General features: G+C 39.7%; 3 non-coding genes across 3 annotated transcripts; 1 reads left to right on the top strand and 2 right to left on the bottom strand.

Moving 5' to 3' along the window:
* Positions 1–6154: 6154 nt before the first annotated feature.
* Positions 6155–6258, top strand: LOC148555699 (small nucleolar RNA R71). The gene has a single exon (XR_015886666.1). It is a non-coding gene; the product is annotated as a small nucleolar RNA R71 (small nucleolar RNA).
* A 33981-nt stretch (positions 6259–40239) lies between these two features.
* Positions 40240–40347, bottom strand: LOC148555698 (small nucleolar RNA R71). The gene has a single exon (XR_015887467.1). It is a non-coding gene; the product is annotated as a small nucleolar RNA R71 (small nucleolar RNA).
* Positions 40348–67572: 27225 nt separating this feature from the next.
* LOC148555697 (small nucleolar RNA R71) lies at positions 67573–67680 on the bottom strand. The gene has a single exon (XR_015887883.1). It is a non-coding gene; the product is annotated as a small nucleolar RNA R71 (small nucleolar RNA).
* Positions 67681–72089: the final 4409 nt, after the last annotated feature.

Genomic DNA, 72089 nt, shown 5'->3' with positions numbered 1-72089 from the left:
GAGTGTCACTAACGTTGGCTTCTTTTCCCCCCTTTAACGTTAGAGGTCACGTTAACTAGGTTAACGTGGCTTCTAACGTGGCCACTTATGAGTGATTACCAACGTTAGTGACAATGTTGAGTGTCACTAACGTTGGCTCAACTTCTCTTCTCCACGTTAGAGTTCACGTTAACTTGGTTAACGTGACTCTCTAACATGGGCATTGATTGCTTTTTTGAGAGTGTTATTGGCAATCACTTTTCTCATTAATCTTGCAAGTTACCTCCCCTTTTCTTGCTTCTTTTTGGTCCTGAAATCAAGCAACAAAGTGCATCAAAGCTCTAGTCCAAGTCATGAGTAATGCAACATAATATTTGTCACTAAACTTATGCAAAATCCTCATGAAATCATGTAAAATGCACAATGTATGCTTGAGTCAAGGCATAAGTGAATATTTACCCAAAACTAGCTTATTTCCTAAAGAAATGCATGAAACTAACCTAAAAACAGTAAAGAAAAGGTTAGTGAAACTAGCCAAGATGCCCTGGCATCACAACACCAAACTTAAAGCTTGCTTGTCCCTAAGCAAGTACTGGGTCAAGAGAATGATGAATGGAATATCCAGAGGAACGAGTCATCCTTGTGGAAGTCATATTACTGATTTTATGATGGTTTCATGCATAGCAACTTAGGTTCATTCCATTACTGGCTTTCAGACCTTTATTCTGTCCTAAAACACCCACTTTGTTCATATCCCATGAGACTTTTATTCCTTGATCCTTTTATTGTTATTTCAAGGGTTATTTGTGTTATTTAGGCTAAGTGCTCTGTAAGGGGGCAACTCTTTAAAATAAGCTTTCAGCCAACACTCCCGAACCAGTTGGTTCAAGGTGCTAGGTGTTGAAGCACCCCTAAGGACTTACTCTCTCAAGTCTCTCCCCCATACATACACACTACAGGCATTTAGTTTATTTATTTTCTTTTCTTGAGACCTTGGTCTCCAGCACCTCTTTGGGTTACTAAGTGTTCTGTAGTGAAGGTTACTCTTGATAGTGGACTTTCAGCTGATAATCCCGAGTTAGTTAACCCAAGTTACCAAGTGATAAGGCACCCTTAAGAGCTTATTCATCCAAGTAGATCCCTCACACAGGAGCACCACAGACACTTGCCTCAAGCTTAAAACCATTGATGCCTAGCCTTATTGCTTACTCTTTTTCTTTTATTTATTTTTTTTACTTCCATTATTCTTTCCCTTTTCTCTTATTAGGATCTTGTCATATGCTCAGTCTCATGGGTATATCCAAAGTCAGGTATTCAGGATAGATAGTTGTCCTCCTAACCTTGTGGTTGAACCAACTTAGCTAACTTATGACTACCCCAAAGATTCATGAATGCACCTCCACATTAGGAACCCTACTCTGGTCTTTTAAAAACATAATCCTTCTCTTCTTCAATTTGATTTAAAAAAAGGGACAAGCTTACAAGAAAGGGAAGTAATGATGCAGTGACATAAAGACCAGTGCACATAGACTCTCTTCAATACCAAAAACTAAAAATAACATGATTTGAAAAAGGTTTAAACATAACATGGAAGCAAGTTCTATTTCATACAAGATCTTCCTTATTTAAAACACAGAGAAAGATGGAACAAAGAAGGAACTCCACCACCTTTTACTGTTGTGGGTGTCCACGCTCTTTTCCTTGCTTGTCCTCCTTGTTTCCTCTTGCATTTTCTCGCATCCGTGCCAATCTTGCTTGCTTCCAATCCTCAAGTGCCTTCCTCACTGACTCATGACTCTCTTCCACCCTTTGTCTTTCCTTTCGTGCTAATTCATCCTTCATTTCATCATACTTGGCTATTCCTGGATGCAATATTGGCAGCTGTCCCACTAAGTAACCGAGCCTGGCTTGAGTATTTATCTGATGTCCTGTTTGACTCATGTAAACTCCTTCTGCGAATGCCCTTTGCTCGTCCAATAATTCTACCTGTTCTATTTGTCTTCGATGCATCTCATGTATGTGTGCCCCTTGATGTGCTTGGATGTTGATTAGCCTCTGAGTGGATTCTTGTTGCTCGTTTTGCCTTTGTTCCATCCTGTTGAATGCTTCTCCCATTGTTGTCCTTGGCTTAGTTGCTGTTCCATCATTTGTCTTTGTCACTCATCTTGCTGCCCCATCATCTGTAGTTGAAGCTCTTTCTGTGCTCCTTGGCTTTCCAAATATTGTCTAGATAAGCCATCAATGGCTTCCTGTAATTGGTGCATGTCCAAGGTCTGTGGTGCTTGTCCCTCTAAGACTTGTCCTTCAACTACTTGAGGAGCTGTCCTCTTTCTTTGCTTTCGTTGAGGCAGGGGGAGTGCTGCAGCATTCATCCTTCGGACCGTTATTGGAATGCCTTCCTTTTTCCAAACGGGGTCCTCATCCTGAAAAACCACTCTAGCTTTCTTGCATATTCGGTAAATGGTGCTGGGGTAACCTAATGTTCCTCTTGAGTCGCTTTTCTCTGCCATCTTTCTAATTCCTTGAGCTATGATCTCATGAACTTTGATTTCTCCTCCCTTGAGTATACAATGCAACGTTGTTGCTCTCTCGAGATTCACCTCCAAGTTGTTTGCAGCTGGGAGAATATACCTCCTTACTAGCTCAAACCACCCCTTAGCTTCAGGAGTGAGATCTGTTCTCTTAATGAACTTTGGTTTATTTCCTGCACCCCTTTCCCAGTCAGCTCCTGGTACACAAAGGTCTAGTAAAAGCTGGTCATAATTGGGGTTGTTGTCCAATCTTGAGTGGTAACTTTCTTCTTCAAATGGTATAGACCGTAGCTTCAATGCCCTCATTACACTCATGGGACCAAAATCCACCATTGTTCCTCTCACAAAGCTTGTATATGACTCATCTTTCTTATCATACCTGACAGCATTTGCATAAAATTCTCTTACGAGATTTGCATTCACCTTAGTGACCGGGTCAGTGAGGAGCTCCCATCATCTCCTTTCTACCTTCTCTGTGATTTCGGGGCATTCAGTCTTCTTAACTTGAAATCCCAGCTCATAAATGATTTCCTTATCAACCATCCACCCGTATTGCAATGCATGATGCAAGCTTCTAAATCTCTTCTCATCATATGGGTGTTCTTCCATGGGTTCCTTCCCCTCCCTTCTCTTAGAACTTGAAGATGCCATGAATGATGATTTAATATGTGAAGGTGGTAAGGTTGTGGAGACTTTTGGTTGTTTAGGGTTTTATGGCAATGAGGAGAGTGAGAGAAGGAATGTTTATAATTGGATAGGGGGTGTATTGTACCGAAATGAAGAGTGGTGAAGGTGTGTGATGACAATGAAGGGTGGTATGGACAAGGGTTGTTTATATAGAGAAGTTGTGAGAGAATGGAGGGTGTAGATTGATGAAGTGGTCACTTGATGGACGGTTGGGGTTATGCATGGCTAGAAGACAAGGATCATCACTTTATGATGGGGATTGCTCGGTCTTCTAAGGGTCCCTTTTTTCAATGTTGCATGGCAACATTTTCCAACGTATTCCCTCTTTAGAACAAGTGTGTAACCCCTCTTCTTTAAGTGGCGAAATCTCCCCCCTTTAATTGTCCAATCAATCCCTTTTTATGCTTCTTTTCCTTTCCTATAAAGATTTGAAATAATGAAATTAATAAAAAAAATAAAGATTCTACGGCTAGAATAAAATGAAAGAAAGAATTTGATTGTTTATTTATGAATTCCAACTAACTAACTAACTATCGGTGGTTCCTTATATGCATTTTGGTGGCACCATGGGGTGACACCAAACTTAGTTTGAAGCAATGTGATGAAAAGTTTTGTTCAAAGCTTCCAAGACTAGCATGCATCTTGGTTTGCTTTGAACACCAAACTTGTTCTTCACTATATACTGCATGATAAAGACTTCACCAAGTGTTTGTCAAGTTTGGGTTGAAATCATAAAGATTGACTTATTCATTATCATCTGAAAGCATATAAAACATGGGTTGCCTCCCATGAAGCGCTTCTTTAGCGTCACTAGCTTGACATTTTTCCTTCATCACGGTGGTTGGTAGTGCTTAAAGTCCTCCCCTCTTGCTGTGGACTTGTATCCATTGGTTGGATCAATGATCTCCACATGTTCCAGGGAAAGAACTCTGTTGATAGTGAAGACCTTAGGTAATTGAGATGGCACAGTAGGGAGATTAGGGGGAATATCTGGGAAGTAGGCTGACACAACTCTATCCCCTGGAGAGAAGTCTTCCGTAGGGATCTTCTTGTTCCTCCATCTCCTTGGTACCTTCTTCCTTGTTTCTTTTGAGGTTGCCTTCCCCTTGATGACCTATTTTCTCCAAGGAGTTGTGATGCTGTCTTCACCTGCCTCTAGAGGTTTGGGTTCCTCCAACTTTTCCTTGAGCTGTGGCAATTGCTGTTTTCCTTGTTTGTCAGTTAAGGGGGTCTCAGAACGAACTGGCTGTGCTTCAGTGCTTGTTTCCTCCTTCAGTGTCTCATTATCATTTGTGCTTAGTTCCTTGTCCTCTTGATCTGTTTCTTGTGAGAGTTTGAAAACATTGAAGCTGAGTCGTTCATCATGGATTCTCAATATTAGCTCCCCTTTCTCTACATCGACAAATGCTCTGGCCATAGCTAGAAATGGTCTTCCCAATATGATTGGGTGAGTGTGACTTTCTTCCATGTCCAGAATGACAAAGTCTGTTGGGAGAAAGTACTTCCCAACCTTTAGCAACACATTTTCCACCACTCCTATTGCTTGCTTTTGAGTTTTGTCAGCCAGTCTGATAATGACATCTGTGGGCATTATCTCATTGATCTGTAGCCTCTTGACCAGGGATAAGGGCAGTAAGTTGATGCTGGCCCCTAAATCGCATAGTGCTCTGTTGAACATATTTTCACCTATGGCACAAGGGATATGAAAACTTCCTGGGTCTCTTCTTTTTGTAGGCAACTCAGGTTGAATAAGGGCACTACATTCCTTGTTCATCACTATAGTCTGCCCTCTCTTGAGTGAGCTTTTCCTGGGAAGAAGTTCCTTCATATACTTGATGAATGCAGGAATTTGTTGAATTGCCTTGATGAATGGTATGTTCACATGCAGAGATGCAAACAAGTCTAGGAACCTTGAGTATATTCTTTTTCGCACAGCACCATTGAGCAGTTGAGGGAATGGTGCATAGAGTTTCAGCAGCTATTGTTGTGAGATTTCTGGTTCTTTGTGATCTCTATCCTCCTCCTTTGTTGAGTTGTCTTCAGGTTGTTTGCACATTTTGCCTTGCTTGTCTTCAATCTCTTGATCACTTGTAGTGACCATTTTGCAATCTTCCCATCTTACTTTCTTTGCTTCTCCCTTGGGGTTTTTCTCAGTGTCACTTGGGAAGCTATCAGTAGGTTTGGGAATCTTCTCAGCTAAATATCCCACCTGGAATTCCATCTTCCTAATGGTTTCTCCCTGGTTCTTAATATTGGCTCGCACCTCCTCTTTGAACACCTTATTTTCTTGAATCTCTTGGCATATTCCTTCAAGTAAGGCTTCAATCTTAGAGAGCCTGTCATCAATTGATGAGTGGTTCGGAGCAGATGTGCTGTTTTGGTTTTGATAAGTATGTGGAGAAGTGTTATTGTGGGGGTGTTGAGATGTCCTCTGGGTGAATTGTTGGTGAGCTGCATTGTTGTTGGAGTTGTAACGTCTCTGGTCTTGGTTTTGATCTTGTTCACTTCCCCACCCAAAGTTCGGGTGATTTCTCCATCCAGGGTTGTAAGTCTTGGAGTATGGATCATAGTTTTTCCTTAGTGAATTCCCAATGTAGTTGGCTTGCTCCTGACTCCCTTCTGCTTCTTGGTTTACTCCTTCTTGTGTTGTTGATGAAGTGGAGATTGCTGCTACTTGGTTCATCTCCATCTTCTTGGTGAGGTCAGCCAGCTGCTGGGTAATGAGCTTGTTTTGGGCCAACAGAGCGTCTACATTGTTTAGCTCCATCACTCCTCTTGTGTTCCCTCTTTCGGAAGCATAGAAGTAGTCGTTTTCTGCTACTGTTTCAATAACATCTATGGCTTCCTCAATGGTCTTCTTCTTGTTCAAGGACCCTCCAGATGAATGGTCTACTGCCTTCTTTGACTCATAAGAGAGCCCTTCATAGAAAATGTGCAGCTGGACCCATTCGTTGAACATGTCAGGTGGACACCTCCTTGTTAAGTCTTTGAACCTCTCCCATGCTTCATACAGAGTCTCACCATCCTGTTGCCTGAAGGTTTGAACCTCAGCTCTCAGCCTATTGATTCGTTGAGGATGGTAGAATCTTGCTAAGAATTTGTTCACCACATCCTCCCAAGTTGTCAAGCTCTCCCTTGGGAAAGATTCCAGCCACTTGGCTGCCTTATCTCTGAGTGAGAAGGGAAATAAGAGCAATCTATAGGCGTCAGGATAAACACCATTAGATTTCACTGTGTCACATATTCTCAGGAAGGTGGTCAAATATTGGTTGGGATCTTCTTGAACACCTCCTCCAAACGAACAGTTGTTCTGAACAAGGGTGATGAGCTATGGTTTAAGTTCAAAGTTGTTGGCATGGATTGTTGGCTTTTGGATGCTACTTCCACAATTGCCTGGGTTTGGATTAATGTAAGAGCCCAAAACTCTTCTATCCTCCCCAGCATGATTTGCTCCACCTCTTCTGCCATGGTTGTGAGTCTCTTCTTCATGATGATTTTCCATGTTTTCTTCCATGTTTGGTTCAAAGTATTCCTCAAACTGTTCCTCTTCTTCTTCAGCAATAACTACTGGTTTTTCTTTTGCCTCCCTCCTTAGTCTAAGGAAGGTTCTCTCTGGTTCAGAATTAAAGGAAGTTGAAGCCCCGCTTCTTCTCCCTGTCATACAACCAATAAGTACAAGCAGAGAAAATAGGTGCAGACAGTATTTGTGTCACAATTGATGTTAGTTGTGGGTGATGCAATATATCAAACAGTTAGTGGGTTAGCAAACAGAATTGAAAATAACAAAGAAAAACAAAAGAGTAGATGGAGAAGGGAAGAAGTTTAGCTAAAACAAAAAGTAAATCACTCAAACAGAAAAATGAAATTCATAAAATAAAATGCTCAATCTAGTGATCTTCCAATCTAATCATTGTTTATGCACAATCAATCCCCGGCAACGGCGCCATAAAATTGATGCGGGGAAAACTTATCTCTCAACAAATCTTCCTTCGGCAAGTGTACTGAAGTTGTCGTCAAGTAAAAACTCACAATAGAGTGAGGTCGAATCCCACAGGGATTCATTGATCAAGCAACTTTAATTAGAAGAATGTTCTAGTTGAGCGAATCCAGAAATTGGGTTGAGAGTTGCAGAAAATAAAATGGCGTGAATGTAAATAACAGAAAAGTAAATGCTAGAATTAAAGGACTGGAAGTAAATAACTGAAAATAAGTTGCAGAATGATAAATGGGAATGGGGGATTTGCTCATAAAAGTAAATCGCAGAAATTAAAGAGAATGGGTGAGATTAGAGATGGGGAGTTCATTGGGCTTAGGAGATGTTGCAATTCTCCGGATCAAGTTCATTTTCATCTCTTCCTCAATCAATGCACTCATTGATCTCCTTGGCAATCTTAAGTGATTGAATTGCAATTCCTTGCAATTCAATCTCTCAAATCTTGATCAATAGCCAATTCCTTGGTCAATTGTTCATGAGAAGAGATGAAGTATGGTCACTGATTATACCACATGCATTTCCCAAACCAAGTATTGAGAGGGTTATAGTCACATACCCATCCAAACCCAATTTGGTCCAGCATGAGAAAGCATTTCTAGCTTGATCTCTTCATTCCTCTTCCAAGGTTCAAAAGAGATCCAAGTTTGAATAGCTTCTCTTCCAAGATAACTACTCAATTGGATGAAGATCAAAAGCTTTCAAGTAAAATCAAGAGGAAAGATAGAAGAAGGACAATGAAAATTAGTATTGATCCATCAAATTACAACAGAGCTCCCTAACCCAATGAAAGGGGTTTAGTTGTTCATAGCTCTTGAAAATGAAAACAAAGATGGAGAATACATCCTAAAACTAGAAATTGCAAAGAAAGTAAAATACAGAGAGTGGTTCTTCAGCCTCCAGAACTCCTTTACAATTCAAAGCTACTCCTATATATACTACTCTTCTCAGCTTCTAGTTCACTCTTCAAGTCTTGGGCCTTTGGATCTTGAGTTTGAAGCAGTTCCTTTCTTTATTTGGGCTTGGCTTTACTTGCAGAGAGAAAGTGCGGAGTGGGCAGAGACTTAAGCTCAGGGCGTAAGGAGTGTTAATCATTTAGTGAAAGTCCAAGTTCGGGAACGTTAGTGACACTTAACATTGTCATTAACGTTCCAATGCACCCCTTTTGCCTCACGTTAAAACCCACGTTAACTAAGTTAACGTGGCTTTTAACGTTGCCTTGTCAACCTTCGAGAACATTAGTGACACTCAACATTGTCACTAACGTTCCAGTGTGCCCCTTCTTGCTTCACGTTAAAGCTCACGTTAACTAGGTTAACGTGGCTTCTAACGTGGCCATTGCCATCCTTTGTGAACGTTAGTGACATTCAACATTGTCATTAACGTTCCAATGTGCCCCTAGGTCTCACGTTGGGGTCCACGTTAACTAGGTTAACGTGGCTTCTAACGTGGCCATCTTTTAGCCATCCCAACGTTAGTGACAATGTTGAGTGTCACTAACGTTGGCTCATCCTTCATTTCTCATCGTTAGCTTCCACGTTAACCACGTTAACGTGGAAGTTAACGTGACTCTTGGGGGTTGTGTGGTTGCTTCAACGTTAGTGACAATGTTGAGTGTCACTAACATTGTCGACAACTCTTTATCCTCCACGTTAGTTCCCACATTAACCAAGTTAACGTGGTACTTTGCACCATAGGCCAACGTTAGTGACAATGTTGAGTGTCACTAACGTTGGCTTCTCTTCCCCCCTTTTACGTTAGAGGTCACGTTAACTAGGTTAACGTGGCTTCTATCGTGGCCACTTATGAGTGATTGCCAACGTTAGTGACAATGTTGAGTGTCACTAACGTTGGCTCAACTTCTCTTCTCCACGTTAGAGTTCACGTTAACTTGGTTAACGTGACTCTCTAACATGGGCATTGATGGCTTTTTTGAGAGTGTTATTGGCAATCACTTTTCTCATTAATCTTGCAAGTTACCTCCCCTTTTCTTGCTTCTTTTTGGTCCTGAAATCAAGCAACAAAGTGCATCAAAGCTCTAGTCCAAGTCATGAGTAATGCAACATAATATTTGTCACTAAACTTATGCAAAATCCTCATGAAATCATGTAAAATGCACAATGTATGCTTGAGTCAAGGCATAAGTGAATATTTACCCAAAACTAGCTTATTTCCTAAAGAAATGCATGAAACTAACCTAAAAACAGTAAAGAAAAGGTCAGTGAAACTGGCCAAGATGCCCTGGCATCAGGACACTTCCTGATCAAGGCTTTGTATCTTTTCCAGGCCTCGTAAAGTGACTCTCCATCTATTTGGGTGAAGGTTTGTACCTCTGTCTTCAATCTTATGATCTTCTGAGGTGGGTAGAATTTAGCTAGAAATTTGCTCACTAGATCCTCCCAATTGTTGATGCTTTCTTTTGGAAATGCCTCCAACCATTGGGCAGCTTTGTCCCTTAATGAAAATGGGAATAGCAGCAACTTATAAATGTCTGGATGTACACCATTTGTCTTCACTGTATCACATATCCTTAGAAAGGTGGATAGGTGCTGGTTTGGATCTTCAAGTGGACCTCCTCCATAGGAACAATTATTCTGCACCAGAGTAATGAGTTGAAGCTTCAATTCAAAGTTGTTTGCATTAACATTTGGAGTAAGTATGCTACTCCCATAGTGTCTTGCATTAGAGAAGGTGTAGGAGGCTAGAACTCTCCTTTGAGGCTGGCCATTATTGGCCACATCATCTAGTGGATTAGGGACATTCCCTTCCATCTCTTAGTCTTCTTCTTTCGAGGCTTCTTCTCCAACAACTCCCTTCCCTCTTGCTTCTCTTCTCAAACTTGAGAGTGTTCTCTCTGGTTCAGGATCAAAAGAAGTGGATTCACCTCTTATTCCTCCTGGCATGTAACCAAAACAACAAGAAACACACACAAAACTAGAAACCAAAAGCAATTCCCTCTACTGCTAGAGTGAGGTTAAGGTTAGCTTAAACAAAAACTCAAACAGTTAGTGTGCTTGACAAAAATAAAGAAAAATGCTTAATCTAGATTATCACCCTACTTAATCATTTTCAATCTATATCAATCCTCGACAACGGTGTCAAAAACTTGATGAGGGAAAAACGATTCCACACAAACTCACCGGCAAGTGTACAGGGTCACATCAAATAGTAATAACTCACAAGAGTGACATCGATCCCACAGGGATTGATGGATTGAGCAACTTTAGTATGATGATGAATTTAGTTAAGTGAATATTTGATGATTTGAGTGAAACTTGATTAACAGAAGTAAAATTGCAAGAAAATAAAAGGGAGAAGGTAAATTGATAAAATCTTAAAGTGTAGAAGAAGTAAATTACAGAAACTTAAAGTGCAAGAAAGTAAACAAGATGAAACTTAAAGTGCAAGAAAGGTAAGTAACTGAAACTTAAAGTGCAAGGAATTTAAATTGCTGAATCTAAATTGACAGGAAACTTAAATTGCATCAAGAGTAATTTGGGTATTGGGATTCAAATTGAACTAGAAAATTGAAGTGCAGAGGATTAAAGAAGTATGAGATGAAGAGAAATTGCAGAAGAACTAAAACATAAATGAAAAATTGCAAAAGAATCAAAACTGCAAGAAAGCTTAGCTCAATTATGAAATTCTAAAAGAGAAATTTGATAATTGCAGGAGAGTAACAAGAACAGCAAGCAAATCTAGATCTCAATTTTTCTCTTGACCAAAAAGTAAAGAAGAAATTGCAGAAGAAGTAAAATGAAAATAGAAAAGAGGATTGAGATCCAATTTCCAATTCTTAGAACTATAAAAAGGAAAAGTAAAAGATGATTCTCAGATGAAGAATTTCAGTAGAGTTCTTCAATCTGAGTTCAAAACCCAAAGCAGAAAATAGAAGTTGTAGAAGAAAAGAAAAATGAACACACAAAGAAAACTTAGATCTGATTCCAATTCCCCCGAATTCTAAAATTCTAGAAAGGAAAAATAAAAATAGCTCCCAAGTCCTTTCTCAAATCAAACTTGCGCCTATTTATACACTTTCTATTTTCAGTCATTAAGCACTTGGAGTGGGCTTTTTGGTTTGGCCTTGAAGAAGTGGATCCGAGTGGCAATTGTTTGAAGTGGGTTAGGGGTGTTTGGTACTCCTTCCAGTGGAGCGCTCAGTGCACAAAGTGAGCGCCCCGTTCATTCCCTCAGCATGCATCTTTTGGTGTGCAATTCCTTCATAGCGCTTCCTTAATGAGCGCTGCACTGCTTTGTTGAGCGCTGCACTGCTTTGTTGAGCGCTAGCCTTTGGTGCGCTTCTCCCCTTCATTAGCGCTGCCTTAGTGAGCGCTACGCTCTAATTTTGAGCGCTGCCTGGTGCGTACAGAAGGCCAAAACCTTGCTTCCAAACTTGAGATTCACGAAAACGCTCACTTAGTGAGCGTGGCGCTTCCTCTTCTTAACGCAACGCTTCCCTAATTGCTTTCCCTTTCTCTTTATTTCTTCACCTATAAGCAACCAAACAAGCAATCAAAGTCTCACCAAAATCACAAGTCCTTGCATCATTCATAAAATCAATAAATTCTAGCATAAACCTTATGATTTTGTGTAAAATAAATGATGTTTGATTGATTCAAAATGATCATGAAATTCCACTCCAATCAATTGCTTTTTGTGTAAGAAAGTGCATAAAACCTAATGAAACAAGTGAAAAATGCTTGTAAAACTAGCATAAAATGACTTGTCATCACATTCTGATAGCAACCCTCCTAAGAAAGCTAGTAACCCCCCTTCCAACACACATGGCACTCGGCCTTCATCAACCAAACTTGATGAGTATAAGGCTAAAATGCCATTTCGTCAGAAGCTCCATCAAGAGAAAAAAGATAAACAATTTGCCCGCTTTACAGATTATCTCAGAATATTAGAGATCAAGATCCCTTTTGCAGAGGCTCTTGAATAGATACCTTCTTATGCTAAGTTCATGAAGGACATATTAAGTCATAAGAAGGTTTGGAGAGAGACAGAAATAGTCCTCCTCACTGAAGAGTGCAGTGCAATCATTCAAAATAACTTACCAGAGAAACTTAAGGATTTTGGAAGCTTTATGATACCATGCACTCTAGGTGATGCTTGTACAAGGACAGCTCTATGTGACCTTGGAGCAAGCATCAACCTAATACCTGCTTCATTAATAAAGAAGCTTTGTTTGACTGATGAAGTCAAACCAACCCGCATATGTCTTCAACTTGCTGATGGCTCTATTAAGATACCATCAGGCGTAATTGAAGACATGATTGTTAGGGTTGGACCCTTTGCTTTTCCCACTAACTTTGCAGTGTTGGACATGGAAGGACACAAGAGTGCATCCCTTATCCTAAGGAGACCCTTTCTAGTTATAGGACGAACCCTCATTGATGTTGAAAAAGGGGAAGTAACCCTGAGAGTTAATAAGGAAAAGTTCGTACTGAATACTGTAAAAGCCATGTAGCATCAAGACACCCCAGAGGAATGCATATGCATTGACCTCATTGATTCCCTAGTGGAAGAAGTAAACATGGCTGAGAGTCTCAAGGAAGGGCTGAATGACATCCTTACTGATGAACAGCCTGACATAGAGGATCCTTTTGAAATTCCTAAGGAAAAGGAGAAGCCTCCAAAGCTTAAGCTCAAGCCATTACCATCTTCCCTGAAATATGTATTTCTAGGAAACAGAGATACTTATCATGTGATCATAAGCTCTGCCTTAGAGCCACAGGAAAAAGAAGCACTAATTCAAGTGCCTAAGACACATAGGACTGCCCCTTGGGTGGACTATAAGGTAGCGTTTGTTTTGAAATACTGAGACAGAGACTGAGAGACTAAGACTCAGTATCGTGTTTGTTAGTTCAGACACTGGTACTAAAATTTCTGTTTCTGTCTCTAAAATTTCAGTATTTTAGTACCTCCAAAACGTAGGGACACAGGGGACTGAAATTTTAGAGATGGAGACTGATAATTTAATAACATTTTATACCTAAAATACTTTTATTTCAATTAATTAATTCCAATTTTACCTTTTGTGCATATTAAATTAGAGTTTCATTCCTGTTTCAATTCCTGTCTCCCATTTTGCAACAAACAGAATACTGAGATTTATTTCAATCCCTGTCTCTTAGTCTCTGTCTCTCAGTCTCAGTCTTTTTGTCTCTGTCTCTCCATCAAATGCTACCTAAGTGACTTTAAGGGCATTAGCCCGGCCCAATGCATGCACAAAATCCTACTAGAAGATAACCCCAAACCAGTGGTGCAACCACAAAGGCGACTGAATCCGGCTATGAAGGAAGTAGTGCAAGAGGAAGTCACTAACCTCTGGGAGGTTGGGATTATTTATCCCATTTCTGATAGCCCCTGGGTGAGCCCTGTCCAAGTTGTTCCCAAGAAGGGAGGCATGACAGTGGTTCATAATGAAAAAAATGAACTGATTCCTACAAGGACAGTCACAGGGTGGCGTATGTGCATTGACTATAGAAGACTCAATGACGCCACTAGGAAGGATCACTTTCCTTTACCATTTATTGACCAAATGCTAGAAAGACTAGCAGGGTGATAGAAAGGAATTATTGTGTCGGTCTAGAATATCCTCAATAGAAATAGAACTTCGTTGTAAGCATAGTTCTAAACCAACAAACAATCTTCAATCAAAAGTTTGGTTGTCACTAGTACAAACTCCAATAACAATAACCGAAGTATTTAAACCTCGGGTCATCTCAGAAGGAATTGCAATGAAATGAACAATTATTGGCTATGAAGATGCAAGTGGGGTTTGATTTGGTAAAAGGGCAAGAAAATAAATGACAAGAAAAGTAAATCAAGTAACAAAAGAAAGCAATTAATAAAGAGGGACATTCATGGCAAAGATTGAGAATATAGGCTTTCTATCCTAGTCACTAATCATAACAATACTTAACAAGAATTTATCTTATTTTGTCATCTCTAACATGGAAGAAGGTGTAAAGTTATCTCCCATGAGAGAAAGTCAAATAAGACTAGTTAATCTCAATCCAAAAATCCTAATCAACTCACTAATTGAATTAGCAAGAAACTAGAGTCAATGGAAATAATATTAACTAACAACTCTAGATCACCAATCTAAATTGGGTATTAATGACTCAAGTTTGCCTAATTCCTCTTTCCAAGCCAAGAATGCTCAAAAAGCTACTTTAATATCCTACCAAGCATTTTGTCAAACACTTGGAAGGCATAACAGGAAAGCATGGTAATTTGCAAGGAAAGATAAAATTTACAACTACTCAAGGCAAGAAAAGTAAAATTCACAACTCAAGTCAACAATAAAGGGAACATAAAACCTCAATTACATTAAAAGGAATCCAAATCCAACAAAGAGTTCATAAACATAAAAGAGGCATAAAAAGGGAAATTAACACTATAAACTAAGAGAATTGAGATGTAGAAACAAGAAATTGAAAGGAAAACAAAATGAAAATAAGAACTAAACCCTAGATCTAAAATGCAAATACCCTAAGAACCCTAATTCTAGAGAGAAGAGGGAGCTTCTCTCTCTAGAAACTAACCTACATGATGCTATCATACAACTAAGTGCTTCCCCTTTGCCCAAGCTTGAATTCTACATGAAATACCCTCATAAACGAGTTCGATTTAGGCCTGGGCAGCTCAAAATCGCCCCCAGCGAATTCACTTTAAGTGAGTCACGTGCCAAGCGTCACGCGTACGTGTGGGTGACGCGTGCGCGTCGCTAGCCAAAACTCCTACTCACGCATACACGTGGGTGACGCGTGCGCATGGCTTGCAAATCTTCAATGCATGCGTAAGCGTGGATGACGCATGCGCGTGGCCCTCAATTCTCCAAATGCTCATTTCTTCATGAATTCTCCACTTTGCATGCTTTTCTCATCACTTCTTCCATCCAACACTTACCTTATGAACCTGAAATCACTCAACAAACACATCAAGGCATCGAATGGAATTAAGGTGAATTAAAATTACCAATTTTAGGGTCTAAAAAGCATGTTTTTACACTTAAGCACAAATTAAGGGAGACTTACAAAACCATGCTATTTCATTAAATAAATGTGGGAGGAGGTGATAAAATTCCCTAAATTAAGCACAAGATAAACCACAAATTTGGGGTTTATCAAATCTCCCCACACTTAAACCAAGCATGTCCTCATGCTAAACTCAAGGAAGAAACAAAGGGTGTCAACATTTATTCGATGCAAATAAACTACATGAATCTATCTACATGCATGCAACTAAATGCAAGATGCTTACCTGGTCAAAAGTAAATCAATCTCCAAGAATATATGTGAACAAGTAGGGCTAAGTCGTATGATAACTCATGAATCCTACCAATTCAAATATCCAAATGAATTTCAAGTAGACTTGCAAGAAAAAGCTCATGAAAGCCGGGAACAAGGAATTGAGCGTCGAACGCTCATCGGATGTGTATCCGCTCAAGTTGCTCAAGTGTATAGGGTCGATTCACTCAATTCTCTTCTACTAATTCTTTCCAAGATTTTTTTTTCATCTAACAATCAACAATTATTCAATGCATGCATACATTCATCATGAGAATTTATTCATAGGTTGTAATGGGGCTAGGGTAAAGGTAAAGATGCATATGATCAAGTGAGCTTGAAATTTGAATCTTTGATTAACCTAAACTCTCACCAAACACATATAACAACCTATACAATTCTAATACAATGCCTAGCTACCCATGATTCCCACTTTTTCTACATACTCATGCATTCTCTTTAATTCACATTCCATATGCATTGTTATTGTTACTTTACTTTGGGGCATTTTTGTCCCCTTTTTATTGCTTTTCTTTTTCTATTTTTTCTTTTATTTTTCTATTTCTTTTTCTACATTTTTTTCACAACAAAGTACATACAAACGTATCAATGCATATAGTTTTATGATGACTTGCATCATCTACCCCTTTTTCTTATCTAAAAGGACTATAAAAAGAGCATAATCTCATTGAATCAATGCAATTTCATGAACTAACTGATAAATATTATGGTACATTACTTTGAAATGGGTTTGTGCTGAATTTCAGGTGAAAAGAGCAACAAAAAAGGAAGAAAACAACAAAAAAAAGGCTAGGCGTGTGTAGCTGGGCGTGCCACTTGAAGCTCTGGGTGTGGCACGCCAAGTTGTGAAGACAAGTCTCAAAGAGGGCGTGCCACTTGGTGCTATGGGCGTGGCACGCCAATTTTGTGAAGCCAAGTCTCAAAGAGGGCGTGCCCCTTGGTGTCTTGGGCGTGGCACGCCAGGCTTAAGTTCTAGAGGAGTAATTTTGAGCCCCACTATGGGCATGGCACGCCAAGAAGTGGGCGTGGCACGCCGGGGCATATTCCAGCCTGACCTCCTATCATTTAAATGACGATATCTTGAGCTACACAACTCCAAATGAGATGATTCTAGTGCCATTAAAAAGTAGCCATCCAGGGATTTCCAACCATATTTAACACTTTATGATGGACACTAGAATTGATAAAGATATTGACCCCGAAAACACAAGGAGAAAAATACGTCACTGCAGAGTTACCAGCCTTACCTCTTTATCTTCAAAGCAACATAACAGGAGTTGTAGATGTCCAAATGATTTGGTTTTAGTGGCTTTGAAATGCTGACATCAAGAGCTTTCCAACGATATATAACACTCTAGGGTGGACGTTAAAAATAAAGGTGAAAAAGCCATTAATTCAGCATTGCAAAAGCTGGGTGTGTCACTTGATATCGAAGGCATGGCACGCCAGCTCTATTTTCATAATGGGCGTGGCATGCCAGTTCTGGGTGTGGCATTGATGAGCGGATAATTTATACGCTTTTTGGCATTGTTTTTACATAGTTTTCAGTATTATTCAGTTAGTTTTTAATATATTTTTATTAGTTTTTAAATAAAAATCACATTTCTGGACTTTACTATGAGTTTGTGTGTTTTTCTGTGATTTCAAGTACTTTCTGGCTGAAATTGAGGGACTTGAGCAAAAATCAGATTCAGAGGCTAAAGAAGGACTGCAGATGCTGTTGGATTCTAACCTCCCTTCACTCAAAGTGAATTTTCTGGAGCTATAGGAGTCCAAATGGCACGCACTCAATTGCGTTAGAAAGTAGACATCCAGGGCTTTCCAGAAATATATAATAGTCCATACTTTTTCCGAGTTTAGATGACACAAACTGGCGTTCAACGCCAGCATTCTGCCCTATTCTGGCGTTAAACGCCAGAAACAGGTTGCAAAGCAGAGTTAAACGCCAGAAACAGGTTACAAACTGGTGTTTAACTCCAAGAAAGACCTCTACACGTGAAAGCTTCAATGCTCAGCCCAAGCACATACCAAGTGGGCCCGGGAGTGGATTTCTGCATCATTTACTCATTTCTGTAACTCTAGTAACTAGTTTAGTATAAATAGAACTTTTTACTATTATTTTTACATCATCACAAGCCGATCTTTGATTAGTCTTATGCTATCTTAGACCTTTATGGAGGCTGGCCATTCGGCCATGCTTGGACCTTCATCGCTTATGTATTTTCAACGGTAGAGTTTCTACACACCATAGATTAAGGTGTGGAGCTCTATTGTTCCTCATGAATTAATGCAAAGTACTATTATTTTTCTATTCAACTCAAGCCTATTTCTTTTCTAAGATATTCATTCGCACACAAGAACATGATGAATGTTATGATTATGTGACGCTCATCACCATTCTCACTTATAAACACGTGCTTGACAAACACTTTCGTTCTACATGAAAGCAAGCTTGAATGCATAGTGAAGGTCTAAACCTTGTCTGTGGTAATCCGAGTAGGATCTAGGAAGGGATGGCTGTGACGGGCTTCAAACTCGTGAGTGCTGGGCGTAGTGACAGACGCAAAAGGATTACTGAATCCTATTCCAGTATGATCGAGAACCAACAGATGATTAGCCGTGCGGTGACAGCGCATTTTGGACCATTTTCACTGAGAGGACGGGATGTAGCGATTGACAACGGTGATGCCCTACATAAAGCTTGCCATAAAAAGGAGTATGAAGGATTGGATGAAAGCAGTAGGAAAGCAGAGATTCAGAAGGAACTAAGCATCTCCATACGCTTATCTGAAATTCTCACCAATGAATTACATAAGTATCTCTATCTTTATTTTATGTTTTATGTATCTTTTAATTATTAAAACTCTATAACCACTTGAATCCGCCTGACTGAGATTTACAAGGTGACCATAGCTTGCTTCAAGACGACAATCTTCGTGGGATCGACCCTTACTCACGTAAGGTTTATTACTTGGACGACCCAGTGCACTTTCTGGTTAGTTGTGTGAAGTTGTGACAACAAACTAAAATTATGAACGTGCGTATTAAATTTTTGACACCTTTACCAAGGAATGAACGATCACGATTTTGCATACCAAGTTTTTGGCGCTGTTGCCGGGGATTGTTTGAGTTTGGACAATTGACGGTTCACCTTGTTGCTCAGATTAGGTAATTTTATTTTATTTTTAAGCTTTTTACTTTCATTTATTTTTGAAAAAAAAATATATAAATATTTTGAAAAAAAAATAAATTATTCTATGTTCTTCAGAATTTTTAAGAAGGAATTCTAGAATTTCATGAGATAACATGTTGAAGCCTGGCTGGCTGTAAAGCCATGTCTAAATTCTTTTGGACTGAGGCTTCCTCTTCACATGCTTGAACTATGTATGCTGAAGCTTGGCTAGCCATTGGCCATGTCTAGTGTTTTGGATCGGAGCTTTCAATGAAAGCTTGGCTGGCTTGTAAGCCATGTCTAATTCCTGGACCGGAGTTTTAGACTTACATTGCATGATTCTTGGAATTCTCATTAAAAATTTTGAAATCCTTATTTTTCTTCTTCCAATTAATTTTTGAAAAATTACAAAAAATTTTTAATAAAATTATAAAAACCAAAAAAAAAATTGATGTTTCTTATTTGAGTCTTGTGTCAATTTTTAAGTTTGGTGTCAATTGCATCTTTTTAATTTTTCATTAAAATTTTCGAAAACTCATGCATGAAACTGTTCTTCATGATCTTCAAGTTGTTCTTGATGATCTTCCTTGTTTGATCTTTGCATCTTTATGTTTTGTGTCTTTTTTTGTTTTTCATATGCATTTTCAATTTGTTAGTGTATGAAGTTTGAAAATTTCTATGTTTGGTGTCTTGCATATTTTTCTTTTCTTGAAAATTTTTCAAAATAAGTTCTTGATGTTCATCATGATCTTCAAAGTGTTCTTGGTGTTCATCTTGACATTCATAGTGTTCTTACATACATTCATTGTTTTGATCTTGAATTCTCATGTTTTGAGTCTTTTCATTATTTTTCTCCTTCATCATTAAAAATTCAAAAATAAAAAAAATTATCTTTCCCTTTTTCTTCTCATAAAATTCGAATATTTGAGTTGACTTTTTCAAAAAAATTTTAAAATCTAGTTTATTCTTTTGAATCAAATCAAATTTTCAATTTAAAAAAAAATTCTATCTTTTTCAAAAATCAAATCTTTTTCATTTTTTTCTTTCATAATTTCGAAAATTTCAAAATTTATTTTCAAAATCTTTTTCTTATTTCTATTTCATATTTTCGAAATTAATGCTAACAATTAATGCGATTGATTCAAAAATTTTAAGTTTGTTACTTTCCTAGTAAGAAAGGTTCAATCTTTAAATTTTAAAATCATATCTTTTTGTTTCTTGTTAGTCAAGTAATCAACTTTAATTTTTCAAAATCAAATCTTTTTAAATTTCTTTTTCATATCTTTTTCAAAATAAATTTCAATCACATCTTTTTCAAAATCAATTTCAAAACCTTTTCTAACTTCCTATCCTTATAAAATTAATTTTCAAATCTTTTTCAACTAACTACTTAACTTTTTGTTTAATTTTAAAAGTTTTCTATTTCAATCATATCTTTTTCAAAACCACCTAACTACTTTTCTCTCTCCAATTTTTGAAAATCACTAACAACTTTTTCAAAAATCTTTTTTTATTTAATTAATTCATTTAGTTTCAAATTTTATTTTAATTCTCTTTTTAATTTTCGAACTCTAATTAATAATTAAAATAAAAACAAAAACAATTTTTTTTCTTTTCTATTTTATTTTTAATTATTTTTGAATTTTTCTCTTCTCCTTCTTCTATTCTTCTCTTCTTCTACTCACATAAAGGAATCTCTGTACTGTGACATAGAGGATTCCTTTTCTTTTCTGTTTTCTTCTTTTTCATATGAGTAGGAACAGGGATAAAGACATTCTTATTGAAGCTGATCCTGAACCTGAAGGGACTCTTAAGAGGACACTAAGAGAAGCTAAAGCACTACCCTCTGGAGAGGACCTAACAGAAATTTTCGAAAAAGAAAGAGACGTGGCCGAACCCAACAACAATGGTGGAGATGCAAGGAAAATGCTTGGTGACTTTATTGCACCCTCTTCTGACTTCTGTGGAAGGAGCATCTCAATGCCTGCAATTGGAGCAAACAACTTTGAGCTTAAGCCTTGATGAGCGGATAATTTATACGCTTTTTGGCATTGTTTTTAGTATGTTTTTAGTATATTTTAATTAGTTTTTATTATATTTTTATTCATTTTTATTTAAAAATCATACTTCTGGACTTTACTATGAGTTTGTGTGTTTTTCTGTGATTTCAGGTATTTTCTGGCTGAAATTGAGGGACCTGAGCAAAAATCTGATTCAGAGGCTGAAAAAGGACTGCAAATGCAGTTGGATTCTGACCTCCCTGCACTCAAAGTGGATTTTCGGGAGCTACAGATACCCAATTGGCGCGCTCTCAATTGCGTTGGAAAGTAGACATCCTGGGGTTTCGAGAAATATATAATAGTCCATACTTTGCCCGAGATTTGACGGCCCAAACAGGCGTTCCAAGTCAGCTCAAGAATTCTGGCGTTTAACTCCAAAACTGGCACAAAAGCTGGAGTTAATATGATTTCTCAGAGTCTGTCTGGAATACAAGCAGCAACAGGCAGTACTAAGGAAGCTTCCTCTGAAGAAGAAGCTTATGATCCTGAGAATCCAGCAATGGAAGAGGTGAATTACATGGGAGAACCCTATGGAAACACCTATAATCCTTCATGGAGAAATCATCCAAATCTCTCATGGAAGGATCAACAGAGACCTCAACAAGGTTTCAACAACAATAATGGTGGAAGAAACAGGTTTAGCAATAGCAAGCCTTTTCCATCATCTTCTCAGCAACAGAAAGAGAATTCTAAGCAGAGCCCCTCTGACTTAGCAACCATTATCTCTGATCTAATTAAAACCACTCAAAGTTTCATGACTGAAACAAGGTCCTCCATTAGAAATTTGGAGGCACAATTGGGTTAGTTGAGTAAGAAAATTACTGAACTTCCTCCTAGCATTCTCCCTAGCAATACAGAAGGGAATCCAAAACGAGAGTGCAAGGCCATAACCATATCTCACATGGCCGAACCTGGAGAGGAGGAAGAGGCAGTGATCTCCACTGAGGAAGACCTCAATGGACGTCCACTGACCTCCATGGAATTTCCTAATGAGGAACCATGGGAATCTGAGGCTCAGACTGAGAAAATAGAGATTCCATTAAATTTACTTCTACCATTCATGAGCTCTGATGAATATTCCTCCTCTGAAGAGGATGAAGATGCTACTAAAGAGCAAGTTGCTAAGAACCTTGGAGCAATCATGAAGCTAAATGCCAAGCTATTTGGTAATGAGACTTAGGAGGATGAACCTCCATTGCTCATCAAAGAAATGGATGACTTGACTAGGCAGAGATTACCTCAAAAGAGACAGGACCCTGGAAAGTTCTCAATCCCTTGTACCATAGGCACCATGACCTTTGAGAAGGCTCTGTGTGACCTAAGGTCAAGCATAAACCTTATGCCTCTCTCTGTAATGGAGAAGCTAGGGATCATTGAGGTACAAGCTGCAAGAATCTCACTAGAGATGGCAGACAATTCAAAGAAACAGGCTTATGGACTTGTAGAGGATGTCTAGGTCAAGGTTGAAGACCATTACATCCCTGCTGATTTTATAATCCTAGAAACTGGGAAGTGTATGGATGAATCCATCATCCTTGGCAGACCCTTCCTAGCCACAGCAAAAGCTATGATTGATGTTGACAGAGGAGAGTTGATCATTCAAGTGAATGAAGACTCCCTTGTGTTTAAAGCTCAAAGATATCCCTCTGTCACCATGGAGAGGAAGCATGAGGAGCTTCTCTCAATACAGAGTCAAACAGAGCCCCCACAGTCAAACTCTAAGTTTGGTGTTGGGAGGCCACAACCAAACTTTAAGTTTGGTGTTGAACCCCCACATTTAAACTCTAAGTTTGGTGTTGGGAGGTTCCAACATTGCTCTGAACATCTGTGAGGCTCTATGAGAGCCACTGTCAAGCTATTGACATTAAAGAAGTGCTTGTTGAGAGGCAACCCAATTTTTACTTATCTATCTTAAATTTCTATTTTCTATTGTTATTTTATGTTTTCTGTACGTTGATGATCATGTGAAGTCACAAAAATAATTGAAAAAGCAAAAATAAAGTGAAAAACAGAATAAAAAACAGAACACCCTGGAGGAGATAGTTACTGGCGTTTAAACGCCAGTAAAGGTAGCAGAATGGGCGTTTAACGCCAGAAAAGGGCAAGAAGCTGGCGTTAAATGCCAGAAATGGGCAGCAGGCTGGCGTTTAACGCCAGGATTGGCAGAAAGGGGCGTTTTGCATGCCATTTGGTGCAGGGATGAGATATCCTTGACACCTCAGGATCTGTGGACCCTACAGGATCCCCACCTACCCCACCACTCTCTCTCTTCTTCACCCAATCACCAATCACCTCAATACCTCTTCCCCAAAAACCCCTCACCTATCAAATCCCACCATTCTCTTCACTACTCGCATCCATCCTTCATAAAACCCCACCTACCTCACCATTCAAATTCAAACCACTTTCCCTCTCAAACCCACCCTCTATAGCCGAACCATACACACCCCTCTCTCCCCTATACAAACCCATCTTCACTCCTTCATTTTCACACAACCTAAACACCACTTCTCCCCCTTGGCCGACACACAAAGCCCACTCCATCTCCTCTATTTCTTCTTCTTTTACTCTCTTCTTTCTTCTTTTGCTCGAGGACGAGAAACCTTCTAAGTTTGGTATGGTAAAAGCTAAAGCTTTTTATTTTTCCATAACCATTTATGGCACCAAAGGCCGGAGAAACCTCTAGAAAGAGGAAAGGGAAGGCAAAAGCTTCCACCTCCAAGTCATGGGAGATGGAGAGATTCCTCTCAAGGGTGCATCAAGACCACTTCTATGAAGTTGTGGCCAAGAAGAAGGTGATCCCCGAGGTTCCTTTTAAGCTCAAAAAGGGCAAATATCCGGAGATCCGACATGAGATCCGAAGAAGAGGTTTGGAAGTTCTCACCAACCCCATTCAACAAGTCGGAATCTTAATGGTTCAAGAGTTCTATGCCAATGCATGGATCACCAAGAACCATGATCAAAGTGTGAACCCGGACCCTAAGAATTGGCTTACAATGGTCCGAGGGAAATACTTGGATTTTAGTCTAGAAAATGTAAGGTTGGCATTCAACTTGCCCATGATGCAAGGAGATGTACACCCCTACACTAGAAGGGTCAACTTTGATCAAAGGTTGGACCAAGTCCTCATGGACATATGTGAAGAGGGCGCTCAATGGAAGAGAGATTCAAGAGGGAAGCCGGTTCAACTAAGAAGGCATGACCTCAAGCCCGTGGCTAGGGGATGGTTGGAGTTCATCCAACGCTCAATCATTCCCACTAGCAACCGGTCCGAAGCTACTATAGACCGGGCTATCATGATACATAGCATCATGATTGGAGAGGAAGTGGAAGTTCATGAGGTTATATCGCAAGAACTCTACAAGGTGGCGGACAAGTCCTCTTCTTTGGCAAGGTTAACCTTTCCTCATCTCATTTGTCACCTTTGTAATTCGGTTGGAATTAACCTAGAGGGAGACATTCTCATTAATGAGGACAAACCCATCACTAAGAAAAGGATGGAGAAAACAAGAGAACCTCATCAAGAGCATGAGGAAATTCCTCATCATGAAATCCCTGAGATGCCTCAAGGGATGCATCTTCCTCCACAAAACTATTGGGAGCAAATTAACACCTCCCTAGGAGAATTAAGTTCCAACATGGGACAACTAAGGGTGGAGCACCAAGAGCATTCCATCCTCCTCCATGAAATTAGAGAAGATCAAAGAACCATGAGAGAGGAGCAACAAAGGCAAGGAAGAGACATTGAGGAGCTCAAGCACTCCATAAGATCTTCAAAAGGAAGAACAAGCCGCCATCACTAAGGTGGACCCGTTCTTTAACTTCCTTGTTCTTTATTTTCCTGTTTTTTGAAAATTGTGCTTTATATTTATTTATGTTTGTGTCTTTATTACATGATCATTAGTGTCTAAGTATCTATGCCTTAAAGCTATGAAAATGAATCCATCACCTTTCTTAAATGAAAAATGTTTTTAATTGAAAAAGAAAAAGAAATGCATGAATTTCAAATTTTAAAATAGTGTAATTATTTTGATGTGGTGGCAATGCTATTATTTTCTGAATGAATGCGTGAACAGTGCATATTTTTGAATTTGTTGATTCATGAATGTTAAAATTGTTGGCTCTTGAAAGAATGAAAGGAAAAGGAGAAATGTTATCTGATGATCTGAAAAATCATAAAATTGATTCTTGAAGCAAGAAAAAGCAGTGAAAAGCTTGCAAAAAAAAAGAAGAAGAAAAAAGCAAGCAGAAAAAACCAATACCCCTTTAAACCAAAAGGCAAGGGTGATAAAAAGGATCCAAGGCTTTGAGCATCAGTGGATAGGAGGGCCCACAGGAATAAAATCCTGGCCTAAGTGGCTAAACCAAGCTGTCCCTAACCATGTGCTTGTGGCGTGAAGGTGTCAAGTGAAAACTTGAGACTGAGCGGTTAAAGTTGAGGTCCAAAACAAAAAGAAGAGTGTGCTTAAGAACCCTGGACACCTCTAATTGGGGACTCTAGCAAAGCTGAGTCACAATCTGAAAAGGTTCACCCAATTATGTGTCTGTGGCATTTATGTATCCAGTGGTAATACTGAAAAACAAAGTGCTTAGGGCCACGGCCAAGATTCATAAAGTAGCTGTGTTCAAGAATCAACATACTTAACTAGGAGAGTCAGTAACACTATCTGGATTCTGAGTTCCTATAGATTCCAATCATTCTGAACTTCAAAGGATAAAGTGAGATGCCAAAACTGTTCAGAAGCAAAAAGCTAAAAGCCCCGCTCATCTAATTAATACTGATCTTCATAGATTTTTTTGGAATTCATTGTATATTCTCTTCTTTTTATCCTATTTTATTTTCAGTTGCTTGGGGACAAGCAACAATTTAAGTTTGGTGTTGTGATGAGCGGATAATTTATACGCTTTTTGGCATTGTTTTTAGTATGTTTTTAGTATATTTTAATTAGTTTTTATTATATTTTTATTAGTTTTTATTTAAAAATCATACTTATGGACTTTACTATGAGTTTGTGTGTTTTTCTGTGATTTCACGTATTTTTTGGCTGAAATTGAGGGACCTGAGCAAAAATCTGATTCAGAGGCTGAAAAAGGACTGCAGATGCTGTTGGATTCTGACCTCCCTGCACTCAAAGTGGATTTTCTGGAGCTACAGAAGCCCAATTGGCGCGCTCTGAATTGCGTTGGAAAGTAGACATCCTGGGCTTTCCAGCAATATATAATAGTCCATACTTTGCCCAATAGTTGATGGCCCAAACAGGCGTTCCAAGTCAGCTCAAGAATTCTGGCGTTTAACTCCAAAACTGGCACAAAAGCTGGAGTTAAACGCCCAAACTGGCACAAAAGCTGGTGTTTAACTCCAAGAAAAGTCTCTACACATGAAAACTTGAATGCTCAGCCCAAGCACATACCAAGTGGGACCAGAAGAAGATTTCTGCATTAATTACTGATTTCTGTAACCCTAGGCTACTAGTTCTCTATAAATAGGACCTTTTGCTATTGTATTTGAGACACTAGACATATACTTTTGATCTTTGAGAGTCTTATGCACGTTTGGGGGCTGGCCTCACGGCCATGCCTGACCCTTGTTCTTATGTATTTTCAACACGTGGAGTTTCTACACACCATAGATTAAGGTGTGGAGCTCTGCTGTTCCTCATGAATTAATGCAATTACTACTGTTTTTCTATTCAATTCACGCCTACTTCTTCTCTAAGATATCACTTGTTCTTCAACTTGATGAATGTGATGATCCGTGACACTCAACATCATTCTCACCTATGAACGGGTGCCCGACAACCACCTCTGTTCTACCTTCGATTGAGTGTGTATCTCTTGGGTTTCTAATCTAAGATTGGAACCTTCGTGGTATAGGCTAGAATTATTGGCGGCCATTCCTGAGATCCGAAACGTCTAAACCTTGTCTATGGTATTCTGAGTAAGATCTGGGAAGGGATGACTATGACGAGCTTCAAACTCGCGATTGTGGGGCGTGTGACAGACGCAAAAGGATCAATGGATCCTATTCCGACATGATCGAGAACCGACAGCTGATTAGCCGATGTTGTGACAGAGCATCAGGACCATTTTCACTGAGAGGACGGGATGTAGCCATTGACAACGGTGATGCCCAACATAAATCTTGCCATGGAAAGGAGTATGAATGATTGGAAGAAGGCAATAGGAAAGCAGAGGTTTAGGAGGAACAAAGCATCTTCATACGCTTATCTGAAATCCACCAATGAATTACATAAATATCTCTATCTTTATTTTATGTTTATTTTCATCACCTTAAACTCCATAACCTTTTGAATCTGCCTGACTGAGATTTACAAGATGACCATAGCTTGCTTCAAGCCGACAATCTCCATGGGATCGACCCTTACTCACGTAAGGTTTATTACTTGGACGACCCAGTGCACTTACTGGTTAGTTGTGTGGAATTGTGACAAAGTGTGATTCACGTTTGAGAGCTCCAAGTCCTTTGGCGCCATTGTTGATGATCACAATTTCGTGCACCAAGCCTCAATTAGTTTCTCTAATGCAGCAGAATTGCAAGTATCATGGACTTCCATTAGAAGATCCTCATCAGTTTTCAGCTGAGTTCTTCCAAATCTATGACACTGTCAAGACTCATGGGGTTGACCCTGAGATCTACAGGCTTATGCTTTTCCCTTTTCCTGTAAGAGACAAAGCTAGAACATGGTTGGAATCACAACCTAGGAAAAGCCTGAACTCTTGGGATGAGCTGGTTAGTGCTTTCCTGGCCAAATTCTTTCCTCCTTAAAAGATGAGCAAGCTTAGAGTGGAAATCCAAACCTTCAGACAGAAGGAAGGGAAGTCCCTCTATGAAGCTTGGGAAAGATATAAGCAACTGATCAAAAGGTGTCCTACTGACATGCTTCCAGAATGGAGCATCATATGCATATTCTATGATGGTCTGTCTGAGTTGTCAAAAATGTCATTGGACCACTCTGCAGGAGGATGTCTTCATCTAAAAACCCCTGCAGAATCTTAGGAACTCATTGAAATGGTTGCAAATAACCAATTCATGTACACCTCTGAGAAGAATCCTGTGAACAATGGGACGCCTCAGAAGAAGGGAGTTCTTGAGATTGATACTCTGAATGCCATATTGGCTCAGAACAAAATATTGACTCAGCAAGTCAATATGATTTCTCAGAGTCTGAATGGATTGCAAGCTGCATCCAACAGTACTAAAGAAGCATCTTCTGAAGAAGAAGCTTATGATCCTGAGAACCCTGCAATAACATAGGTGAATTATATGGGAGAACCCTATGGAAACACCTATAATCCTTCATGGAGAAATCATCTAAATCTCTCATGGAAGGATCAATAGAGACCTCAACAAGGTTTCAACAACAATAATGGTGGAAGAAACAGGTTCAGCAATAGCAAACCTTTTCCATCATCCACTCAGCAACAGACAGAGAATTCTGAGCAGAATCCATCTAGCTTAGCAAATATAGTCTCTGATCTATCTAAGGCCACTCTAAGTTTTATGAATGAAACAAGGTCCTCCATTAGAAATTTGGAGGCACAAGTGGGCCAGCGGAGTAAAAGAGTCACCGAAACCCCTCCTAGTACTCTCCCAAGCAATACAGAAGAGAATCCAAAAAGAGAGTGCAAGGCCATTACCTTACTTGGTGTGGCCGAACCCAGAGAGGAGGAGGAGGACGTGAATCCTAGTGAGTAAGACCTCCTGGAATGCTCAGTGACCAATAAGGAGTTTCCCTTTGAGGAACCAAAGGAATCTGAGCCTCATCTAGAGACCATATAGATTCCATTAAACCTCCTTTTGCCCTTCATGAGCTCTGATGAGTATTCATCCTTTGAAGAGGATGAAAATATTACTGAAGAGCAAGTTGCTAAATACCTTGGTGCAATCATGAAGCTGAATGCCAAATTATTTGGTAATGAGACTTGGGAAGATGAACCTCCCTTGCTCACCAATGAATTGAATGCATTGGATAGGCATAAACTACGTCAAAAGAAACAAGATCCTAGTAAATTCCTAATTCCCAGTAACATAGGCACCATGACCTTTGAGAAGGCTCTGTGTGACCTGGGGTCAGGAATAGACTTAATGCCACTCTCTGTAATGGAGAAACTTAGGATCTTTGAGGTGCAAGCTGCCAGAATCTCATTAGAGATGGCAGGTAACTCAAGAAAATGGCTTATGGGCAAGTAGAGGATGTGCTAGTAAAGGTTGAAGGCCTTTACATCCCTGCTGATTTCATAATCCTAGACACTGGGAAGGATAAGGATGAATCCATCATCCTTGGAAGACCCTTCCTAGCCACAGCAAGAGCTGTGATTGATGTGGACAGAGGAGAATTGGTCCTTCAACTGAATGAGGACAACCATGTGTTTAAAACTAAAAGATCTCCTTCTGTAACCATGGAGAGTAAGCATGAAAAGATTCTCTCACTGCAGAGTCAACCAAAGCCCCCACAGCCAAACTAAGTTTGGTGTTGGAAGGTCCCAACAATGCTCTCAACATCCGTGAGGCTCCATGAGAGCTCACTATCAAGCTATTGACTTTAAAGAAGCGCTTGTTGGGAGGCAACCCAATGTTATTTAATTATATCTATTTATTTTCTATTGTAATTTTATTTTTTTTTAGGTTGATAATCATGTAGAGTCACAAAAACTACTGAAAAATCAAAAATAGAATGAAAAACAGCATTAGAAACAGCTCACCCTGGAGAAAGAGCTTACTGGCGTTTAAACGCCAGTAAGAAGCATCAAACTGGCGTTTAACGCCAGAAAGAAGCATCAAGCTGGCGTTAAGCGCCAGAAACAAGCACCAGACTGGTGTTTAACGCTATAACAGAGCATAGAAATGGCGTTAAACACCAGAAACAGGCTACATTTGGGCGCTTAACGCCAAAAAACAGGCAGCAGTCTGGCGTTAAACACCAGTATTGCATACAAAGGGCGTTTTGCACGCCTAATTGGAGCAGGGATGTTAAGTCCTTGACCCCACTGGATCTGTGGACCCCACAGAATCCCCACCTTTTCTTCTCTCCTCTTCACACCTTTTCATAACTCTCTTCCATAAATACCCTTCACCAATCACCTCAATCACTCTTCCCCAAAAACCCCACCTACCTCCAAAATTCAAACTCTTTTCCCTCCCAAACCCAACCCTAATGGCCGAACCCTAAACCTTCCCCCACTCCTATATAAACCCCTCATTCCTTCTTCATTTTCCCACAACACAACCCTTTTTCCTTCTCCTTGGCCGAATACACACCTCTCTCCCTCTCCTCCATTTTTCTTCTTCTCCTTCTTTCTTTCTTCTTTTGCTCGGGGATGAGCAAACATTTTAAGTTTGGTGTGGTAAAAGCATTGCTTTTTATTTTTCCATAACCATTAATGACACCTAAGGCCAGAGAAACCTCAAGAAAGAGGAAAGGGAAGGCAATTGCTTTCACCTCTGAGTCATGGGAGATAGAGAGATTCATCTCAAAGGTCCATCAAGACCACTTCTATGAAGTTGTGGCCAAGAAGAAAGTGATCTCTGAGGTTCCTTTCAAGCTCAAAAAGAGCGAATATCCGGAGATCCGACAAGAGATTAGAAGAAGATGATGGGAAGTTCTCTCTAATCCTATTCAACAAGTCGGGATCTTAATAGTTCAAGAGTTCTATGCAAACGCATGGATCACTAGGAACCATGATCAAAGTGTGAACCCGAATCCAAAGAATTGGCTTACAATGGTTCGGGGGAATTACTTAGATTTCAGTCCGGAAAATGTAAGGTTGGCATTTAACTTGCCAATGATGCAAGAAAACGCACGCCCCTACACTAGAAGGGTCAACTTTGATCAAAGGTTGGACCAAGTCCTCATGGACATATGTATGGAAGGAGCTCAATGGAAAGTTGACTCAAGAGGCAAGCCGGTTCAATTGAGAAGACTGGACCTTAAGCCTGTAGCTAGAGGATGGTTGGAGTTTATTCAACGCTCAATCATTCCTACTAGCAACCGGTAAGAAGTTACTATAGACCGGGCCATCATAATCCATAGTATCATGATTGGGGAGGAAGTGAAAGTTCATGAGATTATACCTCAAGAACTCTATAAGGTGGCTGACAAGTCTTCCACTTTGGCAAGGTTAGCCTTTCCTCACCTCATTTGTCACCTCTGCAATTCGGCTGGAATTGACATAGAGGGAGACATCCTCATTGAAGAGGACAAGCCCATCACTAAGAAAAGGATGGAGCAAACAAGAGATCATGGGCCTCAACAAGGGCATGAGAAAATTCCTCACCATGAAATCCCTGAGATGCCTCAAGGGATACACTTCCCTCCATAGAACTATTGGGAGCAAATCAACACCTCCCTAGGAGAATTAAGTTCCAACATGGGACAACTAAGGATGGAACACCAAGAGCACTCTATCATTCTCCATGAGATTAGAGAAGATCAAAGAGCTATGAGAGAGGAGCAACAAAGACAAGGAAAAGACATAGAGGAGCTCAAGAGCTCCATTGGTTCTTCAAAAAGAGGAATACGCCACCCTCACTAAGGTGGACCCGTTCCTTAATCTCCTTGTTCTTATTTCTCTATTTTTTTGTTTACTATGCTTTATGTTTATGTTTGTGTCTTATTACATGATCATTAGTATTTAAGTGTCTATGCCTTAAAGTTATGAAGGTCCTATGAATCCATCACTTCTCTTAAATGAAAAATGTTTTAATTACAAAAGAACAAGAAGTACATGAGTTTCGAATTCATCCTTGAAATTAGTTTAATTATTTTGATGTGGTGACAATACTTTCTGTTCTCTAAATGAATGCTTGAACAGTGCATATGTCTTTTGAATTTGTTGTTTATGAATGTTAAATATGTTGGCTCTTGAAAGAATGATGAAAAAGGAGACATATTATCTGATAATCTGAAAAATCATAAAAATGATTCTTGAAGCAAGAAAAAGCAGTGAATATAAAAGCTTGCAAAAAAAAAAAAAAAAGAAAAATGGCGAAAAAAAGAGAAAGAAAAAAAGAAAAAGCAAGCAGAAAAAGCCAAGAGCTCTTTAAGCCAAAAGGCAAGAGCAAAAAGCCAATAGCCCTTAAAACCAAAAGGCAAGGGTAAAAAGGATCCAAGGCTTTGAGCATCAGTGAATAGGAAGGCCTAAAGGAATAACATCCTGGCCTATGCGGCTAAACCAAGCTGTCCCTAACTATGTGCTTGTGCCGTGAAGGTGTCAAGTGAAAACTTGAGACTGAGCGGTTAAAGTCAAGGTCCAAAGCAAAAATAAGAGTGTGCTTAAGAACCCTGGACACCCCTAATTGGGGACTTTAGCAAAGCTGAGTCACAATCTAAAAAGGTTCACCCAATTATGTGTCTGTGGCATTTATGTATCCAGTGGTAATACTGGAAAACAAAGTGCATAAGGCCACGGCCAAGACTCATAAATTATTTGTGTTCAAGAATCAACATACTGAACTAGGAGAATCAATAACACTATCTAAAATCTGAGTTCCTATAGATGCCAATCATTCTGAACTTCAATGGATAAAGTGAGATGCCAAAACTATTTAGAGGCAAAAAGCTACTAGTCCCGCTCATCTAATTGGAGTTAAGTTTCATTGATATTTTAGAATCTATAGTATATTCTCTTCTTTTTATCCTATTTGATTTTTAGTTGCTGGGGACAAGCAACAATTTAAGTTTGGTGTTGTGATGAGTGGATAATTTATACGCTTTTTGGCATTGTTTTTACATAGTTTTCAGTATGATTTAGTTATTTTTTAATATATTTTATTATTTTTTAAATAAAAATAATATTTCTGGACTTTACTATGAGTTTGTGTGTTTTTCTGTGATTTCAGATACTTTTTGGCTGAAATTGAGGGACTTGAGCAAAAATCAGATTCAGAGGCTGAAGAAGGACTGCAGATGCTGTTGGATTCTGACCTCTCTGCACTCAAAGTGGATTTTCTGGAGCTATAAGAGTCCCAATGGTGCACTCTCGATTGCGTTGGAAATTAGACATCTAGGGCTTTCCAGCCATATATAATAGTCTATAATTTGCCCGAGTTTAGACGATGCAAACTGGCGTTCAACGCCAGCCTTCTGCCCTATTCTGGAGTTAAACGCCAGAAATAGGTTGCAAAGCAGAGTTAAACGCCAGAAATAGGTTACAAACTGGCGTTTAACTCCAACAAAGACCTCTACACGTGAAAGCTTCAATGCTCAGTCCAAGCACACATCAAGTGGGCCCGGGAGTGGATTTCTGCATCATTAACTCATTTTTGTAACCCTAGCAACTAGTTTAGTATAAATAGAACTTTTTACTATTGTTTTTACATCATCACAAGTCGATCTTTGATTAGTCTTATGCTATCTTAGACCTTTATGGAGGCTGGCAATGCGGCCATGCCTGGACCTTCATCACTTATGTATTTTCAATGGTAGAGTTTCTACACACCATAGATTAAGGTGTAGAGCTCTGCTGTTCCTCATGAATTAATGCAAAGTACTATTGTTTTTCTATTCAACTCAAGCCAATTTCTTCTCTAAGATATTCATTCACACACAAGAACATGATGAATGTGATGATTATGTGACGCTCATCATCATTCTCACTAATGAATGCGTGCCTGACAAACACTTCCGTTCTACATGAAAGCAAGCTTGAATGCATATCTCTTAGCCTCCTAATCGTGAGATCAGAGTCTTTGTGGTATAGGCGAGAATTATTGGCGGCCATTCTTGAGATCCAGAAAGTCTAAACCTTGTCTGTGGTATTCCGAGTAGGATCTGGGAAGGGATGGTTGTGACGAGGTTCAAACTCGCGAGTGCTGGGCGTAGTGACAGATGATTAGCCGTGCGGTGACAGCACATTTTGGACCATTTTCACTGAGAGGACGGGATGTAGCCATTGACAATGGTGATGCCCTACATAAAGCTTGCCATAGAAAGGAGTATGAAGGATTGGATGAAAGCAGTAGGAAAGCAGAGATTCAGAAGGAACTAAGCATCTCGATACGCTTATCTGAAATTCTCACCAATGAATTACATAAGTATCTCTATCTTTATTTTATGTTTTATTTATCTTTTAATTATTAAAACTCTATAACAATTTGAATCCGCCTGACTGAGATTTATAAGGTGACCATAGCTTGCTTCAAGCCTACAATCTCCATGGATCGACCCTTACTCACGTAAGGTTTATTACTTGGACGACCCAGTGCACTTGCTGGTTAGTTGTGCGAAGTTGTGACAAAGAACTAAAATTATGAACGTGCGTATTAAGTTTTTGACACCGTTACCAAGGAATGAATGATCACGATTTTGCATACCAGGCATCATTGAAGGCATGGCACGCCAAAGAGTGGGCGCGGCACGCCAGTTTCATAATATATGGGTGATGACTAGAATTTACACCCCATTCAAAAATTGGTGAATTAGTTCTTTTGGGAAGCTCACAAAAATTATCGTCAAGTAATAACCCACAGTGGAGTGGGATCGTATCCACAGAGATTGGCAAATTCGAGTAGTTTTAATCAATTGATGAATTAGTCAAGCGGATCAATAGGATTGTGAAGTGCAAAATTATAAATGACATAAATGTAAATGACTAGAATATATAGAAAAGCAATAAAGTGCATAAATATAAATGGCAGAATATAAAGTGCAGAATCATAAATGACTTGAATGTAATTGGGAAAGGGGAATTGCTGAATGTAAAGTTAAGCTATAGAGAAATGGATAGATAAGAATGGGAAAATTCATTGAGATTGGGAGATGTTGTCTCTTTGGATCAAATATAGCTTATATCCTCTTTAATCATGCAACTCATTGACCTCTTGGCAATCATGATTGATTGAGCCCCAATCCCTTGGTAACTCAATCTCTCAGATCTTGATCAATAGCCAATTCCTTGGTCTAATTGCTCATGAAGAGAGATATGCTTGGTCCCTGATTATACCACACACCATTATAGGTCCAAGAAGAGGGAGGATTATATGTCACATATCCAAACACCAAAACCTAGATTCTACTCAAGTGTGAGAAGGGATTTCAAGCATGGTTTCATGTTTCCTTTCCCAAGGTTCCCATGAAACCCAATTGCATTCAAACTCTTTTCCAAGATGATTAAATGCTAAGCATTAAGAACGAAATTCCTTCTAGCAAATCAAATAGAAGATGAAGAGAAGAAGAATTTCACTATTATCAATCCACCAAGTACAACAAAGCTCCCTCTCTCAATGAGAGGGAAGTTAGCTACTTATAGCTCAAAAAGTACTCAAAAGTGAAGTGTAAAAGTGGATCTAAAACTGACTGCTTAACCCTCTCTTCAGTACTCCTTAGGGGTATTTATACTAATCCTAGTAAAATAAAAGAATTACAAAAGTGAAAAAGGAAAATTACAATTTGGAGGGAAAAGAAAACACTCAATAAGCGTGACTTCCCAGCTGGCGTGTGGCTAGCGTGTGGCTGGCGCTTTACTGGCGTGTCACGTGCCCTTCATTTCTAGCTTGGCGTGCCACGCCCAATCCTTCAAGTGGCACGCTCATCTCTCTATCAACCTTGGCTAAGCTTCTCTGGAAAGTTGCACTAACGTGGCACGCTCAGGGTCTGGCGTGTCACACCCCTTTTGTGAGTGAGTCGTTCCTCTGTTTGGCGTGCCATGCCACGAACTCAAGTGGCACGCCCCAATGCATCTCTACTCTCTAAATGACACTAGCGTGCCACGCGTGGCTGCTCAAGTGGCACGCCTAAGTGAAGAATGGTCAGTGGCGTGCCACACCTTCGATACCAAGTGGTACGCCCCATGTAATTGGCCTCCTTCATCCTCTCTAGAAACTTATACCAGTGGGCCACGCCTAAAGGCTGGCGTGCCACGCCCATGATCTTGTCTTGGTTCCAGTAGTTGGCTTGCCACGCCTCAGCCTTCAAGTGGCATGCCATAGTGACATGCTTGGGTTGGCGTGCCACGCCTTCGACCCCAAGTGGCAAGCCTAAGTGAGGGTGAGAGGTCGGCATACCATGCCTTCGACTTCAAGTGGCACGCCCAGTCTTCAATTGCCTTCAGCCCCTTCTCTGGATTATTGTACCAGCGTGCCACGCCATGCTGTTCAAGTGGCACGCTCATGGATTTGTGAACTCTTCAAGCTTGGCGTGCCACACCTGGGTTCTCAAGTGGCACGCCCAAGTGACTTCTTGGAGCTGGCGTGCCACGCCTTCGATACCAAGTAGCACGCCATAGTGAAGGTTCTTCTTGGAATGGTGTGTTGGCATGCCACGTCCCTTTGCTTAAGTGGCACGCCCATGGTAGTTGATGGGTCAGGCGTGCCACGCCCAACCTGGCGTGCCACGTCCCTTTTGTGTCCTCCATTGTAGCTCTCTGGAATCTTGTATTAGCGTGCCACGCCCAGTCTCTGGCGTGCCACGCCCACATGCATGCTTCGATCTCCCCTCTAGAATTTAGTACTGGCATGCCACGCCTAGCTTCTGGCATGCCACGCCAGTGCATTTTTGTGGCGTTTGCTCCTAATTGGCATGCCAGTTTCACACGCCCAGCTTCTTGTTTGTCTTCTACCCATTTTTGATGCCTTTTTCACCTGAAAATCAGCATAACTCATCTCAAAGTAGTGTACCATAATATTCATCAAATAATGCATGAATTGTACTGATCAAATGAGATTTATGCTCTTTTATGGTTTTCTTTATGCAAGAAAGAAAAGTAGATGATGCAAGTCATCACAACACCAAACTTAAGCTTTGCTTGTCCCAAGCAAATCAATGTGAGTAAGCCTTTATAACTTGAGGCCTTGGCTTTGAATGATTGCAATACAACTAAGAGTAAGACTAAGTGTTCAACACATGTATAAATGTTTTAATGTCATGAAAAGTTCTTGGATCCGTGAGGCTTCTTTCAAGTATAGGCTTTAGGGGTCCTTTCTATTGATTGTCACCTTGAAGTAGTAAGGGTTGTTTTGTTTTCTTGACCATGACTCTAAGTGTTTTGTCTCAAGACAACCCTTTAATTAGGCTTTCAGTTAGCACTCCCAAAACAGTTGGTTTTAGGGTACTAGGTGTTGAGACACCCCTAAGAATTTACTTGCCCAGGTCTCTTCTTGACACATTTTCACCACAAGCATCTACTATGATCTTTAATTCTCTTTGAGCTTTTTAATGTTTCTTTTTCTATCCCAGTAGTTGATGTTCAGAGCCTTGGGCCTTTATGGCTTACTACCTCTTGGTTCTATGGATATTCAAGGAACACCCTTTAACCTTCCCTTGTTATACCTTCTAGGACTAGTTGCTCTCCATGACTCGATTTTTTATTTCATCCAAGGTTCTACACTTAGTTTCTTATTTCTTAGTTTGTTTGATAATCTCTCTTGGCCTTGGTCCCTCTCATTGTTTTTGCATAACTCACAGAAACTCTTATAGAGACAAGCTCTACTTTAATTTATGTTGAAATGAAGACTTGAAATACATGGCATTTTCTTTCTTGTAAAAAAAAAACTCATAAAGACTTCAAACAGGAATTAAAACTAAGCATAAAACATAAACTATCCTAGCATGATTATTTATTCAAAAAGTAAATAAAGCAAAAGCTTAAAGAAGATTTCAGAAATTAGAAAGTGTCAACCATGGGACTCAACAACCTTGAGCAGCTTCATCTTTAGTTCATTGGCCCCTTCCCTTTATCCTTCTTCTTGGAAGGGGAGGAGCCATGATGAGCGGATAATTTATACGCTTTTTGGCATTGTTTTTAGTATGTTTTTAGTAGGACCTAGTTAATTTTAGGGATGTTTTCATTAGTTTTTAAGTTAAATTCACATTTCTTGACTTTACTATGAGTTTGTGTGTTTTTCTGTGATTTCAAGTATTTTCTGGCTGAAATTGAGGGACTTGAGCAAAAATCAGATTCAGAGGTTGAAGAAGGACTGCTGATGCTGTTGGATTCTGACCTCCCTACACGCAAAATGGATTATTTTCTGGAGCTACAGAACTCAAAATGGTACGCTTCCAATTGCGTTGGAAAGTAGACATCTAGGGCTTTCCATCAATATATAATAGTCTATACTTTGGCCGAGTTTAGATGACGCAAAAGGGCGTTGAACGCCAGTTCTACGCTACAGTCTGGAGTTAAACGCCAGAAACACGTCACGAATCAGAGTTGAACGCCAGAAAAATGTTACAAACTGGCGTTCAACTCCAAGAATGACCTCTCCACGTGTAAACTTTAAGCTCAGCCCAAGCACACACCAAGTGGGCCCCGGAAGTGGATTTATGCATCAATTACTTACTTCTGTAAACCCTAGTAACTAGTTTAGTATAAATAGGACCTTTTACTATTGTATTTCGAATCTTTGGATCATCTTATAACTTTAGTTCATCTTTGGATCATATTGATCACGTTTGGGGGCTGGCCATTCGGCCATGCATGAACCTTTCACTTATGTATTTTTCAACGGTAGAGTTTCTACACTCCATAGATTAAGGTATGGAGCTCTGCTGTTCCTCATGAATTAATACAAAGTACTACTGTTTCTTTATTCAATTCAACTTATTCTGCTTCTAAGATATTCATTCTCACTTTAATATGAATGTGATGAACGTGACAATCATCATTATTCCCTTACGAACGCGTGCCTGACAACCACTTCCGTTCCACCTTAGATTGAATGAATATCTCTTGGATCTCTTAATCAGAATCTTCGTGGTATAAGCTAGATTGATGGCGGCATTCATGAGAGTCCGGAAAGTCTAAACCTTGTCTATGGTATTCCGAGTAGGATTCAGGGATTGAATGACTGTGACGAACTTCAAACTCGCGAGTGCTGGGCGTAGTGAAAGACGCAAAAGGAGGGTGAATCCTATTCCAGTATGATCGAGAACCTCAGATGATTAGCCGTGCTGTGACAGAGCATTTGGACCTTTTTCACAAGAGGATGGGATGTAGCCATTGACAACGGTGATGCCCTTACATAAAGTTTGCCATGGAAAGGAGTAGGACTGATTGGATGAAGACAGCAGGAAAGCAGAAGTTCAGAAGAACGAAAGCATCTCTATACGCTTATCTGAAATTTTCACCAATGAATTACATAAGTATTTCTATCTTTATTTTTTATTTATTTATTATTTATTTTTGAAAACTCCATAACTATTTGATATCCGCCTGACTGAGATTTATAAGATGACCATAGCTTGCTTCATATCAACAATCTCCGTGGGATCGACCCTTACTCACGTAAGGTTTTATTACTTGGACGACCCAGTGCACTTGCTGGTTAGTTGTGCGAAGTTGTGAAGTTATGTTTGGACCATGGTATTGTGCATCAGTTATTGGCGCCATGCCAGGGAGAGAACGAATAACAAATTTTACAACCTCAGAGTAACAATTTTGCATACCAAGTTTTTGGTGCCGTTGCCGGGGATTGTTCGAGTTTGGACAACTGACGGTTCATCTTGTTGCCCAGATTAGGTAATTTTCTTCTTATTTTATTTTCAAAAAATTTTCAAAAAAAATTTTCGTCTTTTTCATTTTTCCCAAAATAAATATTTTCAAAAAAAATAAAAATATTTTTTCTTCATAATTTTTTAGAATGAATTCTAGTGTTTCATGAAACATGTTGAAGCCTGGCTGGCTGTAAAGCCAGGTCTAATCCTTTTGGATAGGGGCTTCCAACCATCAGCATAGAGACAAGTTAATTGGAATATTAGCTGTTGCATGCCTGATTTATATCCTAACGGCTTTTGAAAATCCTCTTTCTCTCTCATCTCCTTTGATTTATTTATTCATCTACTAATACTTCATCTCACCCAAATTCGAACCCCCTCTTCCATCTGTGTTCGAATTTTCTCTTCTTCCCTTCTTTACATTACATTCTTTTCTTCTTCTACTCACACAGGGGAACCTCTATACCTGGGTAAAAAGGATCCCTATTATTATTATTTTTCTGTTCCTTCTTTTTCATATGAGCAGAAGTAAGGACAAGAACATTCTTGTTGAAGCAGACCCTGAACCTGAAAGGACTCTGAAGAGGAAACTAAGAGAAGCTAAAATACAACAATTCAGAGATAACCTTACAGAAATTTTCGAACAGGAAGAGGAGATGGCAGCCGAAAATAATAATGCAAGGAGGATGCTTGGTGACTTTACTGCACCTAATTCTGATTTACATGGAAGAAGCATCTCCATCCCTACCATTGGAGTAAACAATTTTGAGCTTAAACCTCAATTAGTTTCTCTGATGCAACAAAACTGCAAGTTTCACGGACTTCCATCTGAAGATCCCTTTCAGTTCTTAACTGAATTCTTGCAAATATGTGATACTATTAAGACTAATGGAGTATATCCTGAAATCTACAGGCTCATGCTTTTCCCTTTTGTTGTAAGAGACAGAGCTAGAATATGGTTGGATTCTCAACCTAAAGATAGCCTGAACTCTTGGGATAAGCTGGTCAAGGCTTTCTTAGCCAAGTTCTTTCCTCCTCAAAAGCTTAGTAAGCTTAGAGTGGATGTTCAAACCTCCAGACAGAAAGAAGGTGAATCCATCTATGAAGCTTGGGAGAGATACAAGGAACTGACCAAAACGTGTCCTTCTGACATGCTTTCAGAATGGACCATCCTGGATATATTCTATCATGGTCTGTCTAAATTAGCTAAGATATCATCGGATACTTCTGCAGGTGGATCCATTCACCTAAAGAAAACACCTGCAGAAGCTCAAGAACTCATTGACATGGTTGCTAATAACCAGTTCATGTACACTTTTGAGAGGAATCCTGTGAGTAATGTGACACCTCAGAAGAAGGGAATTCTTGAAATTGATACTCTGAATGCCATATTGGCTCAGAATAAAATATTGACTCAGCAAGTCAATATGATTTCTCAGAGTCTGAATGGAATGCAAGCTGCATCCAACAGTAATCAAGAGGCATCTTCTGAAGAAGAAGCTTATGATCCTGAGAATCCTGCAATAGCAGAGGTGAATTACATGGGTGAACCATATGCAAACACCTATAATCTCTCATGGAGAAATCACCCAAATCTCTCATGGAAAGATTAACAAAAGCCTCAACAAGGCTTTAATAATGGTGGAAGAAACAGGTTTAACAATAGTAAACCTTTTCCATCATCCACTCAGCAACAGACAGAGAACTCTGAACAAAATACCTCTAATTTAGCAAACTTAGTCTCTGATCTATCTAAGGCCACTGTAAGTTTCATGAATGAAACAAGGTCCTCCATTAGAAATTTGGAAGCACAAGTGGGCCAGCTGAGTAAAAAGATCACTGATACCCCTCCTAGTACCCTCCCAAGCAATACAGAAGAAAATTCAAAAGGAGAGTTCAAGGCCATTGATATAACTATCATGGCCGAACCTACAGGAGAGGAAAAGGACGTGAATCCCAGTGAGAAAGACCTCCTGGGACGTCCAGTGATCAATAAGGAGTTACCCTCTGAGGAACCAAAGGAATCTGAGGCTCATCTAGAGACCATAGAGATTCCATTGAACCTCCTTATGCCCTTCATGAGTTCTTATGAGTATTCTTCTTTTGAAGAGAATGAGGATGTCACTGAAGAACAAGTTTCCAAGTTCCTTGGTGCAATCATGAAGTTGAATGCCAATTTATTTGGTAATGAGACTTGGGGAGATGAATCTCTTCTGTTCACCAATGAACTAAATGCATTGGATCAACTGAGATTGCCTCAGAAGAAACAGGATCCTGGAAAGTTCCTAATACCTTGTACCATAGGCACCATGACCTTTGAGAAGGCTCTATGTGACCTTGGGTCAGGAATAAACCTCATGCCACTCTCTGTAATGGAGAAACTGGGAATCTTTGAGGTGCAAGCTGCTAGAATCTCATTAGAGATGGCAGACATTTCCAGAAAACAGGCTTATGGACAAGTAGAGGACATCCTTGCCGATTTCATAATCCTAGATACTGGGAAGGATGAGGATGAATCCATCATCCTTGGAAGACCCTTCCTAGCCACAGCAAGAGCTGTGATAGATGTTAACAAAGGTGAATTAGTCCTTCAATTGAATGAGGACTCCCTTGTGTTTACAACTTAAGGTTATCCTTCTGTAAACATGGAAAAGAGGCACAATAAGCTTCTCTCAAAACAGAGTCAACCAGAGCCCCCACAGTCAAACTCTAAGTTTGGTGTTGTGAGGCCATAACCAAACTCTAAGTTTGGTGTTGAACTCCCATATCCAAACTCTAAGTTTGGTGTTGGGGAGTCTCAACAATGCTCTGAACATCTGTGAGGCTCCATGAGAGCCCATTGTCAAGCTATTGACATTAAAGAAGCTCTTGTTGAGAGGCAACCCAATTTTTATTTATCTAATTTTATTTTTATTTTTGTTTGTTCTTTCATGTTTTATTTAGTTCATGATCATGTGGAGTCACAAAATAAATCAAAAAATTAGAAACAGAATCAAAAACAGCAGAAGAAAAATCACACCTTGGAGGAGGATCTTACTGGCGTTTAAATGCCAGTAAGGAGCATCTGGCTGGCGTTCAACGCCAGAACAGAGCATGGATCTGGCGTTGAACGCCCAAAACAAGCACCATCCTGGTGTTCAGACGCCAGGAATACACACTGAGGAAAGCTGGCGCTGAACGCCAGAAACAAGCATAGAACTGGCGTTCAACGCCAGAAACATGCTGCATCTGGGCGCTGAACACCCAGAACAAGCATCAATTCGGCGTTTAAACGCCAGAATTGCATGCAAAGGCATTTTACATGCCTAATTGGTGCAGGGATGTAAATCCTTGACACCTCAGGATCTGTGGACACCACAGGATCCCCACATACCTCCACTCACCTTACCTCCTCATAATCCTATATCACCCTTTTCCATGAACCCTTCACCAATCACCTCCAATCCCCCTCCAAAACCATCATACACTCACCTACACCTACCCACTCAAATTCAAACCATCACTCCTTCCTTTATCTATGTTTGTGTCTTTATTGCATGATCATTAGTGTCTAAGTGTCTATGCCTTAAAGTAGTGAATATGAATCTATCACCTCTCTTAAATGAAAAATGTTTTAATTCCAAAGAACAAGAAGTACATGAGTTTCGAATTTATCCTTGAACTTAGTTTAATTATATTGATGTGGTGACAATGCTTCTTGTTTTCTGAATGAATGCTTGAACAGTGCATATGTCTTTTGAAGTTGTTGTTTAAGAATGTTAAATATGTTGGCTCTTGAAAGAATGATGACAAGGAGACATGTTATTTGATAATCTGAAAAATCATAAAAATGATTCTTGAAGCAAAAAAAAGCAGTGAACACAATAGCTTGCAGAAAAAAAAATATAGAAAAATAAATAGCAAAAAAAAATTAGAAAAAAAAAAGAGAAAAAGTAAGTAGAAAAAGCCAAAAGCTCTTAAAACCAAGAGGCAAGAGCAAAAAGCCAATAACCCTTAAAACCAAAAGGCAAGGGTAATAAAAAGGATCCCAAGGCTTTGAGCATCAGTGGATAGGAGGGCCTAAAGGAATAAAATCCTGGCCTAAGCGGCTAAACCAAGCTGTCCCTAACCATGTGCTTGTGGCGTGAAGGTGTCAAGTGAAAACTTGAGACTAAGCGGTTAAAGTCAAGGTCCAAAGCAAAAGAAGATTGTGCTTAAGAACCCTGGACACCTCTAATTGGGGACTTTAGCAACGCTGAGTCACAATCTGAAAAGGTTCACCCAATTATGTGTCTGTGGCATTTATGTATCCGGTGGTAATACTGGAAAACAAAGTGCTTAGGGCCACGGCCAAGACTCATAAAGTAGTTGTGTTCAAGAATTAACATACTGAACTAGGATAATCAATAACACTATCTGAACTCTAAGTTCCTATAGATGCCAATCATTCTGAACCTCAATGGATAAAGTGAGATGCCAAAACTATTCAAGAGGCAAAAAGCTACAAGTCCCGCTCATCTGATTGTAGCTATGTTTCATTGATAGTTTGGAATTTATAGTATATTCTCTTCTTTTTATCCTATTTGATTTTCAGTTGCTTGGGGACAAGAAACAATTTTAGTTTGGTGTTGTGATGAGCGGATAATTTATACGCTTTTTGGCATTGTTTTTAGTAGGATCTAGTTACTTTTAGGGATGTTTTCGTTAGTTTTTATGTTAAATTCACATTTCAGGACTTTACTATGAGTTTGTGTGTTTTTGTGTGATTTCAGGTATTTTCTGGCTGAAATTGAGGGACTTGAGCAAAAATCAGATTCAGAGGTTGAAGAAGGACTGCTGATGCTGTTGGATTCTGACCTCCCTACACGCAAAATGGATTATTTTCTGGAGCTACAGAACTCAAAATGGTACGCTTCCAATTGCGTTGGAAAGTAGACATCTAGGGATTTCCATCAATATATAATAGTCTATACTTTGGCCGAGTTTAGATGACGCAAAAGGGCGTTGAACGCCAGTTCTACGCTGCAGTCTGGAGTTAAACGCCAGAAACACGTCACGAATCAGAGTTGAACGCCAGAAAAATGTTACAAACTGGCGTTCAACTCCAAGAATGACCTCTCCACGTGTAAACTTTAAGCTCAGCCCAAGCACACACCAAGTGGGCCCCGGAAGTGGATTTATGCATCAATTACTTACTTCTGTAAACCCTAGTAACTAGTTTAGTATAAATAGGACTTTTACTATTGTATTTGGAATCTTCGGATCATCTTATGACTTTAGTTCATCTTTGGATCATATTGATCACATTTGGGGGCTGGCCATTCGGCCATGCCTGAACCTTTCACTTATGTATTTTTCAACGGTAGAGTTTCTACACTCCATAAATTAAGGTGTGGAGCTCTGCTGTTCCTCATGAATTAATGCAAAGTACTACTGTTTCTTTATTCAATTCAACTTATTCCGCTTCTAAGATATTCATTCTCACTTCAATATGAATGTGATGAACATGACAATCATCATCATTCCCTTATGAACGCGTGCCTGACAACCACTTCCGTTCCACCTTAGATTGAATGAATATCTCTTGGATCTCTTAATCAGAATCTTCGTGGTATAAGGTAGATTGATGGCGGCATTCATGAGAGTCCAGATAGTCTAAACCTTGTCTGTGGTATTCCGAGTAGGATTCAGGGATTGAATGACTGTGACGAACTTCAAACTTGCGAGTGCTGGGCGTAGTGACAGACTCAAAAGGAGGGTGAATCCTATTCCAGTATGATCGAGAACCTCAGATGATTAGCCGTGCTGTGACAGAGCATTTGGACCTTTTTCACAAGAGGATGGGATGTAGCCATTGAAAACGGTGATGCCCTTACATAATGTTTGCCATGGAAAGGAGTAGGATTGATTGGATGAAGACAGCAGGAAAGCAGAAGTTCAGAAGAACGAAAGCATCTCTATACGCTTATATGAAATTCTCACCAATGAATTAAATAAGTATTTCTATCTTTATTTTCTATTTATTTATTATTTATTTTCGAAAACTCCATAATTATTTGATATCCTCCTGACTGAGATTTACAAGATGACCATAGCTTGCTTCATACCAACAATCTCCGTGGGATCGACCCTTACTCATGTAAGGTTTTGTTACTTGGACGACCCAGTGCACTTGCTGGTTAGTTGTGCGAAGTTGTGAAGTTATGTTTGGACCATGGTATTGTGCATCAGTTATTGGCGCCATGCCAGGGAGAGAACGAACAACAAATTTTACAACCTCAGAGTAACAATTTCGCATACCAAGCCACCTTCATCTGGCTTGGAGGAACCTTCTTGTACTTTGGCATCCTTGGGCTTCCAAAATCCTGCCCTCCTCATATAATTCCTTTCATCTTCCTTATGTTTGGCTAGGATTTTCTCTTGTCTTGTACTTAGCTCTTCCATTCCTTGCATGAAGGTTGGGTATCCTGGGTTTAGAGCGGCCACGGGGTTACACAAGTGATTCAGCTTCACTTGTGTATTGATGTCATACTGCCTCCTAGATATGGTTCTGGCATCATAGAGATGTCTGAATTTGGCCAAGCTCCTCTGTTGCCATTTGACTTGCTCAACTATTTTGTCCAATGCACTTCGCACCTCTCCCCAGTCAAATCGTTCTTGCTATTCCTTCCTCAAATGCTCCCAATTCCCTTGGAGTTGTTGAATGTTTTGGTTGACTTGGCTCCATTGTTGTTGTTGAGTCTCCTCGAGTTGATTGACATCTTCCCTCAAGTGATGTAGGTCTCCCTTCATTTGGTGTACATCTCCTTGCAATTGTTCCCAGTTGAATCCCTCTGGAAATCGCTGATATTGGTATTGTGGTGGTTGTTGAAGTGCTAGGAATTGAGGTTGCTCTTCTGCCTCTTCCTCTTCTTGTTGTTGTTGTGGTTCATGAGCATGAGCTCTTCGTTCTCTGGCTCTGTTGAGTGGGTGAACAGCCACCACCTTGGCCATATTTTTGGCAGTTATGAACTTGTCTTGGTTTACAAGCACTTCATCAATGATCTTTTCAACTCCAGCCTCATCACATAGCCCCTACGTTGATGTTCTCTCCTTTCATGATGCTATAGATGAGAACAGCTCTCTCCTTGGTCACCTCCGAAGTGTTGGATGTGGGGATTAGGGACCTCCTCACAAATTCTATCCACCCTCTAGCTGGGGGGCTCAAATCTCTTCTCCTCAATTGGTTGGGTATCCCATCCTTATCATTTATCCAATGCACATGCATCACACAAATTTTATTCAGGATCTCATCAAACCCAGGGTCTTGCTGCTTCATTCTTTCTTCATAGCTCCGAGTGGAGCTTGTCCTCTTCACCATTAGCATTCTTTCTATGCTAGAGGGGTTGTAGTCAATGGACTTCCCCCTTATATAGCTAATGTAGCCATAGTGTTACCCTGGTTGAGGCACTGCGTTAGCATAGAATTCCCTCACCAAGCTCTCTACCACTTTCCTTGGTGGGTTGCATAGAAGTGACCAACCCCTATTATTAATCTCAATGTTGATTTCAATATGCTCATTCCTCCCTAGTTGAAACCCAACTTCTAGAATGATTTCCCTCTCCCTCACCCAACCATAAAATTAATTTTGGTTGAATGTAGAGAGGAACTTATAGTCATTGAAGGAGCTTGAGGATCCAGAGGTTGGTTCCTTGGTTTTTCTTTTCTTTGAGGCTGAGCTTTTTGGTGGTGCCATTAGGTTGAGAGAGTGAAAAAATGTGGGTTGCAAGAAAGAGCAAGCAAAACAAGGTTTTGCTCCAACACCAAACTTATGACTTAATTGTCCCAATCAAGAGAAAGAAGAAAGTAGGGAAAGAGATGGTAAAAGATGACAAGAGAAAGGAAGGTGAGGTGTGTATGCGCTTCGTGTGTGATTGGGGGTTGTTGAAGTGGGATAAGAGATAGGGAGGTGAGGCTTTTATAATGGGTGAATGGTGTGGTTCGAAGGATGGGAAATAAAAAGAATTAAATGTTTTCCCACTTGGGGAGTGGCGCCTAGCGTAGGAAGAGGCGCCAACTCTTTTCTCACAGTGTCTTCTGCATGTGTTGAGTTCTAAAGTGCAAGTACACTTTGACTTCCTTGCTTTGTGAGTTGTTTACCATGTGGGCCCCATCTTCTCTCCTGAAATTAAAACTGAACCCATTAGTAATGACAAAAGAACCCCTTCACATTCCTTCTCATCAAGAATGATTTGGATTGCAACTGAAGGGTGTCCCTTGGGACACCAAACTTAATTCTTTGCCATCTTAATAAATTGGTCCCGTCATTGTGTATTTAATGTGTTCATAAGAATGGAGTAACATCAATCTTTTCATTTTCTTTTGATTCCAATTCCTCTGAACTCATTAAACCACGTTCATGTTCTTACCCAAAGCATTAAGTGCTTTCAAATTAGGTGACTTGGGCTGCTAGGTGATCCTTGGTGGTGGCCACACCAAACTTAATCTCTGGGTGAGAGGCCACACCAAACTTATCAAATTAGCTAGTTCTCAGCCTATTCACTCATTATGAAAAGAAATAAAAGAGTGTAAAAAATCTAACTACCAAGTCTAATATCAAACTTTCTAATCTACACTTGTAAACTAATCCTAATTTGGTAATGTAACACAAATATGAGACTGAAAATTAAACTATCTAAAGCAATTGATTTTGAACTACTTCTAAGAAATGTAATTAAATCAAAAAGGATAAAGTGTTGGGGTGCCTCCCAACTAGCGCTTCTTTATTGTTATTAGCTTGACATTCCTTTATCTTTAGCTGAGCTTGTAGCTCACTTTCTGCTCCTCTAAGGAGCCTCCCAAGTAGTGTTTGAGTCTATGGCCATTGACAGTAAAAGTTCTCTGAGTCTTGTCCTCCATGAGCTCCACATAACCATAAGGAAACACCTTGAGTATGGTGAAAGGCCCTCACCATCGAGACTTAAGTTTCCCAGGGAAGAACTTGAGTCTTGAGTTGTAGAGTAACACCTTCTATCCTTCAGTGAACTCCCTTCTTTCTATCTTTTGGTCATGCCACCTTTTTGTGTTTTCTTTGTAGATTTTTGCATTCTCATATGCTTGATTTCTAAACTCCTCCAGCTCATTGAGTTGCATTAATCTCTTTTCTCCAGCAGCTTGCTCATCATAGTTTAACATTTTTAGAGCCCAAAATGCTCTATGCTAAAGTTCAACTGGTAAGTGACAAGCCTTGCCATATACCAGTTGGTATGGAGACATCCCAATGGGAGTCTTATAGGCTATCCTGTAGGCCCATAGTGCATCGTCCAACTTCTTAGACCAATCCTTTCTTGAGCATCCAACAGTTTTTTCAAGGATTCGTTTCAGCTCTCTGTTGGAGATTTCAGCTTGCCCGTTGGTCTGTGGGTGGTATGGGGTTGCCACTTTGTGCTTTACTCCATATCTGAGAAGGAGTGTCTCGAGTTGTTTGTTGCAGAAGTGTGTCCCTCCATCACTAATGAGAGCTCTGGGAACTCCAAATCTGCTGAAGATGTTCCTTCTCAAGAAGCTTATCACAACCTTGTTGTCATTTGTTGCAGTCGCTATGGCTTCTACCCACCTTGAGACATAATCAACAGCCACCAATATGTAGCTATTAGAGTAGGAGGTTGGGAAGGGTCCCATGAAATCAATCTCCCATACATCAAATAGCTCTAGCTCTAGTATATATTGTTGTGGCATCTCATTTCTCTTGGTTATATTACCAGCTCTTTGACATTCATCACACCTTGACACCATTTCCTTGGCATCCTTAAATATTGTTGGCCAGTAAAATCCAGATTGAAGCACTTTTGCTGCTGTCCTTTCTCCACTAAAGTGACCTCCATATGCGGATCCATGGCACTGCCATAATACTTCCTGCCCTTCTTCATGGGATATACACCTTCTTAGGATTCCATCAGCACACTTTTTGAACAAATAAGGGTCATCCCAGATGTAGTGTTTGGCATCCTTGATTAGCTTCCTCCTCATGTGCTTATTGATGTTAGTTGGTAGCTCCCCAATAGCCTTGAAGTTAGCTATGTCTACAAACCAAGGGGCTACTCGAATCATCATCAATTGTTCATCAGGATAGCTTTCATTTACTGCTACTTACTGCATTTCTTCTTCTTGTGTGATCCTTGAGAGATGGTCAGCTACCTTGTTCTCTGCTCCGCTCCTATCTTTAATCTCAATATCAAATTCTTGGAGTAGCAGAATCCACCTTATTAGTCTGGGCTTAGATTCTTGTTTGGTAAGCAAGTATTTAAGCACTGCATGATCAGTGAACACAATTACTTTTGAGCCAATGAGATATGATCTAAACTTATCAAAAGCAAAAACTATGGCTAAAAGTTCTTTCTCCGTGGTGGTATAGTTCCTTTGATTCTCATTAAAGACCTTGCTACCATAATAAATAAGATGTACTAGCTTGTCTTTCCTCTGTCCTAGAACAGCACCAACAACAAAATTAGATGCATCACACATTAGTTGAAAGAGAAGATCCCAGCTTGGTGGTGCTATAATAGGTGCAGAGGAGAGTTTCTTTTTAAGCTCATCAAAGGCTACCATGCACTCTCTATCAAAAACAAAGGGAGTATTTGAGACAAGTAGGTTGCTAAGGGGTTTTGCAATATTTGAAAAACCTTTGATAAACCTCCTATAGAACCCAGCGTGTCCCAAAAAACTTCTGATTGCTTTGACATTGCAAGGTAGAGGTAATTTTTCAATCACTTCCACTTTTGCCTTGTCCAATTCTATGCCATCTTTTGAAATCTTGTGACCAAGAACCTCAGTCACCATAAAATGGCACTTCTCCCAGTTTAAAACTACGTTGGTTTCTTGACACCTTTTTAGCACAAGAGCAAGATGGTATAGGCAATCAGAATATGAGTTCCCAAACACAGAAAGTCATCCATGAATACTTCTATGAACTTCTCAATCATGTCTGAAAAAATGGAGAGCATGCACCTTTGGAATGTTGCAGGTGCATTGCACAATCCAAATGGCATTCTCCTATAAGTAAAGACACCATATGGACAAGTAAATGAAGTTTTTTCCTGATCCTTGGGGTCTACAACAATTTGATTGTAGCCCGAATACCCATCCAGGATGCAATAATACTCATGTCCTGCCAATCTTTCAAGCATTTGGTCCATGAAAGGTAGGCGAAAGTGGTCTTTCCGGGTGGCTTCATTAAGTTTCCGGTAGTCAATGCACATACGCCATCCAGTCACTATCCTTCCGGGCTTACCCAAGGGCTATCTAAGATGGGGTAGATCACCCCTGTTTGCCACAATTTCAGCACTTCTTTCTGAACCACTTCATTTATGGTTGGGTTCAGCGTCCTTTGTTGTTGTCTTGAAGGTTTGGCATTCTCTTCAAGTAAGATTTTATGCATACACATTGAAGGACTGATCCCTTTTAAATCTGCAAGTGTCCAGCCTATGGCATCCTTGTGTTGTCTCAGCACTTGGATAGGCTACTCTTCTTGTTCCTTGCTCAGACTTAAATTTATGATCATTGGGTGAGTGTTGTTAGCACCCAGATATGCATATTTCAAGCTAGGTGGTAAGGTTTTCAACTCTAGTTTTGGTGACTTTGCATTTTTGTTGTCTGTGGTGGTTGGCATGATTGAGTTTCTCATGGTTGCTTGTGGTGGTTCTCCATCTGATACTTGTTCCAGCTCAATGGTTCCTCCACATTGTTCTTCTTCCAAGACTTCTTGAACTATCTGTTCCATGGTGTCTACCAGCATGCATTCTCTTATGGATTCCTTGGGGTAACTCATTGCTTTAAAGACGTTGAAGACCATTTTCTCTTCATGCAGCCTCAAGACTAGTTCCCCTTTTTCCACATCAATGATGGCTCCAGCAGTAGCTAGGAATGGTCTTCCTAGGATAATTGATGTGTTGACCTCTTCTTCCATGTCCAGCACAATGAAATCAGCAGGGAAAATGAATTCTCCTACTTTCACTAGCATGTCCTCCACCATCCCATGTGAAAACTTAAATATTCTGTCAGCCAATTGGAGTGCCATCCTTGTTGGCTTGGCTTCCTCAATCTTCATCCTTCTCGTCATGGTTAGGGACATAAAATTTATGCTAGCTCCCAAATCATACAAAGCTTTCTCAATGGTGATGTCTCCTATGATGCAGGGGATTTGGAAATTCCCTGGGTCTTTCAGCTTTTGAGGCAGCTTATTCTGTATGATGGCGCTGTATTCTTCAGTCAATATTATGGTTTCTTTTGCCTCCCAGTTCCTCTTTTTGGTTATAAGCTCCTTCAAAAATTTGGCATAGAGTGGCATTTGTTCTAATGCCTCAACAAATGGTATGTTGATTTGGAGCCTCTTGAAGATCTCTAGGAACTTAGAAAACTGGCCATCCTTCCCATCTTTTTCCAGTCTTTGTGGGTATGGTGCCTTTGGCACATAAGGCTTCAAGATTGGTTTTGGTGGAGGTGGAGTAGGGATCTCTCCTTCATCCTTGTTCCCATGCTTTGCTGCAGCTTCTTCATGCTTGTCTTTGCTTGGGGTTCCTTCTTCTACAACCTTTCCACTTCTTAGAGTAATGGCTTTACATTCCCCTCTTGGGTTAGCCATGGTATCACTAGGAAATGTGTGTGTGGAAAGTGGGATTTTCTTGGATAAAATCTCCACTTGTGCTTCCAACTATGAGATTGCTGCGCCTTGATTTTTCAGATTTGACCTGTATTCTTCTTGATTAGCGTCTATACTTCTTTCAGTTTGTGCTTGTCTGTCCATGAGGGTAGAGACTGCCCCTATAATCTGTGAGGACAGTTGTGCTATTATAGCCTCCATCCTCTCAAAGTTGCTCTTGATTTCACATGGTTGCATAGTTGAGGATGGTGCATCTTGATTGAGGTTGTTGTGTATGGGTTGGTTACTATGGTATGATGTATTTTGTGAGTTATGATAGGGTCTATGATTCCTTGTTTGATGGTTAGGGTTGTGGTTGGAATGCTGATTTGATGAATAAGGCTTGTTGTGGTCCTGGTTGTGGTTTTGTTGATTTCTCCACCCAAAGTTTGGGTGGTTCTTCCAACCTGGGTTGTATGTCTTAGAGTATGGGTCATATGGTGGTCTGGATGAATTGTTCACATAATTGGCTTGTTTCCAGTCACCTTCAGATTCTAGTGCATTCCCTTCTTGTTAAGGAGTTTGGTCTTGAATGACTGAGGCTTGATTGGCCTCTATCCTTTTGGTTAGAGCTGCTATTTGAGCTGTAATTGCCTTGTTCTGAGCTAACAAAGCATCTACAGAGTTGAGTTCTAGCACTCCCTTCTTCTGAATCCTTTCTGAAGCATAGAAATACTCATTTTCAGCTACAGTCTCAATGACATCTATGGCCTCTTCAATGGTTTTCCTTTTGTTGAGTGAGCCTCCTGAAGAATGATCCACTGCCTTCTTTGCTTCATAGGATAAACCCTTATAAAAGATATGTAGTTGTACCCGCTCATTGAACATTTCGGGTGGACATCTTCTTGTCAGATCTTTAAATCTCTCCCAGGCCTCATAGAGTGTTTCTCCATCTTGTTGTCTAAAAGTTTGCACCTCAGCTCTCAGCCTGTTGATTCTTTGTGGAGGGTAAAATCCTGCAAGGAATCTGTTCACGACCTCCTCCCATGTAGTTAGGCTATCGTTGGGGAATGATTCCATCCACTTTGCTGCCTTATCTCTGAGTGAGAAAGGGAACAAGAGTAGTTTGTAGATGTCGGGGTGTACCCCGTTGGACTTTACAATATCACATATCCTCAAGAATGTACTGAGATGTTAATCAGGGTCTTCTGGGGCACTTCCTCCATATGAGCAATTGTTCTAAACAAGTGTGATGAGCTGAGACTTCAGCTCAAAATTATTGGCATGAATTGTTAGCTTTAGGATGCTGCTGCCATAATTTCCTGGATTTGGGTTGATGTAGGAGCCTAAGACTCTCCTTTCTTGTCCATCATGATTGACTGGGCCTTCCCTGGCATGGTTGTGAGCTTCTTCTTCATGGTGGTTCTCCATATTATCCTCCATGTCTGTTTCAAAATACTCTTCCTCTTCCTCTGCACCAATGACTCCCTTCCCTCTTGCTTCCCTCCTTAATCTAAGGAAGGTCCTCTCAGGTTCAGAATCAAAGGAAGTTGAAGCCCCGCTTCTTCGACCTGTCATACAACCAACAAAGAAAAAAGCAAGGAAGAAAATGAATGAAGAAATTACTCTTGTTAGAGTGGTTGTTAGTGTGAGTGGTGCAATTAATCAAACAGTTAGAAGAGTGGAAATATGGATGATGAATAAGAATAATCAAATAAGAAAGAGATAGAACTCAAAATAAAATAAAAAAATGAAAGGCGCTAAATAAAGAAAATAAAATAACAAGGAATTTAAATTGCTTAATTTAGCTCTCCATTCAATTTAATCACTGTCAAATTTAAGCCAATCCCCAGCAACGGCGGCATAAAACTTGATGACTAGAATTCACACCCCATTCAAAAATTGGTGAATTAGTTCTTTTGGCAAGCGCACCAAAATTATCGTCAAGTAATAACCCACGGTGGAGTGGGATCGTATCCACATAGATTGGAAAATTCGAGCAGTTTTAATCAATTGATGAATTAGTCAAGTGGATCAATAGGATTGTGAAGTGCAGAATTATATATGACATAAATGTAAATGACTAGAATATAAAGAAAAGCAATAAAGTGCAGAAATATAAATGGCAGAATGTAAAGTGCAGAATCATAAATGACTTGAATGTAATTGGGAATGGGGAATTGCTGAAGGTAAAGTTAAGCTATAGAGAAATGGATAGATAAGAATGGGGAAATTCATTGAGATTGGGAGATGTTGTCTCTTTGGATCAAATCTAGCTTATATCCTCTTCAATCATGCAACTTATTGACCTCTTGGCAATCATGATTGATTGAGCCCTAATCCCTTGGTTACTCAATCTCTCAGATCTTGATCAATAGCCAATTCCTTGGTCTAATTGCTCATAAAGAGAGATATGCTTGGTCCCTGATTATACCACACACCATTATAGGTACAAGTTGCGAGAGGATTATATGTCACATATCCAAACACCAAAACCCATATTCTACTCAAGTGTGAGAAGGGATTTCAAGCATGGTTTCATGTTTTCTTTCCCAAGGTTCCCATCAAACCCAATTGCATTCAATCTCTTTTCCAAGATGATTGAATGCTAAGAATTAAGAACGAAATTCCTTCTAGCAAATCAAAGAGAAGATGAAGAGAAGAAGAATTTTACTATTATCAATCCATCAAGTACAACAGAGCTCCCTCTCTCAATGAGAGGGAAGTTAGCTACTCATAGCTCAAAAAGTACTCAAAAGTGAAGTGTAAAAATGGATCTAAAATTGACTGCTTAACCCCCTCTTCAGTACTCCTTGGGGGTATTTATACTACTCCTAGTAAAATAAAAGAATTACAAAAGTGAAAAAGGAAAATTACAATTTGGAGGGAAAAGAAAACACTCAATAAGCGTGACTTTCCAGCTGGCCTGTGGCTGGCACTTTACTCACGTGTCACGTGCCCTTCATTTCTAGCTTGGCGTGCCACGCCCAATCCTTCAAGTGGCACACTCATCTCTCTATCAACCTTGGCTAAGCTTCTCTAGAAAGTTGCACTAACGTGGCATGCCCAGGGTCTGGCATGCTACGCCCCTTTTGTGAGTGAGTGGTTCCTCTGTTTAGCGTGCCACGCCATGAACTCAAGTGGCACGCCCCAATGCTTCTCTGCTCTCTGAATGACACTGGCGTGCCACGCCTGGCTGCTCAAGTGGCACGCTTAAGTGAAGAATGATGAGTGGCGTGCCACACCTTCGATACCAAGTGGCACGCCCCATGTAATTGGCCTCCTTCATCCTCTCTGGAAACTTATACCAGCGTGCCACGCCTAAAGGCTAGTGTGCCACACCCATGATCTTGTCTTGGTTCTAGTAGTTGGCGTGCCACGCCTCAGCCTTCAAGTGGCACGCCATAGTGACATGCTTGGGTTGGCATGCCACGCCTTCGACACCAAGTGGCACGCCTAAGTGAGGGTGAGAGGTCGGCGTGCCACGCCTTCGACTTCAAGTGGCACGCCCAGTCTTCAATTGCCTTCAGCCCCTTCTCTGGATTATTGTACCAGCGTGCCACGCCATGCTGTTCAAGTGGCACACTCATGGATTTGTGAACTCTTCAAGCTTGGCGTGCCACGCCTGGGTTCTCAAGTGGCACGCCCAAGTGACTTCTTGGAGCTGGCGTGCCACGCCTTCGATACCAAGTGGCACGCCATAGTGGAGGTTCTTCTTGGAATGGTGCGTTGGTGTGCCATGCCCTTTTGCTCAAGTGGCACGCCCATGGTAGTTGATGGGTCAGGCGTGCCACGCCCAACCTGGCGTGCCACGCCTCTTTTGTGTCCTCCATTGTAGCTCTCTGGAATCATGTATTAGCGTGCCACGCCCAGTCTCTGGCGTGCCACGCCCACATGCATGCTTGGATCTCCCCTCTGGAATTTAGTACTGGCGTGGCACGCCTAGCTTCTGGCGTGCCACGCCAGTTCATTTTTGTGGCGTTTGCTCCCAATTGGCAAGCCAGTTTCACACGCCCAGTTTCTTGTTTGTCTTCTACCCATTTTTGATGCCTTTTTCACCTGAAATTCAGCATAACTCATCTCAAAGTAGTATACCATAATATTCATCAAATAATGCATGTATTGTACTGATCAAATGAGATTTATGCTCTTTTATGGTTTTATTTATGCAAGAAAGAAAGGTAGATGATGCAAGTCATCAATGGACGTGGCACGCCAAAGAGTAGGCGTGGCACGCCGGGCTACCTGACAGAATGACCTCTTCACCTTCAAATGGGCATAACTTGAGCTACAGAGGTCCAAATAAGTTTATTTTAGAGGCATTAGAAAGCTAACATCCAGGACTTTGCAACAATATATAATACTGCATAGTAGACATTCAATTTGAGGCCCAACCAACTCCATACTTTCAACATTGCAAAGTGGGTCATACTCCAAAGGGCAAAATCAAGTGGGAGTGGCACTTGAAACCACATGCCAACTACTCCCTGCAGCCCCCAACCTTCAATCAAGCCCAATCCAACTCTCATTCAAGCCTCAATTGTCAACCAATCAAGGCAACAAGAAGCATCTAGAATAGTTCATTTTCATTTTATTGTAATTTGCTTTCAATTTCATTTAAGTTTGTAACTTAGGAGAGCCTATATAAAGGCCTTAATTTCATAGAATTAGGTATGCTGGATTGGGGTGGGATGTCTTAGAACACTCTCTATTCACCATCAATTTCTTCTCTTTTCTTTCTTACTTTGTAAATAATTTAGTTATGAATTACTAACTCTTTTCATTGGGAAAGAGAGCTCTATTGTTTTTCAGTGGATTGATTGTTTTTATTCTTCTTCTTCTCTTCATCTCTCTTTGATTTACTAGAAGGGATTTCGTTCTTCATGTTAGCATTCAATTATCTTGGAAAAGAGATTGAATGTATTTGGGTTTCATGGGAACCTTGGAAAAGGAAACATGAAACCATGCTAGAGATCCCTTCTCACACTTGAGTAGGATCTGGGTTTTGGTGTTTGGATATGGTGACACATAATCTTCCCTCTACTTGGACCTATGATGATGTGTGGTATAATCAGGGACCAAGCATATCTCTCTATGAGCAATTAGACCAAGAAATTGTCTATTGATCAAGATTTGAGAGATTGAGTCACCAAAGAATTGGGGCTCAATCAATCATGATTGCCAAGAGGTCAATGAGTTGCATGATTGAAGATAAGATGAAATCAATTAATCCGGAGAATGCAATATCTCTTGATCCCAATGTTTATTTTATCTTTCTTTCTTTTATTTACTTTATGTTTATTTACATTTTCTGCACTTTACATTTCCAGCACTTTACTTTCTTGTACTTTACTTTTCTTGCCATTTACTTTCTTGCACTTTATTGCTTTCCTTTACTTTCATGTCATTTACTTTTCTTGTTGCTCATCACTCCAATATGACTAGTCTAACTAGGATAATCAATTAACTATTGTTTGCTTTAATCCGTTAATCTCTGTGGGATTTGACCCTACTCCTAGTGTGTTATTAGTTGACGATATTTGGTGCGCTTGCCAAAGAATGGATTCATTTTATATGGGGAGTGAATCCCGTCATCATTTTACATATTTATTGTATGAGTATGTACCCAATCCCATGATTTTCAACAAAAATACAAAATACACTTTACCTCAACCAATGTCCCAAGTTTTCCATACCCAAATGATACACACCCTCACTAGCCTAGTCTAATCAAAGATCCAAATTAAGGGACGTTTATTGTTTTTCACTTGGGGTAGTGATGTGCCAAAATTAAGAACAAAAGAGATTAAATAGGCTTAAAATTGGCTAACAACGGTTGATGAAAGGTAGGCTATTTGGGTAAGTGAGCTAAATGAAATGATGGCCTCAATCATATAAATGCATATCTACATGGAATAATGGACATAAAGAATCAAATAAATCAAAGATTACAATTATAGAGAGAGAATAATACACACAAGAATGGAAAATAAGTGGTTATAAGATGTAACCACACAATTAGGCTCAAAACTCACATGGTTATGTGTTCTTAGCTCAAAAATCATGTTCCAAAATAAATTCTTCAAACAAGTTCAACAAAAAAATAATTCTTTTTTCAAATTGGTAGGATACCCTAAAAATAGTTTTCTTGGAAAAGATATTATCACCCTAACCAAGTAATCCTAACATAAAAAGGAAGTGGTAAAAATATGTACAAATTCTACTAACATGCACCCTAACATGCAATGCAACAACTAACTACAAAGAAAATTAAGAATTGGTGTTGAAAAAGGAAATTGTTACCCATAAAGATTGGTCAGACAACCTCCCCACACTTAAAGATTGCACCGTCCTCGGTGCATGCAAAGAAAAGCAAGGTGGACGGGTTACTACAACTGATGAGCTTCCTCAAATGATTGTGTAGGTGGACTTGTTTGTTGCCCCATTTAGAATCTTTTCCTTTTCCTGTTTTGGTGGCCAACCTAAAAGGAAAGAAAAAGAAAGAAAATTAAGCCTACAACAAAAGATATCAAAGGAATAGGGCATAGGCAGGGTCTAATGCCAAATAAGAGTAGGACTCTCTCTACATGTTAGCTACGCATGTAAGTGAGAGAGTACTATAGGCAAAGAGCATATCTACTAATACTTGATGCAAGATTAAAGTCAAAGCATGAAGAGCATGTTGAGCATCAAGTCCAAACAAGAAAGCGTGGGTCATGAAAAATAGTAGAAGTTCATAGCAATGCACAAAGAAAACATAAGAGTCGTAAAAGATTACGCATTGATTTAAAAGTTTCATCACCCAACAATATCAAACAAGTCAAGAAGCACCAAGATAATCCAAGATGTTCTCAACAATTGAGTAACAGAATTCAACACCATTATTAAGATAAGAGACTTAGGAAAGAAAATAAGAACAAGCTATAAAAACAAAATTAAAATGCAATGAATAAGTAAATGCAACAAAATAAAAGAAAATGAAAAATAAGAGAAATAAGAAGTGAAAATTTGAAAAGAGAGGAAGAAAGAAAGTAAGAAAGGAAGAAGAAAGAAGAAGAAAGGATAGAAGAAAGAAGAAGAAAAGAAAAGGAAAGAAGATGAAAGGAGAAGGAAGAAGAGAACAGAGCAGAAATAGGGGAAACAGGGCGCGGAGGCCGACGGGTGCACTTCGGCGACGCGTACGCGTCGGTAGGCAGGATGGTGGGTCGACGCGCAGGAGGGCCAAGCGACACGTAAGCGTCGTCCATGAGTACGCGTAGAATGCAGAAAGTACAGGTGATGCATAAGCGTCCCCCACGCGTACGCGTGGGTAGCAATTATGTTGCCCGCACACTTCTCGCACAAATTTTTCACAACTCTCTGGTGTTTGTACCAGGAGTCCCAAAATACCACCCGATGTGTGCACGTCGGCCACGCTTAGGTGTGGATCGCACATTTTGTTTTTAACATATGAAAACAGAAACAGGGCACTCTCCTATTCTACAAGCATTCTAAAACAATCAAAATTCAAATTTAACAACAACTTTTGGGTTTTTTTGAAAAAAACAATTTCAAATACAAAACAAACAAAACTTACACTACAAGCAAAACATAATTTAACAACTAACCTACTACTAAAGGCACAAATTCAATCAAACAAACTAACAACCAAAACACTAAAACAAGAATATGCAAAGAAAAAAAACTACCTAACAATGACAACCCAATTCACTCATTGATTATATATACAAGAGAATGGAAAGAGTTTACCCTGGTGGGGTGTCTCCCACCTAGCTCTTTTATTTATTGTCCTTAAGTTGGACAATTGGGAGGCTCCTTGTCAAGGTGGCTTGTGCTTGAATTCTTCTTGGAACTCCCACCAATGCTTGGTTCTCCATTGTGCTCCAAGATTTCCAATGAGTTGCACCAAGTCTTGATAGAGTCCTTCACAAGCTTGGAGTTCCCAAAGTTGATCCTCATTGTGCGATCCGGGATCCTAAACCTTGTTTTCACACCCATCTTCTAATTGATCATCATGGTTCCACTTGGGTGGTAGACAAGTCGAATTCTCAACGAAGCCTCCAAACAACATCCTAGACCCATGCAATTTGGTTCTACACCAACCATTGCTATTCAACTTTGAGCATGCAACCATCATGAACTTAGAGTTATGTTTCCAACCACCACACAATTCTCTCCTACTCTTAACTCCAAAAAGAGCTCTAAGTTGACCATCATTTTCAATTAAACCATATTCAAGTGAGAAAGTAAAGCTTAGGGATAAGAATTTTACCCACTTGAATGTTGTGTAGGATGGTGACTTAGGAAGGGGTGGTTCCAATGATCTTGTAAGTTCCACTCCCTTGTGCTCTTCTTTGAGTACCTCCACCTCTTGACAACTTTCCTCAACTTCTCCTTGCTTGTCAACTTCTTCCAACTTCTCATCATCATCAATCAAATCAAATTTGGGAGGTTGTGTGAAGTTCACTTCAATATCAACTCCACATCCATTGGGAGAATCTTGAACAAGGTCACCAATGTCATTTGGTGTAGAGTTGTCTTCAATGATGGAACTTAATGCTTGCTCAACTTCTTCCAAACCTTATTTTTGGTAGCTTTCTTCCAATTCCATCTCTTTTTCATTGCTTACCAAGGGTATAGAAGGTTGTGCATATTCTTCTACGACTTCAATTTCATGTCTGATGGGAGAAGATTCAATTGTACATAAGAATTCATCAATGATTGAATCCATCTCTTCATCAACCTCTTCAAAGTTTTGCACCATGATATGCCTTGGAGGTTGTACACCCTTCTCAACATCAATATCAAGCTTCTTGGAAGAGGGCTCTATGATTCTACACTCCCATGGACTTCCAACATCTCCTAGGTCTTCAACCACTTCTTCTGACTCAATTATCTCAACTTCTTCCCCTTGTGACAATTCTTGCTTCAACTTCCTTTCTTCACCTTGAAGCTCCAAATTCACTCCCGTACTGAGCTCCTTGATTGCTTCTCCACATTCAATAATGGGGGTGCCTTGATCGCATAGGCTTAGGCAGAAGGAGGCCATGTTGCGAACGGCTTCCGCTACGGTGGCGAGCACGGCTTCTATCTTCTTGAACTTTGTTTGTGTCTCTTCTTGCCTTTGGAGGTAAGAGCTAATATCTCTTTGTTGTGCTTGCTTGAAGGCATAGAGAGACTCATCCATTGGAGGTGGTGTAAGAGAGGGTTCATTATTTGGGGGAAAGGGTTCATAATTGGAAGGTGGTTCATCTTGGTAAGGGTATGGAGATGGTGAATATGGAGGTGGTTCTTGGGAGTAATTATGTTGGAGTGGTTGTGGTTTCATGTATGGTTCATATGGCTCATAAGGTGGTTGGTATGGTGGATAAGGATTAGGGTCATATGGAGGTGTTTGGTGATAAGGGGTTTGTGAGTATGGTGGTTCAAAATTATGTTAGGGAGGTGGTTCATAGGTATATGATGATGGTTGTTGACAATCACAATAAGGGTCACCACATCTATTAGATTGATATGCATTAGGGGTAGAATTATACTTATAAGGAACCGGAGGAGGTGGTTGCCAAGAAGGTTGATCAATTCCTTGAGGCTCTTCCCATCCTTGATTATTCCATCCTTGATGCATATTGTCATTGTAGCTCCCATTTTCTACAACATAAATGAACCAAACTCATAACCAAAGGGATGAGAATTCAAAGTAGCAAATGAAAACAAAAGCTAACAAAAATAAGCAACAAAGTCCTAAACCTAACAAGAACTAACAAACAAGCAAAAGGCAAACAAATTCACATATTCACAATAGCCAATAACATAACACTATTACAATTCTCCGGCAACGACGCCATTTTGATAGAAAGGAATTATTGTGTCAGTCTAGAATTTCCTCAATAGAAATAGAACTTCATTGTAAGCATAATTCTAAACCAACAAACAATCCTCAATCAAAAATTTGGTTATCACAAGTACAAACCCCAATAAAAATAACCGAAGTGTTTAAACCTCGTGTCATTTCACAAGGAATTGCAATGAAATGATCAATTATTGGCTATGAAGATGCAAGAGGGGGTTTTATTTGGTAAAAGGGCAAGACAATAAATGACAAGAAAAGTAAATCAAGTAACTAAAGAAAGTAATTAATAAAGAGAGACATTCATGCCAAAGATTTAGAATATAGGCTTTCTATCCTAGTCACTAATCATAACAACACTTAACAAGAATTTATCTTATTTCTTCATCTCTAACATGGAAGGTGGTGTAAAGTTATCTTCCATGAGAGAAACTCAAATAAGACAAGTTAATCTCAGTCCAAAAATCCTAATCAACTTACTAATTGAATTAGCAAGAAATTAGAGTCAATGGAAAAAATATTAACTAACAACTCTAGATCACCAATCTAAATTGGGTATTAATGACTCAAGATTGCCTAATTCCTCTTTCCAAGCCAAGAATGCTCAAAAAGCTACTCTAACATCCTACCAAACATTTTGTCAAACACTTGGAAGGCATAAAAGGAAAGCATGGTAAATTGCAAGGAAAGATAAAATCTACAACTACCCAATTCGAGTAAAGTAAAATTCACAACTCATGTCAACAATAAAGGGAACATAAAACCTCAATTACATTAAAAGGAATCCAAATCCAACAAAGAGTTCATAAACATAAAAGAGGCATAAAAAAGGAAATTAACACTACAAACTAAGATAATTGAGATGTAGAAATAAAAAATTGAAAGGAAAACAAGATGAAAACAAGAATTAAACCCTAGATCTAAGATGCAAATACCCTAAGAACCCTAATTCTAGAGAGAAGAAGGAGCTTCTCTCTCTAGAAACTAAGCTACACGATGATTTCTGGTGCACGAAATTGTGATCATCAATGGCGCCAACAACTTGGTACGCACAATTGTAATCTCAACTCTTTGTCACAACTCCGCACAACTAACCAGCAAGTGTACTGGGTCGTCCAAGTAATAAACCTTACGTGAGTAAGGGTCGATCCCACGGAGATTGTCGGCTTGAAGCAAGCTATGGTCATCTTGTAAATCTCAGTCAGGCGGATTCAAATGGTTATGGAGAATGATAATTAAAAGATGAATAAAATATATAATAGGATAGAGATACTTATGTAATTCATTGGTAAGAATTTCAGATAAGCGTATGAAGATGCTTTGTTCCTCTTGAACTTCTGCTTTCCTATTGTCTTCATCCAATCATTCATACTCCTCTCCATGGCAAGCTTTATGTTGGGTTTCACCGTTGTCAATGGCTACCTCCCGCCCTCTCAATGAAAATGGTCCAAATGCGCTGTCACCGCACGGCTAATCATCTGTCGGTTCTCGATCATGTTGGAATAGGATCCATTGATCCTTTTGCGTCTGTCACTACGCCCAACACTCGCGAGTTTGAAGCTCGTGACAGTCATCCCTTCCCAGATCCTACTCAGAATACCACAGACAGGGTTTAGACTTTTCGGATCTCAAGAATCGCCGCCAATAATTCTAGCCTATACCATGAAGGTTCTAATCTTAGATTAGAAACCCAATAGAATATACTTCAGCTGTCGTCCAATGACTACGTTGAACATCATGTTGATCGCTTTGTGGTTGTCAGGCACGCGACCTTGGCTAATGATGAGCGGATAATTTATACGCTTTTTGGCATTGTTTTTAGCATGTTTTTAGTAGGATCTAGTTACTTTTAGGGATGTTTTCATTAGTTTTTATGTTAAATTCACATTTCTGGACTTTACTATGAGTTTGTGTGTTTTTCTGTGATTTCAGGTATTTTCTGGCTGAAATTGAGGAACTTGAGCAGAAATCAGATTCAGAGGTTGAAAAAGGACTGCTGATGCTGTTGGATTCTGACCTCCCTGCACTCAAAGTGGATTTTTCTGGAGCTACAGAACTCGAAATGGCGCGCTTCCAATTGCGTTGGAAAGTAGACATCCAGGGCTTTCCAGCAATATATAATAGTCCATACTTTGGCCAAGAATTGACGACGTAAACTGGCGTTCAACGCCAGCCTTCTGCCCAAATCTGGCGTCCAGCGCCAGAAAAGGATCCAAAACCAGAGTTGAACGACCAAACTGGCACAGAAACTGGCGTTCAACTCCACAAATGGCCTCTTCACGTGCAACACTCAGGCTCAGCCCAAACACACACCAAGTGGGCCCCGGAAGTGGATTTATGCATCAATTACTTACTCATGTAAACCCTAGTAGCTAGTTTATTATAAATAGGACCTCTTACTATTGTATTAGGCATCTTTTAGACCATCTTTGGTCTCAGTTTTAATCCATTGTTCATCTTAGGAGACTATTGATCACGCTTTAGGGGGCTGGCCATCTCGGCCATGCCTGGACCTTCACTTATGTATTTTCATACGGTAGAGTTTCTACACTCCATAGATTAAGGTGTGGAGCTCTGCTGTTCCTCAAAGATTAATGCAAAGTACTACTGTTTTCTATTCAATTCTTATTATTTCGCTTCTAAGATATCCATTCGCACCCAAGAACGTGATGAAGGTGATGATTATGTGTGACGCTCATCATCCTTCTCCCTTATGAACGCGTGCCTGACAAACACTTATGTTCTACATGAAATAAGCTAGAATGAGTATCTCTTAGATCTCCTAACCAGAATCTTCGTGGCGTAAGCTAGAATGATGGCGGCATTCAAGAGAATCCGGAAAGTCTAAACCTTGTCTGTGGTATTCCGAGTAGGATTCAATGATTGAATGACTGTGACGAGCTTCAAACTCGCGAGTGCTGGGCGTTAGTGACAGACGCAAAAGGAGGGTGAATCCTATTCCAGCATGATCGAGAACCGACAGATGAATAGCCGTGCCGTGACAGGGTGCGTGAGCATATTATTCACTGAGAGGAGGGGATGTAGCCACTGACAACGGTGATGCCCTTGCATACAGCCAGCCATGGAAAGGAGTAAGACTGATTGGATGAAGATAGCAGGAAAGCAGCGGTTCAGAGGAACGAAAAGCATCTCCATTCGCTTATCTGAAATTCCTACCAATGATTTACATAAGTATCTCTATCCCTATTTTATTATATAATATTCGAAAACACCATTATCACTTTATATCTGCCTGACTGAGATCTACAAGGTGACCATAGCTTGCTTCATACCAACAATCTCCGTGGGATTCGACCCTTACTCACGTAAGGTATTACTTGGACGACCCAGTGCACTTGCTGGTTAGTTGTATCGAAGTTGTGACAATTATGTATTGAGATCAGCGCACCAAGTTGCTCACGTTGCCAGGGATTGTTTGAGCCTGGACATCACAATTTCTTTGCACCAAGTTTTTCGCGCCGTTGCCGGGGATTGTTTGAGTTTGGACAACTGACGGTTCATCTTGTTGCTCAGATTGGGTAACTTTCTTTTCGTTTTCTTTTCAAAAATCTTTCAAAAATATTTTCAAAAAAAAAATTTTTCTTTTGTTTTCGAAAAAAAATAAAAATGTTTTCAAAAATTTATTCAAAATTTTTAAGAATGAATTCTAGTGTTTCATGAAGCATGTGAAGCCTGGCTGGCTGTAAAGCCATGTCTAAATTCATTTGGACTGAGGCTTGCAATTTGTTATCAAGAGCAAATTGGTTGTTTCTCATCCACCTGCTGCTGATCCATGATCACCTGCTGAAGCTTGGCTGGCCATTGGCCATGTCTAGTGTTTTGGACTGGAGCTTTCTTTGAAAGCTTGGCTGGCTAGTGAGCCATGTCTAATTCCTGGACTGAAGCTTTAGACTAACATGGCAAGATTCCTGGAATTCATATTAAAAATTTTTGGAATCCTCATTTTTCCTTTTAATATGCAAAAAATATAAAAGAAAAATCCAAAAAAAAATTAGAAAATAAAAAAAAAAATCAAAAATATTTTTGTGTTTCTTGTTTGAGTCTTGAGTCATGTTATAAGTTGGTGTCAATTGCATATGCATCTTGCATTTTTTCGAAAATATCATGCATTCATAGTGTTCTTCATGATCTTCAAGTTGTTCTTGGTAAGTCTTCTTGTTTGATCTCGATGATTTTTTGTTTTGTGTCTTTTCATGTTTATCATATGCATTCTTGAATTCTTAGTGCCTAAGCATTAAAGAATTCTAAGTTTGGTGTCTTGCATGTTTTCTTTGCATTAAACATTTTTCAAAAATATGTTTTTGATGTTCATCATGACATTCATAGTGTTCTTGGTGTTCATCTTGACATTCATAGCATTCTTGCATGCATTCATTGTTTTGATCTAAAATTTCATGCATTGCATCCTTTTAGTGTTTTCCTCTTGCATCATAAAAATTCAAAAATCAAAAAAATATCTTTCCCTTTTTCTCTCATCAAATTCGAAAATTTGAGTTGACTTTTTCAAAAATTTTTAAAATCAAGTTGTTTCTTATGAGTCAAATCAAATTTTCAATTTGAAAATCTTATCTTTTTCAAAATCTTTTTCAAAAATCAAATCTTTTTTCAAAAATTCTTAGTTATTTTCGAAAATTCCAAAAATATTTTTCAAAAAATCTTTTTCTTATTTTTATACCAAATTTTCAAAAATAACATAATCAATTAATGTTTTGATTCAAAAATTTGAAGTTTGTTACTTGCTTGTTAAGAAAGATTCAAACTTTAAGTTCTAGAATCATATCTTGTGATTTCTTATGAATCAAGTCATTAATTGTGATTTTAAAAATCAAATCTTTTTCAAAACTAATTTCAATCATATCTTTTCAAAAATATCTTCTTATCTTATCTTTTTCAAAAATATCTTTTCAAAATATCTTTTCTAACTTCCTAACTTCTTTTCTTTTCAAAAATTGTTTCAACTAACTAACTAACTTTTTGTTTGTTTCTTAACTTTTTCAAAACCACCTAACTAACTCTCTCTCTCTCTAATTTTCGAAAATATCTTCCCTCTTTTTCAAAAATTTCTTTTTAATTAACTAATTATTTTTTTTTAATTTCAAAAATTTTCGAAAATTACTAACATTTTTCAAAAACCATTTTTCAAAAATCACTAACTCTTTTTCAAAATAATTTTCGAAAATTATCCCTCCCCCATCCTATTCTATTTATTCATTCATATCCTAACATCTCATCTCACATCTCTTCCATCCGTACAGTTGTGTTTCTTCCTTTACATCACATTCTTTGACTCCCCCTCTTTTCTTCCACTCACAAAGGGATCCCTATACTGTGGTATAAAGGATCTCTATTATTATTATTATTTTTCTGTGCCTTCTTCTTTGTCATATGAGCAGGAGCAAGGATAAGAACATTCTTGTGGAAGCAGATCCAGAACCTGAAAGGACTCTGAAGAGAAAATTAAGAGAAGCTAAAATACAACAATCCAGAGATAACCTTTCAGAAATTTTCGAAAAGGAAGAGGAGATGGCAGCCGAAAATAATAATAATGTAAGGAAGATGCTTGGTGACTTTACTGCACCTAATTCCAAACTACATGGAAGAAGCATCTCCATTCCTGCCATTGGAGCAAACAACTTTGAGCTGAAACCTCAATTAGTTTCTCTGATGTAGCAGAACTGCAAGTTTCATGGACTTCCATCTGAAGATCCTTTTCAGTTCTTAACTGAATTCTTGCAGATATGTGATACTGTTAAGACTAATGGAGTAGATCCTGAAGTCTACAAGCTAATGCTTTTCCCTTTTGCTGTAAGAGACAGAGCTAGATTATGGTTGGATTCTCAACCCAAAGACAGCCTGAACTCTTGGGATAAACTGATCACGGCTTTCTTAGCCAAGTACTTTCCTCCTCAAAAGCTGAGCAAGCTTAGAGCTGATGTTCAAACCTTCAGACATAAAGAAGGTGAATCCCTCTATGAAGCTTGGGAAAGATACAAACAGTTGACCAAAAAGTGTCCTTCTGACATGCTTTCAGAATGGACCATCCTGGATATATTCTATGATGGTTTATCTGAGCTATCGAAGATGTCACTGGACACTTCTGCAGGTGGATCCATTCACCTAAAGAAAACGCCTGCAGAAGCTCAAGAACTCATTGACATGGTTGCTAATAACCAGTTCATGTACACTTCTGAAAGGAATCCTGTGAGCAATGGGACGCCTATGAAGAAGGGAGTTCTTGAGGTTGATACTCTGAATGCCATATTGGCTCAGAATAAAATATTGACTCAGCAAGTCAATATGATTTCTCAGAGTCTGCATGGAATGCAAGCTGCATCCAACAGTACTCAAGAGGCATCTTCTGAAGAAGAAGCTTATGATCCTGAGAACCCTGCAATAGCAGAGGTAAATTACTTAGGTGAACCTTATGGAAACACCTATAACTCAACATGGAGAAATCATCCAAATTTCTCATGGAAGGATCAAAAGCCCCAACAAGGCTTTAATAATGGTGGAAGAAACAGGTTTAGCAATAGCAAGCCTTTTCCATCATCAACTCAGCAACAGACAGAGAACTCTGAACAAAATGCCTCTAATTTAGCAAATCTAGTCTCTGATCTATCTAAGGCCACTGTAAGTTTCATGAATGAAACAAGGTCTTCCATTAGAAATCTGGAAGCACAAGTGGGCCAGCTGAGTAAAAGGATCAATGAAATCCCTCCTAGTACAATCCCCAGCAATACAGAAGAGAACCCAAAAGGAGAGTGCAAGGCCATTGACATAAGCGCCATGGCCGAACCTGTGAGGAGAGGAGAGGACGTGAATCCCAAGGAGGAAGACCTCCTGGGACGTCCAGTGATCAATAAGGAGCTTCCCTCTAAGGAACCAAAGGACTCTGAGGCTCATCTAGAGACCATAGATATTCCATTGAACCTCCTTATGCCCTTCATGAGCTCTGATGAGTATTCCTCTTCTGAAGAGAATGAGGATGTTACTGAAGAGCAAACTGCCAAGTTTCTTGGTGCAATCATGAAGCTGAATGCCAAATTATTTGGCATTGATACTTGGGAAGTTGAACCTCCCTTGTTCATCAATGAACTAAGTGATCTGGATCAACTGACATTGCCTCAGAAGAAACAGGATCCTGGAAAGTTCATAATACCCTGCACCATAGGCACCATGATCTTTAAGGCTCTGTGTGACCTTGGTTCAGGAATAAACCTCATGCCCCTCTCTGTAATAGAGAAACTGGGAATCTATGGGGTGCAAGCTGCTAAAATCTCACTAGAGATGGCAGATAGCTAAAGAAAACAGGCTTATGGACAAGTAGAAGATGTATTAGTAAAGGTTGAGGGCCTTTACATACCTACTGATTTCATAGTCCTGGATACTGGAAAGGAAGAGGATGAACCCATCATCCTGGGAAGACCTTTCCTGGCCACAACAAGAGCTGTGATTGATGTTGACAGAGGTGAATTATTCCTTCAATGGAATGAGAACTCCCTTGTGTTTAAAACTCAAGGATCTCCCTCTGCAACCATGGAGAGGAAGCAGAAAAAGCTTCTCTCCAAGCAGAGTCAACCAGAGCCCCCTGATGACAAGTCATCCTAGCCTATTTTAGCTAGTCTTTTTCTTTTGTTTTCATTAGAATTATGCACTTTCTTGAGCTACAAGCAAGCTAATTGAGTAGATTTTCATGTTTCCCTTGATTGAACCAACCATATATGAATTCATGCCATTTCATGAGGTTTTGTGCTATATTTGTTGCATATTATGAAAGAATGAAGATCTCATGATTTTGAGCATAGCTTTGATCAGTTTGGTTGATTAATGATAGGTGAAGAAAGCTTGGAGAAAGGTTGAAGCAAAGAGGAATGGCTAGAAGTGAAGAGAGGACAATGGAATAAGTGAAATTGAACCAGGAGGCATGAAGTTAGCCCCAACGTTAGCCCCCTAACTTGGAGGCTAACGTTAGGCATGAAGATTACTCCCTGGGCTCCCCACGTTTGAACCAACGTTAGCCCCCTAACTTGGAGGCTAACGTTGGCAAGAGAAACTTCTTCCCTGAGCACCAACGTTTGCGCCAACGTTAGACCCCTAACTTGGGGGCTAACGTTGGCACATGAACATTCAAGGAAGAGACAAAAGTTAGCCCCAACGTTAGCCCCCTAACTTGGAGGCTAACGTTGGAACTTGAGAGTTTCTCCCCTGGGCACCAACGTTTGCGCCAACGTTAGCCCCCTAACTTGGAGGCTAACGTTGGCACATAAATTACAAAGGGGGAAGGGCCAACGTTTGGGCCAACGTTAGCCCCCTAACTTGGAGGCTAACGTTGGCGCCACTAGCATATAAGCAAGGCCAACGTTAGGGTCAAAGTTAGACCCCTAACGTTGGCACCAACGTCCATACCAGAAGAATTTTGCTTGCTGCTATGAAAAGTTGGAGCCAAAGTTAGACCCCTAACTTTGGCTCAAACTTTAGGTCCAACTTTGGCTAACCTCAAACCCGGTTCAATTGGTTCACTTTGGTTCTTCTTCAAACTTCAAGAGCAATCAACCAAGGCCTCTTTCAACCCAATTCCACCAAGAGCAAAGGCCCAACTCAAGGCTTGAAGATCATTTTTGGAAAGTGTATAAATAGGATAGAATTCAAGTTATAAAGAGGAGCTTTTCCTTTTAGAATTTTCATAATAGTTTTCGGAGAGCTTTTGAACTTGGGTGAACTTTAATTTCTTGTTTTCATTTGCTTTCAATTTCATTTTACTTTTGTCTTGGATCTTGGATTGGAGAATTAAAGAAATTCTGTTTCAATCTCAATCTTGGATCTCTCTGTTTCTTTACTGTTAATTGAATTCCATTTCCGGTTCAGTGTTCTTCATCTCTTTTCTTTGCAATTTACAATTTCCTTGCTATTGTTCTTGTTGGATCTAGGAAGGCATTGAGATCTAGACTTGGTTTTCTAGTCTCTGGGTCCTGAGATCTGAATTTCTCATTTCAATTCCCCGTTTATTGCTTTTTCTGTTCATTTACTTTACTGCTTCAAGATCCGGTTCAATCCCAATTCCCTTTCCCTCTTCTGTTTGATGCAATTTAGTTTTTCCTTGTTTAAATTCTGCAAATCCATTCCCCAATTCCCTTTACATTTCAAGCAATTTATATTCCTTGCACTTTAAGATTCCGCAATTTACATTTCTTGCACTTTAAGTTTCTGCCATTTAATTTGTTGTTCTTTAAGTTTCAGCAATTTATTTCTTGTTCTCTTTACTTCAATGCAACTTACATTCTGCAAGTCACAGATCACCCAACCAAATCTTGATTCGCTTGACTAAATCAACCACTAAACTAAAATTGCTCAATCCTTCAATCCCTGTGGGATCGACCTCACTCCCGTGAGTTTTTATTACTTGATACGACCCGGTGCACTTGCCGGTTAGTTTTGGGTGTTTTGGGAGAGATTCGTTTCTCACCAAAATATCTCATCAAGTTTTTGGCGACGTTGCCGGGGATTGATTAGATTGACAATGATTAAGTGAGGTGGTAATCTAGATCAAGCACTTTTTCTTTAATTTTGATTAACCCACTAACTGTTTGAATTTTTGCTTAAGTTAACTAAAACTTCATTCTAGCAGTAGATTGAAGTGTCACTTGTTTGTGTGCTCTTATGTTCTGCTTGTATGTCAGGTACAAGAAGAGCCATACCCAATTTTCATGAACAAGACGAAAGAACTCTCAGGAGGCTAAGAAGAGCTGAAAGAGGGAAAAGTATTATTGGAGAAGAGGAATCAGACGAAGAATTCCACGAGATGGAAGGAGATACATCTAATCCAGGAGGAGGAGTCAATAATCAACCACAACAGAGGAGAGTATTGGCTTCCTATACCTTTGCAAATGCTAGACATTGTGGAAGTAGCATTCTCACCCCTAATGTCAATGCAAATAACTTTGAACTGAATCCACAACTCATCACATTGGTCCAGAACAATTGCTCATTTGGGGGAGGACCATTGGAGGATCCAAATCAACATCTATCTACCTTCTTAAGGATCTGTGACACTGTCAAATCCAATGGCGTGAATCCTGAAACCTACAAGCTTCTGCTGTTCCCGTTCTCATTAAGGGATAAGGCTGCACAATGGCTTGAAACTTTTCCCCAAGGAAGTATCACTAGTTGGGATGACTTGGTGACTAAATTTCTAGCCAAATTCTATCCACCCCAAAGAGTCATCAGGCTGAAAACCGAGGTGCAGACATTCACACAATTAGATGCCGAATCCTTGTATGAAGCATGGGAGAGGTACAAAGCCTTAATCAGAAAGTGTCCTCCAGAGATGTTCAATGAATGGGACGTGCTGCAAAATTTCTATGAAGGCCTGACATTGAAATCTCAGGAGGCATTAGATCATTCTGCTGGAGGTTCACTACAACTGATGAAAACTGCTG

This window comes from Arachis ipaensis, chromosome B6 (assembly GCF_059453495.1).
Source record: "Arachis ipaensis isolate K30076 ecotype BB chromosome B6, ASM5945349v1, whole genome shotgun sequence".
Lineage (NCBI taxonomy): Eukaryota > Viridiplantae > Streptophyta > Magnoliopsida > Fabales > Fabaceae > Arachis > Arachis ipaensis.
This window is presented reverse-complemented; position numbering and strand designations above follow the sequence as displayed.